A 72,089-nucleotide genomic window follows, 5' to 3' on the forward strand; every position below is an offset into this window, starting at 1 on the left:
ATATGGTAAAGTGAAAACTTCAAGAAATTTTGCTGAAAATAAAATGTCGGCAAGGCTGAAACAACCACGTAAATAATACATAATTCTTTTCTCCAAACCTAATACTAAATATGCATTAATCCCTCAATATGAGATATTAAGTGTTTTTCAAAATAAATGATTTTATGCCTAAATTCAGTACTAAACTTGGATACTTGAAATCTGATTCTAAAGTGCCTTTTATACCTAAATTTGTACACAATAATTGACACATAGTGAGTGAAGTGATGAAGAAAAGTAAGGAAGTGGGAAAGACTAAATCTGAGAAAATGGGCGAAAAATCGAATTTCACCATCATGAAGGGTGTCATGCCTTCAAATTACATATTTCCCCTGGCTGACGGGCGTCATGCTGTCAAATTTCGTATTTTCTCTAGCTGACAGGCGTCAGCTAGGGGTGACAGACGTCAGCTAGGACTGACGGGCGTCATGCTGTCAAATTTCATATTTTGTCCCGTTTTTCACTATTTTTGCTTGCACCATGTACCTGAAAGACACATATAAAACCAACATAACACTACAAAAACATATAAAATTGACACTAAAATGCATATGAATCGAGTCAAAATACATTATGTATCTTCGTGTTACCAGTCACTCACTTAAATGATTACTCAAGATATGGTAACTGTTATACCAAGTCTTGTGATACTCGACAAACTTTGCGACGGTTGTCTAGTAGGGAAAAAATATAGAAAGACTTTTATTTTGACTACGCCAATAAGATCCTCATGCATACTAGAAGTAGTATATTCAGATGTATGTGGCCCTGTTAGGTCTGGTATGTAATGATTGGATGCATTTTGGAAAAACAAGTATTCTAGTCAGATGTTGAACAAGATGTCTTGGCATGTTGGTTCAACATTGGGGTATGACTTGTTTTAGTGTCTTGTAAGATTTGTTTCCTTTTTTGAGATATTTGAGATGCGCTGAAGATTTAGTTCACGAGATACGTGATTCAAGTAGCGCATTTTCTAATAAGCAAATGACTGTTTTTCCTTGACTTGTTTCCGAAGTAAAGATGTCAAAACATTTTAGGAAACATCTTATCTATTTGAAATCAAATATGTAGAAGATTGTGTAGAGTCCTTGGATCTGCTGTGAATCAAGCCTGAAGCCCATGTCTTTTAAATGTTATATATATATATATATATATATATATATATATATATATATATATATATATATATATATATATATATATATATATATATATATATATATATATATATATATATATATATATATATATATATATATATATATATATATATATATATCCTTTCTAAACCTAAGAAGGCATCGAAGCAACGCTGAATATTATTTGTGTTAGGTATTAGTTGTCTTTGCTTGTGATTCATTCGAGTATCTCCTCAATACTTGAATTGGACTTGTTTTATTGAGTTGTAATTGTTAATCAGTCATAAGCTTTTAAGCAAGAGTGAATTATATATCTTGGAAGAGTGTCTTATAGTATTTGATTAAAGTCATTATCATTGTGTGTGATTGGAGGGAAGTGAGAGGAGTCTCATATCTAGGAGTTTCTTAGATAGAAACATCCGCGGATACAAATCAGGTGAGAAGTTTGTAAAACCTAAGGTTGTTTAGAACTTTGAACTAATTTTGTGATAGAGGATTTCCTTCCTGGCTTGATATCCCCCAGATGTAGGTGATGTTGCACTGAATTGGGTTAACAACTTCTTATTAGAACAAGATTTGGTTTTGCATCTATACCTTGAGTTTTAATGACAACAATGTTGTATTTGTGAAAGAATAATTTTGGTACCCTAATGGTTTGTTGTTTTGTAAATTTAACAATTAGTTCTGATTCTGATCATATGATGTGCAACATCATTAGATTTTGAACTTTGCATTCCAAATCCACTTCTACACTGCAATTAGAAGTTTTGAAAGACATCAATATTGATGTTGCAATGTTCTTTCTGCTTTTGTGTTATTTCACCCATCAGAAGCTTCTGAGGGGACTCTATATTGATACTGTAATATTCTCTCAATTTTTGCTTTTGGATGTGACTCTGATCACCAAACTTCTGAAGAATGTCAAGCTTCTGAAGTTGTGTTATTTAGCTGAAGATTCTGAAGATCTCAATACAGACGATTGAGGTTATCAATGTTCTGACTGAGGTTTCTGAAGACTCTGAAGATTCTGAAGATACTGAAGAACTCAAGATAGACTACTAACACTGTTAAGGTTCTGACCCAGGGTTCTGAAGTTTCTGAATGTAGCTCTCTACTTCTTCACTTCATGCTTAAATCATCTTTTATCAGAAGCCAATGAATCTGAAGATAAGATCAAATAGAAACGTAATCAAATAGTACATAGTACAAATCAAACACCTTTCCATTACCTGATTTCATGGACAAGGACAGTATTATTCATCACACATGTCACTGAATATATGGGCAAAAGGACAGTACGTGGTATCATTCCTTTCTCATCCAATAGTGGACAACCTCTCAAGGAGCTTTCCCCATTTTTCCCTCCAACGGTCACATGCTTACTCTATATAAGTATGCATTGGATACTTGAAGAAAACGCTGAACTACACAATTATTTTGACAAGTTATTTTTCTTTGTGAAAAGCTATCATCTTTTGTATACAGTGTTCTTTAAGTATTTATTATTAATTTGTGTAAATATGCTTTTGTAGAAGCATCTTGTAACACACTAAATATTCTTCAAACTATTTGTTTGAATCCTTAAGGAGGTTATCCTTGATAAGACAAAGAAAGATGTTCTTTGTGAGTCCTTAAGGAGACTAAGGTTTAGTTGGATCCTTGAGAAGACAACGAAGGTTATTCTTTGTGTTTATTATGATATGTTGATTATAATGGATTAAGTCCTTGTGTATAAGGCAAATCACCTTGGCGGGTGGACTGGATTAGCTTTAAGTTTCAAGGGAACCAGGATAAAAATCACTGTGTTTTTATCTCTTTATTATTAACTTGTTAGTGGTATTTTTGTTTTGGAAAAAACTTTTGCTTATAAAACCCAATTCAAGCCCCCATTCTTGTGTTTTTCACACCTTCAATTGGTATCAGAGCTCCGGTTCTGATTGTGATAAAAAAAATTATCAATACCAATCCAGTTGTGTGAGAACCAATGGTTGCCGTTAACGCTTCTAACGTTGTTAATAATGATAGAGATCATTACAGTGCTAAACCACCTATTTTTTATGGTGAAAAATTTGACTACTACAAAGACATAATAGAAAGTGTTTTTCTTGGCTACGATGTTGATCTCTGGGATCTTGTAGTCGAAGGCTACGTTCATCAAATAAATGTTGAAGGAAATACTTTAGTAAGAAGTGTTATGTCTGATCAGCAGAAGAAAGACTTCAAAAATCATCATAAGGCCAGAACCATATTGCTTAACGTTATCTCTTATACGGAGTATGAGAAGATAACAAACAGAGATTCTGCCAAATCCATTTTTGACTCATGAGGGAAACGCTCAAGTAAAGGATACAAAGGCTTTGGCCTTAATCCAGAAATATGAGGCTTTCAAAATGGAAGATGATAAAAATGTTGAAACCATGTTCTCAAGGTTTCAGATGCTTGTCGCAGGGCTTAAGGTTCTAGACAAAGGGTATTCTACAACTGATCATGTTAAGAAAATTATCATAAGGCTTCCTAAAAAATGGAAACCTATGGTAACTGCATTGAAGCTGGTTAAGGATCTCAACAACATCAGTCTTGAAGAACTTGTTATTTATTTAAGAAGTTACGAGATTGAGCTAGAAGAAGATGAACCTCAGAAGAGAGGTAAATTTGTAGCTCTAAATCCAAGCCTGAGAAGACTAGAGCATATCAAACTGAGGAAGAATCATAAGAATCTGGTGAAGACTCAGAAGATGATGATGAGTTGTCTCTAATCTCAGAGAGTCAACAAACTCTAGAAATACAGGCAAAGTGGTCAAGGGAAATTCAAAGGAGTCAGAAGGATTGTTGGTTGCTTCGAATCCTCATTTGGTCAAAAGAAGCAAACTTATGGAAAAGAAGTCATCTATTTCGAATGCAAGGAGCCATGCCACTACAAGAATGATTGTCCCAACCCGAAGAAGGACAGAAGGCCCAATAAGAACTTATCCAAAGTCAAGAAAAGGCCGATGGCTACCTGGGATGACTCAGAATCTGAAGAAGAAGATTTTGACGAAGAAAAAGATGATGTTGAATTGATCGCAACTACTAAGGATCCTGTAAGGCCCCAATTTTGACCCTAAGATCCCTCATTTTATCTCATCATTAGCATTCGCTTCGGGTGCACACCTTGGCATCCTCCTTACCCCTCATTCATTGGGTTTGTATTGGGAGAGATCACCAAGCACATTTGATTGTATCATACTTTATTTTTCATTATTTACTAACCAAAATGCCAAAAATATTTCTATGCATATCTTTGTTTCTTTTGTAGGTAGTGTGTACATTCACCAATGCTCATCAAGCTCATATCTAGGGTTTAAGACCCTCATTCCCACATTCTATTTCACCAAACATCATTTATACCAAAAACACGTGCACACATAAAAAAGGGCTCCCTAGGACACTTTGGGTGTTAACACCTTCCCTCTATGTAATCAACCCCCTTACCTGTAATCTCTGGCATTTTATTAGTTTTGATTTGAAAACCTCTTATCTTTGGGTTTTGTTCGTACTTTTCCCTTTTCCTTTGGAAATAATAAAAGCGCGGTGACGACTCTGGTTTTATTGACGTCAAGTTTATCCATAGCTTGATGGTCATGAATTTACCGCTACAGATCCCACAAGCTCTAAGAAACCAGAAGACAAGTTTTTATCAGAATCAGAATCCGACTCTGATTCTGAAGAGGTATTCTCTAATTTATCTCGTTCTAATATTGAAATTTGTCTTTCTGAAATGTAGGAAAAGTACCAGAGTCTTCAAAGAAAATACAAGGACCTTAAACAAGTTCAAGTAACTACTTCTGAAACTCAGAAAGAGCTTGAGAATAATATTTCCTATCTAAACGAAAAAGTATTTTCTTTAGAAAGTAATAACTCTGCTTTGAAAAGAAAAATTTCAAAACTAGAGGAGGAAATAACTTTAGAAGCTTCTAGTACTGATTGCGTCATCATATATGACAGAGCATTCCAGTACTTTCTAACTAAAAGCATAGATATAAGCAAAATGGCTTCCTTGATCTATGGAGTTAGCAGAAATAGCAAGAAAGGTCTGGGTTGTACAGAAACTACAAAACCTGACGAAAGTCAGAAGGTCAAACCAAAACCTCTTTATGTGTATTTCGTGCCTACTGGCATTGAGTCTGATATTTCTGCACATACACAGAAGCATACTAAGGATGGGAACTTTGTTCTGGAACCTAAGTATCATGCACAAATCTCTCATGATTATCCTTCTGCCAAAAAACCCAAAGGTGTGAGAAACTCTGGGAAAACTAACAAAAGAGGACCTAAAAAGTGGATACCTAAGGATAAAATCATTTATGTTGCATACACCCTTAACAACTCAGCTGAGACACCAATCATGGTACCTGGACAGTGGATGCTCGCAACACATGACGAGAATAAGGTCTATGTTCTAAGATTTGGAACTTAAGCCTGGAGGCTTCGTTGGTTTCAGAGGAAACCAAAATGGGAAGATCATTGACTCTGGAACCATTGGTAACGGTAAACTTCCTTCTATTACTAATGTTCTTTTAGTTATTGGTCTAATGCATAATTTATTGTCCATTAGCCAACTTAGTGACAATGGTTACGATATCATCTTTAATCAAAAGTCTTGTAAGGCTATTAGTCAGAAAGATGGCACAATCCTTTTTAATGGAAAGAGGAAAAACAACATTTATAAAATTAGACTTTCTGATCTTGAAGATCAAAATGTACAATGTCTAATGTCTGTTATTGATGAGCAATGGGTCTGTCATAGACGTTTGGGTCATGTTAGCATGAGAAGGATTTCTCATCTAAATAAGCTTGAATTAGTCAAAGGTCTAACCAAACTGAAGTTTGCTTCATATGCTCTTTGTGAAGCATGTCAGAAAGGAAAGTTTTCTAAAACATCTTTCAAAGATAAAACTGTTGTTTCTACCTCTAGACCGTTAGAACTTCTGCACATTGATTTGTTTGGACCAGTGAAAACTACTTCTATCAATGGAAAGAAATATGAATTAGTCATTATTGATGACTACAGTCGATGGACATGGGTAAAGTTATTGAAACACAAGGATGAGTCACACTCTGTGTTTTCTACCTTCTGCTCACTAGTGTAAACATAAATGAATTGCAAAATAGTCAAAGTCAGAAGTGATCATGGTGGCGAATTTGAAAATAAATATTTAGATTTAAACAGTATTTCTCATGATTTCTCTTGTCCTAGAACTCCACGGAAAAATGGAGTTGTAAAAGGAAGAATAGGACGTTGCAAGAAATGGGCCGCACCATGATCCAAGAAATTGATATGGCTAAGCATTTCTGGGCAGAAGCAGCTAACACAACGTGTTATATTCAGAACAGGATTTCTATCTGACCTATTCTGGGTAAGACTCCTTATGAATTGTGAAAGAACAAAAAGCCCAACATTTCTTACTTTCATCCTTTTGGATGTCAATGCTTTATGTCAAACACTAAAGAGAATCTTGGCAAGTTTGACTCTAAGGCACAAAAGTGTTTACTGTTAGGATATTTTGAATGCTCTAAAGGCTACAGAATATTTAATACAGAAACACGAATTGTTGAAGGATCAATTCATGTTAGATTCAATGATAAGCTTGACCCTTAAAAGTCAAAGCTAGTTGAGAAATTTGCAGATCTGAAGATCAACCTTTCAGGATCCAAAGATATCATCTATGGATAAAAAGACTCAAAAGGCAAAGCCAAAGAATCTGAAGAAACGACTCAACCAAAAGCAATCGTTGATCCAACTCATCAGAAGAAGAGTAGATTAAGAACTTCTCATTCTGAAGAACTGATTCTGGGAGACAATAATGCTTCAGTCATAACTAGATCTTCATTCAAACCTTTTGAAGAAACTCATATAGGTTTGGTGTCTCTGATATAACCTACATCCATTAATGAAGCTCTTCTGGATAATGAATGGATTCTGGCCATGCAAGATAAACTGAATCAATTCACCAAAAACGCCGTATGAGATCTTGTTCAGAAACCAAAAGGCTTCCATGTCATTGGAACCAGATGGGTTTTCAGAAACAAGCTGAATGAGAAAGGCGAAGTTTTCAGAAACAAAGCTCGACTATCTGGGAGTTAACACATAGGATTATGTGAGGGAGTTTGAAAAAAGCAGAGGGGCACGTGCTAGGTTTGAATTCCTAAAAAATTTATATACATATGAGATCCTTAGAACTTATGAGGCTATAGGAAATGACGAGTAGGTGGGCCTCCATAGAGTGTATGCTATGAGAACGTACCAACTATCTTTGGTTGGCACTCCAATTTTTATGGACAAGAGTGCCACTTATACAGACGTCGTCTACCTACGGTACTTCGAGGACTTCGAGCATATCCACGAGTACAACTGGGGGGCGCTTGTTTGGTTTACTTGTACTCAAAATTATCAGAGGGTTGTAGGTGGAAGACGAAACAGGTCTCTGGAAGCATCACACTACTGACGATAATATTTATTGGTCTTTTAATTTTTTGTGTCATTATCATTACATTTTTACAATGCCCTTACTAACGATTCGTGTGTTTCAACATTTTTCAAGCTTGGATCCTCCAGCACTTCCCGCGCATCTTCGACTGGTTGTGTGTATCAACTTACACTGATGATATGTCTTGTGTTTTTGCATTTGCCCCGCTCAGAAGGAACATGCGATAGACCCGTTCAGAGTGTATCTTGGCTACTTGGTTGTCGAGGATATGCATTTCAAAAGATATGTCGATCACCGTGAGATGCAGCCATTTGGCGATATAATGTTATACTTGGGATGGTGTGCTTACGCCTCACGTCTCATATTTCCTCATTTGCTTGAGTGCGTCATGCGATAGTTTGACTACACTGAGACTGTTCCCAGACACCCTATTGTCTCTGCTCCTCCTACTATGACACGTAGATAAATGAATGTCATTGATGATTATCTTAGTCATATGGTACTAGAGGAGACACAGAGTACCATAGCTTATAGCGATTGGAGCTATGTCGACGGGTACATCAGGTGGTTCTTCAGGGTGTCACATCTGTATATGGTGTATGATGCTCTAGGAGATTCTCTGAGGCCAGTACATCAAGAGATACTAGACGAAGATCAAACACAATTAGATCATGCTCATGATGTCTTGTCTAGATGTCGTCGCATAGTGGAGATTGCGCAGACAGGCGTTGACAGATGTATCTTCCTCGGTGGGTCTGAGGTGAGGCAGGTCCTAGATGCCATTATGACGGAGGCACGAGAGGCACTAATGTATCGAAGACAATGTCGGAGGACGGGAGTAGTAGACGCCGAGGAGTACGAGGAGGCAGAAGAGTTGTAGTCTGACATACACAGTAGTATATAGTAGTTGTACTTTTGATTCATTATGAATTGTATTTTATTTTCACTTCATTTCACTTTATCGTGTATTTCAACTTTATTTATATATGTCATATTTGGACCATCTGGATTTATGTATGTCATTTTTTGCATATCGACTCTATGGTTTAAATCTCATCACATAATATGGTTCTTAACATTTATAAATCATCACTTTCATATGCATAACCATAAAACAAACATAACTTGTACTATTCTGATAGGGTACGAAGATGAATCTTCGTAAATCCTAAACAAAGATGCATCTTCGAAACAATAAATATATAAAATATCTTATAGAATGGAATTCGTAGGGTATAGTTTAAAATATTTTGAAGATATATCTCCAAATTAATTAACGTTTTGATTTTAACAAAATACGGCTGAAGATACATATTCAAAAATGGATTGATATTTTAGATTTTTCATAAAATATTGATCAACCTAAATAAGAAAATTTTCAAAATTTATACTTTAAACAAATGAACATCTTACATACGACAAGGACCACCACTATATATTCGTTTAAGAAAAGAAGAAGAAAAAAGATAATACGACAACAATAATTTTGCATTACGAATAACGAAGTTAAAAGCTTTGATTTCCATCACAAAAATAAAAAATAAAAAACAACACAAAAAATGAAAACGACATATAATATAACCTATACTCGTTGCTAACCGCGTTTCATCAACACCGTTGAACGTGTGAAAAAGCAATCGATTATAACTAAATTGAGAAATTGAGAAAAACGCAGTGGAAGAAGTTTAATAAATACTTTATATCATGAAAAATGTTACCATAAATAAAAGAATGAAATGATACTGTGGATCTTGCCATGGCTGATCTTCTTTCTCTTTCATCTTTTCTCTTCTCAATCACCATCTACTTCCTCTCTTCCTCCCAAGATCTCTTCTCCGTTAATGGCCAATTTATCAACAATTTCACTAGATATTCCGTTACACAAATCAACTACGATCTCTATCACTCCAGGTTTCACTCTCTTCTGTTCAATCTCTCATCTATCTTCCTAACTTATTGGAATCACCGTTTTTTCAATTTCACAATTCAATTATGCATATCGATGTTCCTTTCGCAGTTTAGATCACGTTTTTAGTTATAGTTAAATTCAGTTACGATTTTGTTGAATGAATCTCAATCTGCAGCATATTAGTTTCTGTAGTTAAAATTCAGTTACGATTCTGTTGAATGAATCTCAATCTGTAGTATATTAGTTTCTATAGTTAAAATTCAGTTACGATTTTGTTGAATGAATCTCAATCTGTAGTATAGTTTCTATAGTTAAAATTCAGTTACGGTTTTGTTGTATGAATCTCAATCTGTATTATATTAGTTTCTATAGTTAAAATTCAGTTAAGATTTTGTTGTATGAATCTCAATCTGTAGTATATTAGTTTATATAGTTAAAATTCAGTTACGATTTTGTTGAATGAATCTCAATCTGTAGTATATTAGTTTTCCTTGCCTTGTGTAGGAACTGATTTACAATTCGTTATAATAATTTGAAAATAAAAACTAAATGTAATAACAAGTGTCTGTGTTGATTCTGGTTAGTGTCACACCTTTTTTCAGAGGTCTCGGTGGTGTTACAGTGACAATTCGTTTATATTGTGTCTTTTTTACCTTGCTTGATTTCTTAATTGTTGCGCTTTCTGGAATGTTTTGATATTCTTCTTGTGCTTATTACGAGCTTTAATTTTATGGTTGTATTTATAATTACTTGATTTGTTCTGTAATTTTGTGAAATTGCTTATTTGTTTGTTGTTGTGGAATTCTGCAGTCGAAAATTGATGGATGAGATCAAGGACTTGGTACATCGTCATCCGGATAAGCTCTCTGTGAGTAGTCAATGATGTATTTAGATTTGGCTACTGTGTGTTTTGGTATTTGAGTATACATAGTTCTTATCCTCGATGTTTCAACGTAGATGGAGACAGTTAAAGCTAGAAACAAAGGCTATGGTGCTGAGATTGCGGTGGTTACTTATTGTAAGGGAAAGAAAGATACTGCCGAGAGGCCAAAGATTCGGATCCTTCTTGTAAGATTTCTATGTTCATTGGTATTAAACTATTAATTATAGGCTTTCATGCTAGGAGTTGTTTAATGTTGGAAACAGTTGTATGTTAATATCCACAAGTGATGAAGTTGTGATACTATAATTAGAATATGGTGTTGTTTTACACAAAGCTGTAATTTGGCATGTAGTGGATAGTTTTCTCAAATTGGTTATTCTGGTTTTTTTGACAGATGATTCATTGTCTTCCAGAGTTTTGGACAGCATGGAAGGGAGCTGATTACCTCAGAACTTGCTTTAAAGATTTTGTCCATTCTTACTGAAGAACAATTTCTACCTGGCTTGAATAAAGCTTCCTTAAACAGTACACTCGACCAGCTTGTAATAAAGGTAAGTGAAATTTCTGCCATAAGTATGCAAGAATCATGAAATTCATTGTGGAATTGGGCTCTAACTATCAACGTGCTAATGAAGTTCCATAATCATATATGTGGAGTATTACAACTATGTCCCAATTGTTTCACATTTGATTTTGGGTGTATATTTAAGTTTTAAAATTAGGAACTACTTTTTTATAAATGTAAGAAAAAAATATGAGTTATGTGCATTTGTGGAATAATAGAATTAACAGGAGAGATTGGTATCTTCATAATGTTGGTGTTAATTATTTATAGGTGATTCCTATGGAAAACTTCAATGGCCGCAAGCGTGTTGAGGCTGGAGATCTCTGTGAGAGAAGAAATGGTATTGTATTTATCCTGTATGATACTTAGGACAGTAGTTACTAGTTTTGAAATTCCTGAAGTGTATATTATGTGGCAGGCAGAGGAGTTGATCTCAACCGTAATTGGAGTGTAGATTGGGGCAAAAAGGAAAAGGTCTGTTACATGTTTTCAATCTCTGTGGTGGTACTGTAAAATTTTATTTATTAATGGTGTTTTTACTGCGTTCATTTCCGACTTGTACCTTTTAGTTAGAGATAGCAATAAAATGTGATCCTAGAAGAGGCTTTAGCTAGATTACACTTCTCATTCTTCTTGCTATCTGTTTGTCAATCTATGCACTGGCCTTTCTTTTCCAGCAAAATGGCAAATTGTTTAATTTTTTTTTTTTTAAGCTTTTTATTCATTTGCATTATTGTTCAAAACAATAGGATTATGATCCCTATGAGGAGAATCCCGGAATTGCCCCATTTAGTGAGCCTGAAAGTCAAATTATGAGGAAACTTGCCATATCTTTTGAACCACATATATGGGTGAATGTGCACTCTGGAATGAAGGTAAGCTATTTCACTTTGAAAAATAAAATGATTGCTCCCTTGTGTTTCTTATCTATTTTGTGCTATAAATCCAGATGCACATTATATAAACCCAAGCAGGAGTTAGAATTTTCAATTTAATTGCTGATAGATAATCTAGTAGATTATATTTACCCTTTTCAACTTTATCAATGATATTTCTTTATGGGATGCTAATCCTAATTTTTATTTGTTTTTGTTAAACTTATAAAAAAGCAAGTTTACCAATATACAACAATTATGCCTTATGCCACTAAGTGGGGTTGGCTACATAGATCAACTTTCATCATGATGTTCTATCGAGAATCATATTTCTATCCAAATCATTAATCTCGAGATTTTTTTAATAACTTCTCTAATAGTCTTTATAGGTCTTCCCCTTCCTCTAATTGTTTGTCTTCACTTTATCGGGTCTATTCTCCTTACTACAGAATTTACCGGTCTTCTCTCTATATTCCCAAATCCCCTAAGTCTATTTTCCACAATTTTCTACACTATAGGCGCTACCCCGACAGTGCGTGGCACCAGTTCGGATACGTACCCAATATCCGGTACGGGTATAAAATACGACATTTTAAAAAAATTAAGGTACGGGTGCATCATTGTAATTTCTTTAAAATATAATTGTAAATATAACATAAAATAGTTATATTGTGAAAAAAATTATAAGAAAGAATTATAATGTTAAATGATAACAAAACATCAAAATTAAAAAGTATTTTGTTCAAAAAAGTCAAGATCAATAACATAAAAAAAATCACATTTGAAACATGCCAATAATTCATGAAGTCAAAGGCTGAAATCTGAAAATTGCATGGCTGCGACTTAGGCAGAAAAAAAGTGTAAGATTATATAGAATTGGTTTTTTACTTCTACTTTTATAAATAAATTGAAAACTTAAATTTGAATCACTAAAATAGCCTGAAACTGTATAGACCGAAGAAAAAAAAAACTACGTTTTTTTATGGGTACCAACGTTCGTACCAAACATGATTTTTTTTTTTTAAAAAGGGTACGGAATTGGTACGTACCATGCGCATACCGTACGCGTACTGGTATCCGGTACTGGTATTTTGCTTTAAACGGTGTACCCGTGCTTTATAGGGCCGACACTCTCTAATATTTTCATTTCTAATTCTATCATGTCTAGTCTTATCACACATCCACCGCAGCATCCTCATTTCTGATACACTTACTTTATTCTCGTGTTGATTTTTAACCGTTCAATATTTTGTCCCGTACAAAATTACAGGTCTTACTGCTGTCCGATAAAACTTTCCCTTCAACATTTAGCGGTACCTTTGCATCACATAAAACACCTGATGGCCTTCTCCATTTCAACCACTCAGCTTGAATTTGATGGTTTACATCCCCTTCTATTTCTCCATCATTTTATATTATGGGCCTAAGATATTTAAACCGTGTTACTTGCAGGAGAATATGGTCTCCAAATTTCACCTCTAGGTTAGAAACGTTTCTTCTTTTGTTGAACTTACATTCCATATACTCCGTCTTACTTCTACTTAGGCGAAAATCATGTGTTTCTAAAGCTCGTCTCCAAGTTTCCAGCCTCTCATTTAAATCCTTCTTCGACTCTCCAAGAAGAACTATATTATCGGCAAAAAGCATGCATCTCGGTGCTAGCTCTTGGATGTGTTCCGTGAGCACATCCAAAGTTAAGGTAAAAAGGTAGGGGCGTAGGGTTGAATCTTGATGCAAACCAATTGTAATGAGAAGATCGCATGTCTCTCCAATTTGTGTCCGCGCACTAGTCGATACCCCTTCATACATATTTTGGATAGCTCAATTATATGTAATCCTAACCCTTTTCTTTTATAGGACTTTTCACAAAATCTCTCTAGGCACTCTATCATATGCTTTCTCCAAGTCAATAAAAATTAAGTGCGGGTCTTGTTGTCCATCCGATACTGCTCCATCACACGCCGTAATAGATAAATCGCTTCCATGGTCGACCTTTCAGGCATAAAAGCAAATTAATTCTCGGAGACTTGAGTCTCTTTTCTTAATATATGTTCAATCACTCTTTTTCATAACTTCATGGTATGACTCATAAGCTTAATCCCCCTACAATTTGCACAATTTTGTATATCCCCCTTGTTCTTATAGATTGGAACTAAGGTGTTTCTTTTCCATTCCTCCGACATGCGTTTTGACCTCATAATTTCATTAAAGAGTTTGGTGAGTCACTCAATATCCCTAGCTCCAATAATTTTTCACACTTCAATAGGTATGTTGTTTAGTCCAACCGCCTTATTGTTACTCATTCTTTTCAACGTTTCCTTTACCTCATGTTTTTGGATCGGACGGTAGTAATTATAGTTTCGATCTGCTTCTCTAATGTCGAGTCTGCTAGAATCCGGTGCGAATCATATCCTTCGTTAAATTGGTTGTAGAAATACATCTTCCACCTATCCTTTATATCTTTTTTCTGAACCAATCCCTTGTCTTCTTCATCTTTAACACACTTCACTTGATCAAAATCTCTAGTCTTTCTTTCTCTTCCCTTAGCAAGCCAATATATAGATTTTTCTCCCTCCTTGATTTTTAGAGATTGGTATAATTCGTCTAAAGTTTGAGTTCTTGCTTCACTCACCGCATTTTTGGTCTCATTCTTAGCTTTCATGTATTTTCCCCACGTTTCGGCATTTTTACACCTAGATCAAATTTTAAAACAGTCATTTTTTACTCTAATTTTACTCTGGACACTTTCATTCCACCACCATATGATTCTTTACCCCTAGCTTCAAAACCTCTTGATTCACCCAACGTCTCTTTAGTCACTTTTCTAATCTTTTGGGTCATCTTATTCCACATATCATTTGCACTTCTTTGTGGTTGTCCAAACCCTCCCTGCAAGATCTTGTGTTGAAAAATTTCTTATTTTTCACCCTTCAAATGTCACCACTTGATCCTTGGCGCTACCCTATGACTTCTTCTCTTTGTTCTCCCCATAATTTTTACATCCATAACCAAAACTCTATGTTGGATAGTCAAACTCTCTCCTGGGATAACATTACGATCCAAGTTTACCAATATCATGTTGAAAAATACACAACTGACATCAGTTGGAATTCTGCCAACCCAATGCATATTACAGCTGCATCTTTCTAAAACATGAATTTTTTGAAATTTAATCCTCTCCAGTCAAAATTTTCCCACATTCACTTTGTCAAGATAATATTGACCGTTTGATCTCGATCGCACGGTTCAGTAAAAACAGATTGATTTTTCCAAAATCACCTGTTTTAAATCAGAGTTGTCCAATCTTGATCGGACGGTTAGCTACCCTTCAATGTGTGAATGCGGGGTTTTTTGACTGCAGGGAACCTGGGTTTAAATTTATCTCAAGAATCAACCTGTTCAAGATAACATAGTAGAGTAAGCTTGTAGGCATGCAAAACTAGACTCTCATTTAGAAAATGGCTACTGGAATCCATTTGTCTTAATTATGTTTTTATTTTTTTAATTTTGATGTCTCACCAGCAACACAAGCTTCACATTTAATCCTTTAGCTAACAAACCGTGCTACTACTACTCTTGTACTATCCTTCTTCTTAAATTTAAAAAAAAAATCTTGAAATTAAAGTTATGTTTTAGACTCCCTCAAGATTTGTCATATTGTTATGCAGCTGAAAAAAAGATGTGATAGGAACTGTTATAATCTCTTTGGGAAACAAAAGTATCAGATGTAAATGTTAAGATACGCATACAATATTAACATTATAATACTCGACTCTGACTAGGGATGGAGTCCACATTTGGCAATACCGGAGGCACATAACCCCACTCAATTTTTAAAAAGACTAATACTACAATTGTTAGGTTGTCATTTAAGCCTTGTTTTGTGGTTAAAACTTTGCCCCTTATCATACTAAATTTTCTTATGTCAAGTAGGTGATATTTAAAACTTTGCCCCTTATCATACTAAATTTTCTTATGTCAAGTAGGTGATATTTTCTCACCCCACGGCTCCTACCAAGTATTATTTACTTCTGTTGTTTTAGCTGTTATACTTGCTGCTTTACAATACTTGACTTTATGTTTACTTTTATGAGAATGTTATTCAGTTAAGACATGTGTGTTGATTATATATTTTTTTTATATTGTTCTTCTTTTCATTCTTCTGCGTCAAATTCGATAATTTATGTAATTTGGTAAAAGATGCTTTGGAACCATCATTATATAAACTTATATGACAAATATTACTGTCCCTTTTCCAACCCTCTTTGCAGGCTCTTTTTATGCCATATGATCACAAAAATACAACACCTGATGGATTGCCATTGCAACGGATGAAGTCGTTGCTTGAAGAAGTTAATCAGCTTCATTGCGAAAAGCGTTGTGTGATTGGGTCTGGAGGCGGTTCTGTAGGGTTAGTTAATTCTTATTTGAATCTGATGATGATAGTACTGATACAAAATTTCACCAGGCCAAATGTGTGGGATTTATATATCTGTTTTCTTCTGTTATCTATCTTCAGTGCTAAAACAATGAACAGTTGGTCTCCGTTAGTTTAATTTAATGACTGTCAAAGTTCTTGTCTGTATTTTATTCTGTCTTATTTTCCTACCTCAAGAATGATGTCACTCATGACAAGAGGATAAATTTGACTATTGCAGTTTTTATGTCTATTTTATTTATTTTGGATGCATCCAAAATATGAAACTTAACCCAAGTGCATGTAAGATGGAGAGATACTCTTGCTCAAAACACAGTAAACCCGTGATGAACTTGTTGGTTGTCAAGCTGTACGTGAATCTAAGTTTGGCTAATTGACATCTTAGGGACTCGGGCTTTTTTTTCGTTTTTATAATTGGAAGTTGCAAGTGGTTGCTCTGAACTAAAATTTAGGGTGCCAAAAGTGTTACATTGAAAATTGTAATGTTTAGAAGTATAACATACATGATCTGTTTTAGTGCTTCGGATTTACTAGTCTTAAGGCAGAGAAATGCCTTTATATTGCTGTCCATAGTTTATGTGTCATTCCTTCCTCAAATAAGAACTTGCTTCTCCAGGTATTTTGCACATGGGACAGCAACCGATTTCATGTATGACGTTGTGAGGGTTCCCTTGGCCTTCACCTTTGAGGTATGCATGTTTACTAGACCTCTTCCCATTTTGTACTAGCAGATTTGATTGTGGTGTCCTAACATTTTGTATTGACCGACAGATATATGGGGATGCAACTGCTGCATCAAATGACTGTTTTAAAATGTTTAATCCCACTGATCGTGATAGCTACAATGTATGTTACTTGAAAACTTCGCTGCAATTATCACTTCATTCCTTCCAAGTTTATTCGAGAGTTGTTTCCTATTCCTTTCAAGTAATTTATTAACAATAAAAAAAACTGATTTGTTTAACTTTCAATTAAGAGGGGTATGCCATTTAGAAAAAGTTGAACATCGATGATCCTAACACATCTGAAATTATCTTTTACAGACTGTTCTCGAGGACTGGTCTGCAGCTTTCTTTACAGTTTTTAAGTTGGGGCCACACCAGCTTGGTGAGATCCAATCAAAAGCATCTGTGGTTAAGTTGGATAAGTTAGTGTCAATAGATGAATATCTAGATGGGTATTTGATGGAGAGAAGGAATAGATATGGAAAAAAGATGGAGGTACTTGAGCTTGGAATGCAAGAAATAAGAACATATTATAGGCTCTTTTTACTATCGTCAGTTTTACTATTGTGCATGTTCTGTTCTAGAATTTCAAAAACTAAAACTAAGGGGAGTAGACCCATTGTTTCTGCTATTCCCCTTTAAAACTAGTTCGTAGCAGAAACTGTATATCCAATTTTGAGAAAAAGTTGTTAATTTATTATTATTCGCTGTACTACTCTGTATTGTCCCTTTCTTTCCATGCTATATACTTATAATCCTTTATTGTGCCCACCTCGGGGGATGATCTTTTATTGTATTATAAAAGAATGAAAAGTTGTTCTGCATATCCGCTCAGGTGGTTCTCCCAGCGGCACAACTTAGTTTACATAAAATTTATCGTATGAACAATATAGTTTGTTAGTTTATATGTTACCAAATATAGTTTGTTAGTTTATATGTTATCAAATATTGTTCCTAAACAGGCTGTAAATAACTGTTTCAAACGGCCTGAAACATTTTTTCTTTGACAAAATGATAGAAGATAAACCTATATAAACTGTAAATAAAAGGTTTCAAATGTACTTGAGTGCAGCATTGAGGATGAGATTGAAATGAATTCCCACTCACTATTCCTTTTTCTAATTTACAGGGACTCCCACTTATGAACATGAAATACATGTACTTTAATGTATAAACTTTACTTACATAAGTTACATTAAACATACAATACATTGCATATAATACATTTATCCCCAAGACTGATACCAGATAGTACAACATTAGGAGAAGTCAATAGTGTCTCTGCATGTTTTTTCATTTTTTTGATTTTGGAGACTTCCATGTGATTTTGGAGACTTCGTTTGTCCTTCTGTCAGATATTTCTGCGACACCAGCTATACTAAACCGCAGCTGTAATCATACTATCATTATTAGATTAACTGATAATTATAAGTTTCATCACAATTTGAATTATTACAGACAAGTAATGCAGTAAATTTTAAAACAAACATGAAACACTATTAAATTGTGTGTTTTCCAAGGGCAAATGCTTGCAAGTTAAGAAAGGTAGCAAGTTAGCACTAACCTTCAGAATTAGAACCACATATACCAGGTGACCAAAATCAACTTTATTTTACCGATTACTGCTCTGTATAGGCTTTATTAATGTGCTTAATAATTTATGATCTTAGGGTCTGTTTCATGTATCTAAGAGCAGACCGCAGCATTGCTCTAGCTTTTCTATCTGGAGTGCATCCAGACCTAACCATTTCTTCATACACTGCTGGAACCTGAAACCCAAATGATGCAGCATAATTTGTGCAATAAAGTTGACTGATTGTAAGTGACAAATAAGTTGGAAAAACAGGATCTACAACTTTTACCCAATTGTTTTTCTTCTATGAAAACTCAAACCAATTTATGAAGTTAGGTACATTTTTTTCCTTAACTATTAATTTACTGTTAATCACCATGGCTTACGGACTGCAAAACCAATATATAGACAAGAAGTACAGAAAAGAATCATAGTTGGAGTTCTAAGAACGTTGGAGCTAAAAAAACCTATATGATAAATTTCATTGACCAAATGCAAGAGTGAAGAATTATAAAAATATAGACAACACATATGATTGCAAATATGGTATATTATATACCTTGCGGAACTTGTCAACACGAATCAAAGCTTTCATGAGTGTGGTATAAGTAACTACATCAGGTTCAACATCCTGTAGTTCACAAACAAATAAATTACATTAACATATAACTTAAGGTTTTTGGCCCGAGAGGGGGGATATAGTCAAAAACATACATTGTCTTTCATGTACTGCAGTACAGCAAAGGCTTCAGCATCTCTTCTATCTTCACCAAAAGCATTGATTAAGGAATTGAGAGCTAAAAGACTGGGAGTAAGACCCTCAGCTGCCATCTTCCTAAATGCATTTACTGCTTGATCGGACAGACCCTGCCCAAATTCATGCAAAATTACTAACTAACCAATCCACTCAACAATTAAGTTAAGATGAGATATTCTAGATACAAATATGGTGCATTTCCCACCCAGTCCCAAAGCCAAGGCCTCAGCATGTATTTCAATTCAAGAATAACAATAACAATTCAGATAATAATATGCATATGTAACATACCCTCTGTGCATAGGCATTAATTAGGGCATTATACATGGTCGAAGTTGGCTTGAATCCCATAGATTTCAACACCTCGAGGCACTCGATGGCATCATCAAACCTTCCAGATTTTCCATAAATATCGACAAGAGTTGTATAGGTAACAGCATTGGGCATCAATCCTTGACTCTGCATTCTGCTCAACAAATCACTCACTCGTTCCCATCTTTCCTGTGCACCCATAGAATTAATCATAATGTTATAAGTCGTAACACAAGGCGAATACCCACTCTGCTGCATTTCCTCAAACAATTCTTCCGCCCTATTATGTCGACTAGACTTACAATGACAATCAATCAAGGTATTCCATGTAACTGTGTCCGGTCGAATCCCCTCAGACATCATTCGTTCAAATGTCGCCGTCGCATGATCGAGACAATTATACTTTCCAAAAGTATCAATCATCACATTATAAAAATGTCTATCAGGCTGCACACCACAACTCTTCATCTCCTTCAAAACCTGAAACGATTTCTGCCACTCCCCTTTATCCCTATAACTCGCCAATATTCTACTATAAATAAACGAATTCGGCTGCAAATTACTCGCTTCCATTTCTTTCAACATAATCCTTGCACTCTCCGATCTTCCAGCCTGAGAATAAGCATCAACCAACAAACTATAAGTATGTTCATCAGGCAAAACACCACACTTCTCCATTTCAGAAACAACAAACTCTGCATCTTTAAGAGAACCAGTTTTCACATAACCTTTCAGCAATGCATTATAAGCCCTAGTTCTCGGTTCCAAACCATTTTCTTTAATCTCCTCAAACAACGCCTCTGCCTCAACCGTTCTACCCGAATTTCCCAAAGCTAATATAACCGCAACAAGAGTTCCTGATTTAGGGCTCAAACCTTTACCCTGAGCAACAGCAAGAAAATGCATTGCACGTGTTGCATCGCAGGCTTTCGAAAAACCGAGGATTATATCATTCAATAGGTGACCATCGGCTTCAATTTTATCCGATTCGATTTCAGCATAAAGCTTTTGAAGAACCGGAGAATCGATTCGATTGGAACGAGTTAGGGATTTGATAATTGAACTATAATTGACAAAATCAGGTTGAAAACCGTCACTGCGCATTCTAGACATTAGGTTAAGCGCTTTTTCTAGGTCACCGTTACGAGCACAAGCACCGATTAATGCATTATAGGTTAACGGAGTTAGAACCTGTCGTTGAGAGAGTAAGAAAGCTTCGTAGAGCTTTTCGTTTCGTCCAAGCGCGTGGATGATGATTGAGTAGAGAAGCTCGTAGGAGAAACAGAGGTTGTGTTTCTGGAGCCATGAAACGACGGCGTATGCTAGGTTAATGGAGGAGGTAGAGGAGCAGAGGGATTTGAGAAGCGCGTGCCAGAGTGGAGCTGGAACGGCTCGGTATGACTCGGCGAGTTGGAACTCGGTTGAGTCGAGGGAAGTGGGAGAGAGCGAGTCTGTGTTGTTGTTGTTGTTGGAGTTGGAATCGTTTGAGAGGAAGTTGAGGAGAGGAGCGAAGTCATAACGGCGGTTTTGGAGGGAAAGAATGTCGTCGGGGCCGTCGTCTTTGATTATTAGGTTGGCGGATGAGAAGGATGTGGTGGCGGATGGAGGTGGCTGAGAGATGGCACAGTGGTGGTAGTGGTGGTGGCGGCGATGGATTGGGAAAATTTTAACGCGGGTTGAATGGAACGGTAACGGAGTAGCAGTTAGTTGCGGTTGCAAAAGCAACATGTTAATTAATGTGTTAATGTTATCATGAAGAAATTTGGTGGATGAAGGAGAGAAAAGGAGCATCCTAGTGGATGAAGCCTTTATCGCCTCATCACCACACACGCATCAAGCTTGGTAAGAGTAGGATTTGATTTTTGATACTTCTTTTTTAAAATTGTTTCACAAAGATTTTAGTTGCTCAGATTTTTTTAGAAAGAAAAAAAAGTAGTTAGCTTCCTAACACAGGAACGGCATTATTTATATTATTCATATGATTTCATTTAGAAATAAATAAATAAAGGAATGCAGCTGAATAAAATAGTACTATAAAATTATGTTTTTTTTGTATCAATTAAAATTAGATGGAGAAAGATGTATAAATTTTATTTCATTTCATCATTAAGTAAAAAAAACTCGCGGACACGCAGATTGCGGCAAATTTACCAAGATAACCCACTTTTTCGAAGAAATTCCCAAAATACTCCACTTTTCAGAAAAATTCCCAATCTACTCCACTTTTAGGAGGATGCGCAAATTGGATTGGCGACCCCTCTTAAAAATTGCAAGGAGGCGCCAATTGGATTGGCTAGGGCACCTGCCCTAGCCAATCCAATTGGCACCTATGTGTAATTTTTAAGAGGGGGCGCCAATCCAATTGGAGACTCCCTTAAAAAAGTCTCAAATGAAAAAACCTACAACATGAAAGTTGTAGATCTTTTCAAGACAATGAATTTGGATATAAATTTTGCATCATTTGGATTTTTTATGAGAAAGTTATGGGCAGTTGAAGTTGGACTTCTGAGTTTTTCAACTATAATCTGACCTATAATGTCTTGCATTATTTCATGTGTTTCTTTTAGAGTTATGAAATTTTGTCCAACATAACAACTGAAGTAGACATCTTAAATTTTCCAATGCACTTGGTCCCACCTCAAAATAATTAAAAATGAGTGAGTTAGGTCTCTGCGAAGTTGACCCAAAATTAGGGTTTCTGTCAAAATGACCTATAATGTTTTGAAATGAATGATGAGCTTCCAAGTTTCAAATGGATTTTTGATGAACATGAAAGTTGTTCATATGGCGACTGTTGTTAAAACTTGAATGGAGGCGCCAATTGGATTGGCTAGGGCAGGTGCCTTAGCCAATCCAATTGGCGCCTATGTGTAGGTTTTAAAAGGAGGCGCCAACTCAATTGGCGAGTCCCTCATAAAATGCCTTTTTTGTCTTATAAATAGATACGTTGTGTGACCTATTGTTCCACAACTCATATAATCATTTGGCTATCATGTTTGGTGTTCGTCGCCGATACGGTAAGGTGATTTATGCGAGAGACAAACCTCAATTGCTGATGCTGTTTTGGAACATCACCACGTTAGATCAACTGAAGAGGGAGCTGGTTCGATGGTTAAACGGGAAAATACCAGAAGGGGAAAAAATCAGAAGTATTGAGAGACTTGACAGTATCTTTGGTTGGGTGCGAATGAAGACTGATAAGGATGCTAGGGAAATGATGTTCGGTCGAGACGACATTAATTTGATTATTGTAATCAGTTAGAATTATTTATGTTTTCAGATGTTTTGTACTGATGTTGGTTATGAAACTCGTTGTAACAAGAACTTAATGATATATAATGATTGATTGTTACAGAAATACAATGTTACAAAAAGCTTAAGATCTAGATAAAATGTTACGAAAAGCTTAAGATCTAGATAAAATGTTACAAAAATCTTAAGATCTAGATGATGCTCCTTGATTGGGACAGTTGTTTTTGTTGTGTCCTGGTTGACGACAGATACTACATAATCTTATCATTTTATCTGTGGAATCCATCTCTGTTCTGATACGTGTGCTGTTTGGCCTTCCTTTCTTCTTTCTACGCATCTGTTCATTGTGCCAAACAATATCTCCTTCATATGGAGGCCAGTAATCCTCCATTGGTAGTACTGAAAAGCTTTGACTATATACATTCATGATGGTGCTGGCCTTGTACACATCAGATAAATGGGTGTAAGCGTCTTGACGAGTATAAGCGCATGCTGCAATGACATGGGAGCAAGGTATGCGGAAGGCCTGAAATTTTCCACAATCGCACCAACTTCTGTGTAGTCTAACAGCGTAGGCTAAATTTGGTCTCCCCTCATTGTTGCCCATTGTTTCCTGGACGCTGAAATTTTGTCTATGACGGTCAAACACTGTTACAGCGTGTGTCGTAGCTTTGATGCTCTCCTCTTTCATGACCTTCATGCAACACTCACTGAATACTTGTCCGGACATTAACACTGCACTCCATCTTTCACCTCTGGTTGCGAACATAAAAGCCAACCTATAATAGGTTGATCTTACAAAGGCGGTTATCGGCAGATTTCGAATCCCTTTGAAAACCCCGTTCATGCATTCCACAATGTTTGTTGTCATGTGGCCCCATCGACAACCACCGTCAAATGCTCTTGTCCACTGCTCTACTGGGATGTTATTTATCCATCTCCCGGCTTCTTCATTAGACAGTCGAATCTCATCACGATAATATTGAAATGACGGTTGAGTTAAAGCATACCCAGCATTCACCACCTTCTTGCGAAGATTCTTATCTTTTATAGCACGCATGAAGTTTTGTGCAATGTGTCTGATACAGTAGACATGTGTAGAAGGGGGATCATGCCATCCGTTGTCATGGTTGTTGTAGGCACTTTCAATGGCAGCATGTCTATCTGAAATCAAACATAGATTGGCTTGTGGAGCGACATGCGTTCTGAGATGTCGAAGAAAGAAACCCCATCCACCAGCCGTTTCACTTTCAACAAGAGTAAAGGCAATGGGAAATACATTGTTGTTACCGTCTTGTGCAACTGCCATGAGCAAAGTACCCTTGTATTTTCCGTATAACCAGGTGCCATCAATTTGCAGGAGAGGTTTGCAGAAAGCGAAACCTTTGATGCACGGGTCAAATGCCCAAAAGAGACGGTGAAATATTCTATTACCTGTAGCACAGGTTCCGTCTGGCATCATTGCTGGCACTGTCTCCAGAATTGCCACAGTTCCTGGGACATAAGTTTTTAGTGCCCATAAAAACCGTGGTAATTCCTTGAATGAATCCTCCCAGTTGCCGAAAACCTGTTCAACAGCCTATGCTTTCTTGTAAGATGGAGTATAATTATATGTTGTTCGGATATGGGATATAATTATACTCACCTTCACTGATGGGTCTTTATTTACCAATGGCAGAATGTCTTGACATATCAAAGCTGTGCTCAGTTTACGGTGATCTTGTTCAACGTTAGTTGCAACGCAACTGTGTGGTGGGTCTATTGAAGCGATCTCCCAAGAGTCATTTTTCTTCTTGTAAGATGCAGCCAAACGAAACTTACAAAGCATGTTACGACATTCGATAACATACCTTCTAGAATCAGTGCGTTTCACTGTAAAGTCAGCAAAGTTGTTCATGTGGAATTTTTTGATTGCCAAGACACATTCTTCTTTGGTACGAAACATGTCTCCCACCTTTAATTCGCCCACTGGTCTCGGATACGGATTATAGAAGACACTGTCGGACGTTTCATCGTCGTGAAGATCCATATTTGTCATATGTTGAGGAGGATTGTAGGCATGACTAGGAGGTATTGGTGGTGGTTGAGCCTCATCTTCATCGTCGTTGTTCAGGATGTGATCAACCTGTATCTCAGTCTCCTCTTCTTCTTCATCAACAACGTCGACTTCTACTTCTGCTTCTGAGTTGAGTTCATTTGACCATTGTGCATCATCTGCAGCATCTTCGCCAGCTGCATCCTGATCGGTTAGTTGAGACTGTTGAGACGGTATACATGGTTGTAGAGTAATGTACAACTCGATACAATCCATGCCTGAATGTTCATGACTAAGAAACATGTTTTCACCATCTTCATCGTCTCGTATCTTAAGGGGGAAAAACTTGCATTGACCATTCTCAAAAAATATAGGATTTTGATATGTCATCTTTGACACAATACCTGATCCTATAAAGGATTGTATTCTTTTTTTCAAATGCAAAAAGGTTGCATTTCTCTTCATCGTGACTCTAATGGTATCAGTGTTTCTAAAACAAAAACCATGAAGCTCAGACTCAAAAGTTTCATCGTTGCAGTGAACGTTGACACTGTATAATGATGAAGATGACATTTTGGAGATGAAAACTATTTTGCAAGTGCAGATGAATGTGAGTGAAGTGTCTTGGATGTTGATAGTAAGACACTTAAATAGATGGTATCAGTGTTTCACATGCTAGCTAGTTCTGAGATGATGTGTCGGACATTGAAGCTACTCTGAGATAATGTGTCAAGCATGCAAGTCAGTTCTGAGATGAGGTGTCTGTCATGCAATACAGTGTGAGTTGATGTGTCAAGCATGCTAGCTAGTCATGAGTTGATGTGTCTGTCATGCAAGACAGTGTGAGTTGATGTGTCAACCAGGCAAGCTATCAAGAAATGAGTCTTTAGTATGCAGGAGACAAGATAGCCATGTGTCGGACATGTAAGACAGTTCTGAGATGATGTGTCAGTCAGGCAAGACAGTGTGAGATGATGTGTCAGACAGGAAACCTATCAAGAAGTGAGTCTTCAGCATGCAGGATACTAGAGAGCCACGTGTCTGAGATAATGTGTCAATCCTGGAAGACAGTGTGAGTTGATGTGTCAACCAGGCAAGCTATCAAAAAGTTAGTCATCAGCATGCAGGAGACAACACAACCACGTGTCGGACACCTAAGATGGTCAGACATGATGTGTCAACCATGCAAGCTATCAAGAAGCTAGTCATCAGCATGCAGGAGACAATACAGACACGTGTCAGACACCTAAGATGGTCAGAGATGATGTGTCAATCATGCAAGCCATCCATAAGTGAGTTATTCAGCATGCAAGAGACAACAATGCCACGTGTCAGACATGCAGATGGTGGCGCCAATTGGTTTGGCGCCTACACTTAAGGCTTGTACATGGTCGCCTGTCATACCCCAAAATTTGCCCATTAATCTTGCAAAACATCTCTCGAAGCACTCCAACTTATTCTGCAAGGCACTGACCTTAAAAGAACAAAAGCCCAGCTCACGAGTGGCCCAATCCAGGAAGTGGCCCAAACTAGCCTGCTCGCTAGGCGAGCAATTCCTTCGCCTAGCGAACCCTTCGTCAGGACACTCGCCCCAGCGAAGCACCAAATCCAGAAAAAGCCCAAACTAGCTTGCTCGCTAGGCGAGCAATTCCTTCGCCTAGCGAAGCTTGCGAATATCAGAATTTCTGGGCTTCATTCTGAGCCCATTAGGTCATCACAATCACTATAAATAGCCAAGCTTCAGTCACGAAAAGGAGAAGACAGAGGAAGACGGACGGAAACCCTGGCATAGAAACCCTGGAGATCAACTCAGAGTATTCCGAGTAAAGAAACCCTGAAGGCCGCTCATCCGCGCCGAAGCTACCGCCGCCCAACTCCATTCGATACCAAGCTCAGTTATAAACAGGTTTGCGTATCACTAATGTTTTATGCTTTTAATCGATAATCTTTACATATATAAGGCATCATGATCAAATTTTCGGATATGTAATATGATTTCATGTATGAATTTAAGTATGCCTGAATATCCTGAATGTTTGTCCATGCTATTCCTATAATTAAATGCCATGAAGGTCAGGGTTCCGGAGATCATGCTGCTGTCAAACTCAAAATCCGTCGCCGCTCGCTAGCACATCGCTAAGCGAGCCTGGAGCGAGCCCTCGCTAAGCCTTCGCTAGGCGAAGCAGGGGCGAACGGGACAGTGGCTGTTTTGTTTCTTTGCTGTTCTGCCTTATGTTTATCTGATCAATATTCATTATAATTCTGCATTATTTGGCCTGACTTAATGACTGTTGTGTTGTGGTGCAATTTCCAATTGTACTTTATCTCGATGCTCTAACCCGTGTGCTGAATGGTGTAAAGGCTTACATATTCCCGAGGAAACGGCCGGCCAAGTATTCCACCTCATGTGTGGGATACCCTTATGGAGATGGATTCTGAATTACTTAATGTTAATGTGGAGATACATCCTAAACTATCTAGCTGATTTTAATGTATTGATTTCATCGACTTTAATGTGGACCTAACTACCTAATCAATTACGACTATATAATTAATTGTAAAACTTTGCCGTTAAACATGCGATCTCGGACCTCTCTTTGTTACCCCACGATTACGGTATTATGGTCATGTCCCGCGAATATGGGGATACACTTAGCAAAGGCCCTTCGGTTAAATCATCATAGTCCCTCGAATGTTGCCTTTGTCCCTCGATGACCCTTCGGTATAGCCTACGATTAAATGATGATAGTCCCTTCGAATGCTAAGGTATCCTCACAACTGTTGCCTTCAATGACCAATCGATGACCCTACGATGACCCTTTTACATCCAAAGGATAAAACTACTTACTTCTCAATAGTAAGGACAGTTTTACCCTCATAAGGATAGGAAATGCCCGGAAAGACCTCGGATAGGTATAACCCTTAATTGCTCATTCATAACCTAAAATACTTTTCACACCTCACACATTTCCAAACATCTTTTTAGAAAATCACCACTTGGCATACATCCGCACTAGGACCATTGCCGAGTTATATTTTTCTAAACAACTTTCAAAACTAAACGAGATAACCACTTTGTATACATTCATACAAGAATCATTACAAAGTTAAATTCTCCTTTTCAAAACACTTTCTACACATTTTTCAAATACTTTTTCAAACGAGAAAAACATAAATGATTGAGCAATTAAGAGCCCATGGATAACCATGGATACAAAGGGTGCTAACACCTTCCCTTTGTATAATGTACCTCCCGAACCTAAGAATTTAAATTAAGGTCTTTCCTGTTCTTTTCCACCTTTCCTTATTGGATAAAAGAAAAGTCGGTGGCGACTCTTGCTAACCGCGACATTGCGATTAAAAACACATTAAAGTCAGTTCAACGTATGACAGAACTGGCGACTCTGCTGGGGATTTACAAAGAGAGAGGTCACCTTAAAAAATCATTTATGTTTTTAAATTGTTCCTTCTTTTAAGAGTATTTTTGAGTGAAAGATCCTACACCCGGATCTAGTGTACCTTAGGTAAGTAGCAATAGATCATCGCGACTATCCGGCGTATACTGGAATGGTTAAAATGATGGCTACGGTTAATGTGACACTTTGGATGTCCTGATGTTCCTCATGTTTACTTGAGGAAAAATTTGGCATTTCGCGTGGTGTCATCAAAGCATTAACCAGACCTTTAGAACCCTAATTGACTCATCCTAGCCATTAGAAAGTAGTGAGATGACTGGCTTCGGTTCCGACTGAGGTTGGTTGATACTCGATGCTACACTCTTTGAGATTGAACTTTAGGGAAGCTTCGGTCAACCACTTGGTGTTGCACTGAAGTGGACTTAAGGAAAGGTCGATGATTTGAGATCCTTCTAGAACCCGGTTACTATTCTAGGACAGGTTGAACCAACCAAACTTCAGTGGGGAGGGTACTTACCTATGGAACTCATGCAAGCCTTAAAACTTAGGAATGATTGTTGTGTGACTTGCTTGTGCTTGTTATTTACATCATAACATCATAACATCATAACATCATAACATCATGGCATTGTACTAACCATTTCAAGGACTTAGGGATTTAGCTTTGCTCTGTTAAACAGGTTATGGCTTCCAGGAAGACTATCCGGATCAATTTTGTAGCAATCTCTCCTCAACTCAAGGACTTAGTGTCAGAACTTCCCGATCATGCTCAGTTCATCAGGAAACATGGTCATCTCCTCAGTTTGGTTACCACTGGTTTCAAAGAAGATATGATGAGGGTTCTATTCCAGTTCTTCGACCCTAAACATCATTGCTTCACTTTCCCAGATTATCAGTTGGTACCCACATTAGAAGAATTTTCCAAGTTGCTTGGGATACCTATTCTTGATCAAATACCTTTCAGTGGTCTGGAAAAGATTCCAAAGTTTGAAGAAGTTGCCGTGGCGTTACACTTGACAAAATCCGACATTGAAACTAATTGGGTAACAAGAAGTGGAGTTAAGGGTTTACTTGCCAAATTTCTGATAAATAAGGCCCGAGAATTCCTAAAAGTTATGGATGTCCATGCTTTCAAGGATGTCCTAGCATTACTAATCTATGGTTTGGTGTTATTCCCTAATCCAGACCAATTCATAGACGTGAATGCTATTAAGGTATTCCTCACTCATAACCCTGTGCCTACCTTGCTCGGAGATATTTTGCATTCCCTTCACACTCGTACTATGAAAAAGCAAGGGACTCTCATGTGCTGCGTACCTTTGTTGTCTAGGTGGTTTATTTCGCACCTTCCTCAATCAGTCTTGAAGAATGATCAAAATCTGAAATGGTCTCAAAGGATAATGGCACTCTCCCATTCAGACATTCGTTGGTGTTCTAATCTCAGAGAAAATGTTATCCTCATCGACCGTTGTGGAGAATTCCCTAATGTACCACTCATGGGGATAAGAGGAGGCATTACTTATAATCCTGCCTTAGCCCTACGTCAGTTCGGGTATGCTCGAAGAGATGGTCCACATGAAATGATTATTCAAGGTACAGTGTTTGACTATGACAATGACTCTCAAGGTCTCCGTCAAAGGTTTGTACGAGCTTGGGGCATGGTGAAAAGAAGCACTTTAGGACAGAAAAATTCTATTCCCATGGAGCCTTACCTCAGATGGGTACGCGCAAGAGCTCGTGAACTTGTCATGTCATACCTTGCGGTTGGACCATTGATTGTTGAATCAGGGGTCGAAGGAGGTGCTTCTCAGATCATTCCTTATCCAGATATGCCTACCGATGTGGAGGAATTGAAGAGATCCTGGACCCAGTTGAGAGAGGAAAGGGATACTTTCGAAGCTCAGTTCAATGCAGAAAAAAAGAAAGTACTAGAGCTCACCAGCCAACTTAATGAGGAACGAAGACTCAATGCATATCTTCGCCCAAAAAGAAGCCGTCCCTGGGAGACTTGAGTTTTCATTATATTATTATTTTTTGTAATGAACATTGATTAAGAAATTAGTAATAAAAGCTCCCCTCTTTTTGGTAGTTTACGCAAAGTTAAATTCCAAAAGTCCTTGAAAACATTTCATCCATTGCATAGCATAACATAACATCGCATGACAGGTATTCTAAAGGACCATATTCTCACGGTCTGCCTCTTAAACAGAAAAAATGGCTCTCGAACAAACTGTCAAAGATCTCCAGGCTCAGAATGCTCAATTCCAGGAAATGATGCTGAGCTTACCCAAGGGGCAGGAAGAACTGAAGGATCTCTTGCTCGAGAAGAAGAAAGACCAGAAACCTGTGGGTTACATTAACCCGGGAAGAAGGCTTAAAAGACAGGCCACGGGAATCAAGTTTGGAATTCCGAATGGGCCAGAAGAGGGGACGGATCCAGAAGATGAGAATGTTGATCCTTTCAGCCAGGAGGATGACGATGAAGATTATGAAAATGAACAATACTCTCCAAGAGAGGGCAGGTACAAGTTGCTGGAAGAACGTATGCTAGCTATGGAGGGTCAGAACGCGCCCGGTCTGGATTTCGAAAGCTTGGGATTGGTCTCTGATGTGGTCATTCCTCGCAAATTCAAGATCCCCACTTTCACTAAGTATGATGGGGCATCTTGTCCTCAGATGCATCTGAGAGCTTACGTGAGAAAGATTCAGCCGCACACCACGGATAGGAAGCTATGGATCCATTTCTTCCAAGAAAGTCTGTCTGGCACTCAGTTGGAATGGTATTATCAGCTCGAAAGTTCTAACATCCGCACCTGGACTGATTTAGCAACAGCTTTCTACAAGCACTACCAGTATAACTCTGAATTAGCGCCTACTCGGCTACAGCTGCAGAATATGACTATGGGCTCTAAAGAAAGCTTCAAAGAATATACCCAAAAATGGAGAGATTTGGCGGGCAGAGTCAAACCCCCTATGATGGATCGAGAATTAGTAGACATGTTCATGGGTACACTGACTGGCCCATTCTACAGCCATCTACTGGGAAGTTCTTCATCAGGTTTCACTGAACTTATATTGACAGGTGAACGGGTGGAGAGCGGCATTCGAAGTGGAAAGATACAGGCGGCTACCTCTGCAAGCAGCAAAAAGTCCTATCAGGGGAAGAATGAATCAAATGCGGTGTACGGTCAAAGGAGTCATAATAAGAAAAATAGTGACCATGCCGTTGGAGCAGTGACAATTGCAGCCCCGCTAGCTCAAAACTTCCAGCACAGACAGGACAGGCCGAGAAGGCAGTTTACCAAGATCAATATGACTTTAGCACAAGCACTGTAAAGTATGCTAAAGGCAAATTTAATCACTCTCAGAGGTCCTCCTGCAAATGTCAACACTACCTCTCCTCGTTATAATCCTAATGCCAGGTGTGCATATCACTCCGATAGCCCCGGGCATGATACAAACGATTGTTGGTTGTTGAAGAATAAAATTCAGGATATGATCGACGCTGGGGAGATTGAGTTTGAACTTCCGGAAACTCCTAATGTCGTCACTGCACCTATGCCTAATCATGACAAGGCTGTTAATGTTGTCGATGACAATTCCCACATCACTACTGTAGCAGACTTAACATCGTCCCTCCTGATCGTCAAGAAGAATTTATTGCAAGCTGGTTTATTTCCAGGTTGTGCTGAAAATTGCGATCTCTGTATACTCCGACCCAATGGTTGCCTGAAATTGGGGAATGGTATTCAACGGCTGATAGATGATCGTACAATTCTCTTTGGAAGGATTCCTAAGGGGGAAAACACTGTTGAAGAAATATTTGTGATTGCTAGGTCCAAAGTTCCAGTGAAGATTACGGCTCCCAGAATACCAGTGAAGATTACTGCTGAGCCCAAGGCAGCTCCCCTAATCATTACTGCACCTGGCCCAGTACCGTATTCTTCAAGCAAATCCATTCCGTGGAATTATGGAGGTGATGTTTACATCCATGGCGTAAAGCAAGTTGGTAATTCTGCTAATCCTAATGACATTGTTGGGACTAGTAAAGTTACTCGAAGCGGAAGGATCTTCTCTCCAGAAATCTCACCTCCCGCCCCTGAAACTCGAGGAAAAGAACCAGCAGTCAACCCTCCTCAGTCAGAGACACCGGTCGAAGTTACTGCTGAGGATGTTGCCAAACAAGAAATGCAGGAAGTGCTGAAAATCATCCGCAATAGTGATTTTGATGTGGTGGAACAGTTGGGGCATACCCCGTCTAAGATCTCGATGTTATCCTTGTTATTATCTTCTGAATCTCATGCCAATGCCTTGATAAAATTCCTGAAGACTGCTCATGTACCTCAGGAGACCTCCGTCGATCAGTTCGAAAACTATGTTGCTAGCCTGACTGTTGACAATGGCCTAGGTTTTTCCAACGCTGACCTGACACCAGCAGGGAAGAATCACAATAAAGCTCTGCATATCTCCATTGAGTGTAAGGGGATCACCTTGTCTCATGTGTTGATCGATAATGGCTCTTCTTTGAATGTGCTACCGAAAGCCGTGCTCGATAAACTTGACTGCAAGAGCATTGAACTGAAGCCTAGTGACATTGTGGTGCGTGCTTACGATGGTGCGAAGAGTGTTGTCCATGGTGAAGTGGTTTCCCTATCAAAATAGGACCTCAAGTCTTCAACACTACCTTCCACGTAATGAATATTCGTCCTGCCTATTCCTGCTTGCTGGGACGCCCTTGGATTCACGGGGCAAGTGTTGTAGCTGCGTCTCTCCATCAAAAGCTGAGATATCCAATAGAGGGTAAGATCGTCACTGTGTGTGGGGAAGAAGAGTATATCGTCAGTAGTGTGCATACCTTCAGATACGTTGAGATGGATGGTGAATTCTTCGAGACTCCGTCTCAGTCATTTGAAGTGGTTCCTCCGCCCAGTCCTGTCCTTAAGCCAACTCCCCTTGTGCCTGAGGTTATTCGAGCTCCTCCTGCCATGATTTCTCTGAAAGATGCTCAAGCTGTGGTCGAAAATGGTGGTCGTACTGGTTGGGGTCAACTGATCAACGTACCCTACAAGTCTGATAAATTTGGCCTAGGATTTAACTCTGAAAGGACGGTCAAAGAGCAAATCAATGCTGTAGAAGATGCTGATAGCGATTGCGACCTGGATAGCTGGATTTTCCCAACAATTGGTGACGGACCCAATAATTGGAAGGCTGAAGACACTATCCCGATTTCCTTTAGTCAGGAGTAATTGTTATTGTCTATTTTAATGTTTGCAATTTTTTAATGTTTACAAGTGAACTTCTTAAAGCATTGTGTATATGCCCGGGACACAATAGCTAATTTGTTAAGGGTTTGTCATTTCATAAGCATATTCACATTCAATAAATCAATGGACCTTTTTGCATTCAAATATTGCGCTCTTTATCTTTCCTGTCGTCTTTCAAACAAGCTATGCTTTCTTACACACACTCACGTAATAAATTGCAGATCCATACCCACTCTGGATCCTGTTGATAATAGTGCTACTACTGTTCATTATGACTTTGAAAATCCGATCTACCAAGCCGAGGATGGAAGTGAGGAAGATTGTGAAGTACCTGGAGAGCTTGCCATATTGTTACTGCAAGAAGAAAGGACTATACAGCCGCATGAAGAGTCACTAGAAATTGTAAATCTAGGTACTGAAGTAGACAGAAAAGAAGTCAAAATAGGAGCAGGCTTGGAAAACAGTGTCAAAGAAAGATTGATTCGGATGTTACATGACTATGTAGAGATCTTTGCTTGGTCTTATGAAGACATGCCCAGATTGGATACTGATATAGTGGTGCATCGGCTGCCGATGAAGGAAGATTGTCGTCCTGTTAAGCAGAAGGCTCGTCGCATGCGCCCTGAAATGTCTGAGAAAATCAAAGCCGAGGTTATGAAACAATTCAATGCCGGTTTTCTAGCCGTTACTTCTTATCCTCAATGGGTTGCTAATGTGGTACCAGTGCCGAAGAAGGATGGTAAGGTGCGAATGTGCGTAGATTACAGAGATTTGAATAAAGCGAGTCCCAAAGATGACTTTCCACTCCCGCACATCGATGTTCTGGTAGATAACACCGCTCAACACAAAGTATTCTCATTCATGGACGGCTTCTCAGGTTATAATCAAATTAAGATGGCGCCTGAGGACATGGAGAAAACTACGTTTGTGACGCAATGGGGCACTTTCTGTTATAAAGTAATGCCATTCGGTTTAAAGAATGCAGGAGCGACGTACCAGCGTGCTATGGTAGTTCTGTTCCATGATATGATCCATCATGAGATAGAAGTATATGTGGATGACATGATAGCCAGATCTCATACTGAAGAAGAACACATCAATCATTTATACAAACTGTTTGAGAGGTTGAAGAAATACAAGTTGAGATTGAACCCGAACAAATGCACCTTTGGAGTAAGATCCGGTAAACTCTTGGGCTTTATTGTCAGTGATAGAGGAATTGAGGTTGACCCGGCTAAAGTGAGAGCTATTCAAGAAATGCCAGTTCCCCGTACAGATAAAGAAGTCAGAGGTTTCTTGGGGCGGTTGAACTACATTGCCCGATTTATCTCCCATTTGACCGCTACCTGCAAACCCATCTTCAAATTACTGAGGAAAAATCAAGAGATGATATGGAATGATGAATGTCAAGAAGCTTTTGATAAAATCAAGAAATATCTCCAGGAACCTCCTATTCTGGTACCACCCGTTGAAGGAAGACCTCTAATCATGTATTTGACCGTGTTAGAAAGTTCAATGGGGTGTGTGTTGGGGCAACATGACGAGTCTGGTCGAAAAGAGCATGCCATATACTACCTTAGCAAAAAGTTTACCGACTGTGAAACAAGATACTCACTGCTCGAGAAAACTTGCTGTGCTTTGGCCTGGGCCGCTCGCCGACTAAGGCAGTATATGTTGAATCATACCACTTTATTGATTTCTAAGATGGATCCTATCAAATACATGTTTGAGAAGCCCGCTCTCTCCGGGAGAATAGCAAGATGGCAGATGATTTTAACAGAATATGATATCCAGTATACTACCCAAAAAGCAATCAAAGGAAGCGTGCTAGCTGATCATTTGGCTCATCAAGCGGTGGACGACTACCACTCTATGAATTTTGAGTTCCCAGATGAGGATGTCATGCTTGTTACTGATTATGAAAAACCTGGACCGGATGAAGGACCCGAACTGGGATCCCGATGGACTATGGTTTTTGATGGATCTTCTAATGCATTGGGCAATGGCGTCGGTGTTGTAATTATTTCTCCCGGGGGTTACCATACACCTTTCACTGCTAGACTATGTTTTCATTGTACCAATAATATGGCTGAGTATGAAGCATGTATTTTGGGACTCAAGGCTGCTATAGACCGGCGAATCAAGTTTTTGAGTGTGTACGGAGACTCAGCATTAGTAATCAGTCAGATCAAAGGGGAATGGGACACTAAACATCTGAATCTCATCCCTTATCGAGAGCGGGTGATGACATTAATCCCATACTTCGAAGAGATTACATTTGAGCATATTCCACGAGAAGAGAATCAGTTGGCAGACGCATTAGCCACCATGTCATCTATGTTCAGAGTCAGAGGGGACGGTGAAGCTCCCAGGATCACTATTGAACGATTAGATGAACCAGCATATTGTTATGAACTTAATACTGAGGGAGTAGAGGAGAAACCTTGGTTCCACGAAGTAAAAAGATATTTAGAAGCTCAGGAATACCCTGAAGGGGCATCCATCAATGACAGAAAATTCCTGAGGAAGTTCTCCGCTAAGTTCTTTTTGAGTAATGGAGTATTATACAAACGTAATCATGATTCGACTCTGCTTTGCTGTGTGGATAAAAAGGAAGCAGAAAATATTATGGAAGACATGCATGACGGTGTTTTCGGGACTCATTCTAGTGGACATACAATGGCCAAGAAGATTCTGAGATCAGGGTATTACTGGTCTACCATGGAAGCTGATTGCCACCATCACTCCAGAACTTGTCATAAGTGACAGATCTATGCGGATAAAGTACATGTGCCTCCTGCTCCTTTAAACGTTTTGACAGCCCCTTGGCCCTTTGCAATGTGGGGCATCGATATGATTGGAGAGATTAAACCTACTGCTTCTAACGGACATCGTTTCATCCTTGTCGCTATTGATTACTTTACAAAGTGGGTAGAGGCAGCCTCATTTGCTTCTGTGACCAAGACTGTGGTGGCACGGTTCATCAAGAATAGTCTTATTTGTCGATATGGCATCCCTGAAAGAATTATCACTGACAATGGTACGAATTTGAACAACAAGATGATCACCGAACTCTGCACATAGTTCAAAATAAAACACCATAACTCTTCTCCGTACCGGCCAAAAATGAACGGCGCCGTAGAAGCTGCTAATAAGAATATTAAGAAGATCATACAAAAGATGACAGTAACGTACAAAGACTGGCATGAGATGTTACCGTTTGCTCTCCATGGTTATCGCACCTCAGTACGAACCTCGACAGGGGCAACTCCCTTCTCTTTAGTCTATGGAATGGAAGCCGTTTTGCCAGTGGAAGTTCAGATTCCCTCTCTAAGAATCATGAAAGAGGCGGGCTTAGATGAAGATGAATGGATTCGGACTCGACTCGATCAGATAAATTTGATTGATGAGAAGAGACTTGCGGCTGTTTGTCATGGGCAGATATATCAGAAGCGCATGACCCTGGCATTTAACAAAAGAGTCAAGAGACAGGTGTATCGAATTAGCGACTTGGTGATCAAGCGTATCATTCTACCGCAAGGTGATCCCAGAGGCAAATGGACTCCCACATACGAAGGGCCATTTGTGGTTAAGAAGGTATTCTCTGGTGGAGCCATGATACTTGCTACGATGGATGGCGAAGATTTCCCGCATCCTGTGAACGCGGACATAGTTAAAAAATACTACGCATAAAAGAGACCCGCTAGGTCGACGTACCTGGGCAAAAAAGGGTATCCCGGCGAACCAAAAGGGTTCGGGCAAAAATTAGGGATAAACATATAAAAATGTACACCCGGCAAGTCGAAAACCTGAAAAGGAGGCTTGGGCAAAAAAGGGTATCCTGGTGGACTGAAAACCTGAAAAGGCGGTCCAGGCAAAAATTAGGGATTAAAGCGTATGACTATGTCCCATTCTCGGTCAGCTTCACCCAAGTTCAAGGGACTGAACAAGCCAATCACTTCTATCCGATAGCAGGAGATGAGAGACTTGAAGACATAATGACAGTAGTGGAATTAGAATCGATAGGACTTTTTCTGCATAGCTTTCTCTTTGTTTTCCTGACAATCTCCTCTTACTAGGATTTCTGTCTCCTTGTACTCAAATTGCCTGTTTATAGGCCCTCTTTCGAAATCAATACAATTTTATTTCCAAAAAGACGCTTCTGTTTTTTACTTTTCTGTTTTGTTTGCGTAAACGTCCATTGATTTAATTTGAATTGATTTATGCATTTGAATATGATCAATGTTTACCAAAAGTGCATGCCTAGAATAGTAATAGCAATTACTACACGACTTCAGGATCGAGGAGAAGGTCTAATCACGCTTCCCCAATGAATCCGTTGCTAATTCGATTCCCCGGCAACGCCAGTTATTCCCCAGAAGAAATTGGCATCACTAGACAAATTGGTCATCTCTTCTACCCCCAGCCAGGCTCTGTTACATATCGCTGCCATCAGATAAAAGTCAAATACCCCCAGCTAAGAAAGGGTCATCAATACAAATATCTCCAACCAGAAGACTGAGATTTATTTCCCCAGTAGAGTTCCCTGGAAGAATGTTTCAGACGCATAGTGCACTCATTACATCATTTCACATCACATACCTGCATACAATGTTCACGTTTATTTCATTCCGCATCATATACTTTATATCCTTTCATAGCATGCACATGCATACCATGCTCGCAGGCATAAAACATCTCATGCACCATGACATTGCATGAAACTAACTTGATCTTTCAGGTTAATCGTCCTCCTGATCACATTCAAGATTCGAATACAGCTCTCGGATATAATCCATGTGACAAACTCTCTGACATTCTCCTAATGATGGCATCTTTAAGCCCATCTCAGACATTTACTGCAAATACGACAAATATTATCAGATACAGCCTAACCAACTCCAATACGGTCTAACGTACGACCCATTTGGACTTTCAAATCCTCAGGTACTGCCTAGCGTACGGTACATTCTGGGGTGTAGTCTAGCGTACGACTACTTTCTTCTTCAGATACAGCCTAACGTACGGCTCATTCTGCAACTCCAATACGGTCTAACGTACGACCCATTTGGACCTTCAAATCCTCAGATGCTGCCTAGCGTACGGTACATTCCGGGGTGTAGTCTAGCGTACGACTACTTTCTCCTTCAGATACAGCCTAACGTACGGCTCATTCTGCAACTCCAATACGGTCTAACGTACGACCCATTTGGACCTTCAAATCCTCAGATGCTGCCTAGCGTACGGTACATTCCGGGGTGTAGTCTAGCGTACGACTACTTTCTCCTTCAGATACAGCCTAACGTACGGCTCATTCTGCAACTCAGATACGATCTAGCGTACGATTCATTCTGACCTTCCATCCCCAGCGAAGTCATCCGCCTAATGAACAACTCACTCTGGTATTCAGATACGGTCTAGCGTATAATCCATTCTGATCCCTTATCCCCAGCAGCGTATAGCACACCATGACTCCCCAGCGAAGTCGACAGCATAATGGATGACTCACTATACGGTCTAGCGTATGACCCGGTATGACACCCATGTCTCCAAATATCGTCTAATGTATGACACAATCTGAAGCTCTCCTCATCAACTTCCTGGATGGCATCTTTAAGCCCATCTCCATCAAGACTAATTGACAAGTGCAAATTTTTGGGGCATTCTAGTGTTCAATAATCTTCCACCTCCAGACCACGAATGGCATACTTGCCATCCTAACTCTCTCGGTTCAAGAATATTGAACAGGGGCAGCTGTCATACCCCAAAATTTGCCCATTAATCTTGCAAAACATCTCTCGAAGCACTCCAACTTATTCTGCAAGGCACTGACCTTAAAAGAACAAAAGCCCAGCTCACGAGTGGCCCAATCCAGGAAGTGGCCCAAACTAGCCTGCTCGCTAGGCGAGCAATTCCTTCGCCTAGCGAACCCTTCGTCAGGACACTCGCCCCAGCGAAGCACCAAATCCAGAAAAAGCCCAAACTAGCTTGCTCGCTAGGCGAGCAATTCCTTCGCCTAGCGAAGCTTGCGAATATCAGAATTTCTGGGCTTCATTCTGAGCCCATTAGGTCATCACAATCACTATAAATAGCCAAGCTTCAGTCACGAAAAGGAGAAGACAGAGGAAGATGGACGGAAACCCTGACATAGAAACCCTGGAGATCAACTCAGAGTATTCCGAGTAAAGAAACCCTGAAGGCCGCTCATCCGCGCCGAAGCTACCGCCGCCCAACTCCATTCGATACCAAGCTCAGTTATAAACAGGTTTGCGTATCACTAATGTTTTATGCTTTTAATCGATAATCTTTACATATATAAGGCATCATGATCAAATTTTCGGATATGTAATATGATTTCATGTATGAATTTAAGTATGCCTGAATATCCTGAATGTTTGTCCATGCTATTCCTATAATTAAATGCCATGAAGGTCAGGGTTCCGGAGATCATGCTGCTGTCAAACTCAAAATCCGTCGCCGCTCGCTAGCACATCGCTAAGCGAGCCTGGAGCGAGCCCTCGCTAAGCCTTCGCTAGGCGAAGCAGGGGCGAACGGGACAGTGGCTGTTTTGTTTCTTTGCTGTTCTGCCTTATGTTTATCTGATCAATATTCATTATAATTCTGCATTATTTGGCCTGACTTAATGACTGTTGTGTTGTGGTGCAATTTCCAATTGTACTTTATCTCGATGCTCTAACCCGTGTGCTGAATGGTGTAAAGGCTTACATATTCCCGAGGAAACGGCCGGCCAAGTATTCCACCTCATGTGTGGGATACCCTTATGGAGATGGATTCTGAATTACTTAATGTTAATGTGGAGATACATCCTAAACTATCTAGCTGATTTTAATGTATTGATTTCATCGACTTTAATGTGGACCTAACTACCTAATCAATTACGACTATATAATTAATTGTAAAACTTTACCGTTAAACATGCGATCTCGGACCTCTCTTTGTTACCCCACGATTACGGTATTATGGTCATGTCCCGCGAATATGGGGATACACTTAGCAAAGGCCCTTCGGTTAAATCATCATAGTCCCTCGAATGTTGCCTTTGTCCCTCGATGACCCTTCGGTATAGCCTACGATTAAATGATGATAGTCCCTTCGAATGCTAAGGTATCCTCACAACTGTTGCCTTCAATGACCAATCGATGACCCTACGATGACCCTTTTACATCCAAAGGATAAAACTACTTACTTCTCAATAGTAAGGACAGTTTTACCCTCATAAGGATAGGAAATGCCCGGAAAGACCTCAGATAGGTATAACCCTTAATTGCTCATTCATAACCTAAAATACTTTTCACACCTCACACATTTCCAAACATCTTTTTAGAAAATCACCACTTGGCATACATCCGCACTAGGACCATTGCCGAGTTATATTTTTCTAAACAACTTTCAAAACTAAACGAGATAACCACTTTGTATACATTCATACAAGAATCATTACAAAGTTAAATTCTCCTTTTCAAAACACTTTCTACACATTTTTCAAACACTTTTTCAAACGAGAAAAACATAAATGATTGAGCAATTAAGAGCCCATGGATAACCATGGATACAAAGGGTGCTAACACCTTCCCTTTATATAATGTACCTCCCGAACCTAAGAATTTAAATTAAGGTCTTTCCTGTTCTTTTCCACCTTTCCTTATTGGATAAAAGAAAAGTCGGTGGCGACTCTTGTTAACCGCGACATTGCGATTAAAAACACATTAAAGTCAGTTCACCGTATGACATCGCCAATTTGAATGGCGCCCCCATGGAGTCAGTCCTCGAAACCAAGCATTCAGAACTAGCCTTGCATGCATGTACCCTATGGTGTCGCCAATTTGAATGGCGCCCCCTCTTTATTATTGTACATGGTCGCCAAATGAGGTGGAGACACTATGCAAACACAATTTTTTATGCTCTCCTCCATTTGCCTATAAATTCATCCACTCCTTCAACAATTCTTCCACACCAACATTCTCACTACTTCATCTACATTACTTCCTTTACAATTTCATCTTCAACAAAATCTTCCAATTTCATCTACACCAACTCCCCAACAATATGTCTTTACTCACAATGGGCGAAGCACACAGAGGAACAGTTGCAAACATCGCAACATACGTAAGTTTTTTCTTATACTAATTTTTTATGTTTCATCTCCACCAACCCCATTTTATTTTGAAATACCAACTTAGTCAAGTGTTATATTATTTCTATTATAGGATGTATCAAGGTTTCGAACTCGAGTCCACGAATTTGTCCCAATGGACCCGATGATTCAACCTTATGTTGAACTCGCCGGTTTTGGTCACATTAGCAAGATTATGTCTTGGTCTATAGATAACAAGTTCATTCTAGCCTTATGCGAAAGATGGAGGCCAGAGACACACACATTTTGGTTTCCAACCGGTGAGTGTACCGTGACGTTAGAAGACGTCTACATGCTTTTAGGACTACGAATTGAAGGCAAAGTTGTTAATGGTAAGACCAACTACGCAAATTCAATTTGCATGGAGCTTTTAGACACTGATTTGTTAGATGATAATGCTAGAGGTCAAGGTATACTACTCTCACGCCTAAAGTCATATTATAATAGTTTATATTTAGATGAGCATTCTACCGAAGATGCTCGAATAATCAAAACTAGATGTTACATTATGTTGTTACTAGGATCCTTTTTATTTTCCGAAGGTAGTGGTTTTAGCATGCATATTATGTACTTACCTTTACTTAGACATATAGATAGAATAGGTAGTTACAGTTGGGGATCCGCATGTCTAGCCTATCTCTATAGTTCGTTGTGCAAAAACTCCCACAAAGACACATCTACATTTTCTGGATGTGCTGTTTTGCTACAAGCATGGGGATGGTCAAGACTACCGTCTCTAGCACCGGTCAATAACAACCCATTCACTTTTCCATATGCAAAAAAGTAAGTTGTTTAAATTGCTATATCTTTACTTACTTCCTTACAGTTTAGTACCCATAACTAATTTATTTTAACTTTTTGGTGTAGATGGTCGGCACGTGGTATGAATTACAGCAGATATCCGAGACACTGTATTACTCAATATCGCAACCTGTTGGATCACCTTCGACCGACAGACGTAAGCAAAATAACTTCATTAATTCGTCATATTATGTTGACTTTTTCTACATTCATTTAAATCCTATCGTCTTTAACATTTCAGTTCATTTGGCGACCATACCTTAATATGGATCATGAGCATCAGGTCAACCCTGAAGACGCAGCCGTATGGACAGCATGCACACCGATAATACGGTTCACAACAGTGGAGATGCACAACACCGATCGTGTGAAGCTGCAGTTCGGTATGGTCCAGAATATCCCAGACCCCCCAGCTAGCATAGGAGAATGGCATATGCGTAAAGTGAACGACCAATGGAACTACAACCCTTGGCAAACCTTTGCAAGATCAGAGTGTCGCAAGTGGAAGCACCGTCATGACCATGTCTTAACTGACGCAGTCATGCCAAATGAGGTAAAACCAAGTCGTACTTATATGGCTTGGTACAGATCGATTGGATTTCAATTCATTACCGATGATATGTACCTCTATGACCCACGCCAGACAAGTTACACACAAGAAGGATCAACATCTAACCCCCAACAACATTCTCAACCCGGTTACTCACAACCACCTATCCGTCAAACTTTCCGTTCCACAAACACACAAACATACAACCAAAACATGCCATTCACCCAACCCCAATACCAAGAACATCCCCCATACCACCACCAACAAATGGACCATCAACCTCAGACCGAACATCGCTTCGCACCCACACCATCACCCTACCAAAGTCGCCTTAGCCAAAACACTAACCGCCCCATCACCTACCGTAGCCAAGAACCCCAAACATCACAATACCAAAACATCCCACAACCATATCTCTTCCAAACACCCCAACAACCTTTCCAACCTTTCCTAGACCCATCATTGTCACCCATGTCTCCCTTCAACCGTCCCGGTCGCCCATCCATGAGTCAACTACACCCCAACTTCTCTGGCATGGGTCATGAGCTCAACTACGTCGGTACACCATCATTGAATACTGAAGACTATGCTGAGTTGGCTGAATACCTCAACGGATCTTCTCCTGTAGGAGGTAATGACGCTCCTGGACCATCAGATGAACAAACACCGGTGCAGAATCGTCAACGTGGGTTAGGGCCAAGGGTTAGGGTAGCTAGGGGATGTGGGACCGGAGGTCGGTTAGGTGATCCCGGTCATCACCATTAGGATTCTTTGTGTAAAATCCAAATTTTATTAATATCAATTCGTATTATATCAAATTTATCTTTGTGTAAACTCCAAACATTAGGTTTCTTTGTCTAAACTCCATTTTGGCAAAATTCACATACACATGTTTTGACTGAAACTCCATTGAGATGTCTACTTAAATTGTTATGTTGGACAAAATTTCATAATTCTAAAATAAACACATATGATAATACAAAACATTATAGGTCAGATAACAATTGAAATGTCAAAGAGTCCAAGTTCAGGTGCCTATACCTTTCTCATAAAAAATGCAAATGATGCAAAAATTTTGTCCAAATTCATTATCTTGAAAAGATCTAAAACTTTTATGTTGAAGGTTTTGTCATTTGAGGCTTTTATCATTCAAACAGAAGGGCTTGAATTTGGTCCCTTTTGGCAAAATTCACATACACATGTTTTGACAGAAACCCTAATTTTGGGTCAAGTTCGCAAGGACCTAACTCACTCATTTTTAATTATTTTGAGGTGGGACCAAGTGCATTGGAAAATTTAAGATCTCTAATTCACTTGTTATGTTGGACAAAAATTCATAACTCTAACACAAACACATGCAATAATACAAAACATTATAGGTCAGATAATAGTTAAAATGTCAAAGAGTCCAAGTTCAGGTGCCCATACCTTTCTCATAAAAATTGCAAATGATGCAAAACTTTAGTCCAAATTCATTATCTTGAAAAGATCTACAACTTTTATGTTGAAGGTTTTGTCATTTGAGGCTTTTATCATTCAAACAGAAGGGCTTGAATTTGGTCCCTTTTGGCAAAATTCACATACACATGTTTTGACAGAAACCCTAATTTTGGGTCAAGTTCGCAAGGACCTAACTCACTCATTTTTAATTATTTTGAGGTGGGACCAAGTGCATTGGAAAATTTAAGATCTCTACTTCACTTGTTATGTTGGACAAAAATTCATAACTCTAACACAAACACATGCAATAATACAAAACATTATAGGTCAGATAACAGTTAAAATGTCAAAGAGTCCAAGTTCAGGTGCCCATACCTTTCTCATAAAAATTGCAAATGATGCAAAACTTTAGTCCAAATTCATTATCTTGAAAATATCTACAACTTTTATGTTGAAGGTTTTGTCATTTGAGGATTTTATCATTGAAACAGAAGGGCTTGAAGTTGGTCCCTTTTGGCAAAATTCACATATATGTTTTGACAGAAACCCTAATTTTGGGTCAAGTTCGCAAGGACCTAACTCACTCATTTTTAATTATTTTGAGGTGGGACCAAGTGCATTGGAAAATTTAAGATGTCTACTTCAAATGTTATGTTGGACAAAAATTCATATTCCTAAAAGAAACACATGAAATAATGCAAGACATTATAGGTCAGATAACAGTTGAAAAACTCAGAAGTCCAACTTTAACTGCCCATAACTTTCTCATAAAAAATCCAAATGATGCAAAATTTATATCCAAATTCATTGTCTTGAAAATATCTACAACTTTCATGTTGGAGGTTTTTTCATTTGAGGTTTTTTTAAGGGAGTCGCCAATTGGATTGACGCCTCCTCTTAAAAATTACACATAGGCGCCAATTGGATTGGCTAGGGCAGGTGCCCTAGCCAATCCAATTGGCGCCTCGTTGCAATTTTTAAGAGGGGTCGCCAATCCAATTGGCGCCTCCTCCTAAAAGTGGGGTGTTTTGGGAATTTTCCTGAAAAGTGGGGTATTTTGGGAATTTTTTCGAAAAAGTGGGTTATCTCGGTAAATTTGCCCACATGAACGGTATTATTTATATTATTCATATGATTTCATTTATAAATAAATAAATAAAGGAATGCAGCTGAATAAAATAGTACTATAAAATTATGTTTTTTTTTATCAATTAAAATTAGATACAGAAAGATGTATAAATTTTATTTCATTTCATCATTAAGTAAAAAAAACTCGCGGACACGCAGATTGCACATTTGTTTACTATTATAAATTGATTTTAGAGCATAAAAATATATAGATGTAGTTGAAAATATTGATATTAGAATTTAAGAAAATACATATTGAAGGAAGAAAAAAAATACAATTTTAGCAGTCACTACATTGCCATAATTTTGTACCCATAAAAATATTTATAAAGATCTTAAATAAATGTTAAAGTATTCAAAAAATAATTAATGGATAAAAAATATTAATTTGACATAATTATATTTTTAAAATGGAATAGTCATAATATTTTTAAAATAATGAGTGTTGTGTAGTTGTGAGTACTAAACATGCGGTTAGATAATTAGTAATTGAAAAGATGCATCATCAAATAATTAAAAAAAATGAAAAAAATAGGAAAAATAAAATAAAATAAATAAAAAATGACCTTCTTTAAAACCTCTTATATATCTCTATTTTATTACACGAATTTTTAAAAATATTTTTCAAGATTGGAGATGTATTTTTAAACGTATTTAATATATATATATATATATATATATATATATATATATATATATATATATATATATATATATATATATATATATATATATATATATATATATATATATATATATATATATATATATATATATATATATATATATATATATATATATATATATATATATATATATATATATATATATATATATATATATATATATATATATATATATATATATATATATATATATATATATATATATATATATATAACTCATTCATTTTTAAATCACATATCAAATTTATGTATAAGTTTATTTCAAAAATGAAATTCCAAAAAATTTTAGAAATGTATTTCTAAAAGTAGCAATATTAACTTTCTGCCTCCACTTGGATGAGTCTTACTAGTATTTTTAAATAGTAAGATTTTGATGGGTTAATTTTATTATTAGTTAAAAATATATTAAACAAAATTGAGTACAATAACTTAATAAATAATTTTGCCTTTGCATTTTTGGTCCTTCTATTTTTTTTTATCTTTTAGCCTTCTATTTAATTTTTCAGCCTTTTTTTGTCCCCCAATTAAACTTTGATAGGATTTTTTTTATTCCTACAAACTTTGATCTATTTGTCAAGTGAAAAGACTCACTTGACACACAATAGTTGGCACCACGTCATTAATAAAAATAAAGTACTAAAAAAAACCTTTGATAATTTTTCTTGAAATAGTATTTTATCAATATAGTCCAATATAATTTATAAAATCAAATTAAAACATTAAAACATTAAAACAAATTCAAAATCTTTAAATCTCGTTCATCCCCTTTCATTACTCACCATCGCCCACCCACGTCATCTTCTAGACGTTCATCTTGTTTCGTTCTTCAGCACAAGCAAATGTGTTCATTATGTTTCGTTGTTCAAGGTATTCAGAAGATGAATAAAAAAGAAGTGAAATATTGTTTGAGGTATGTGAAATGCTTTTTGTTTTTTGGGTTTAGGGTTTGTTGTTATATATCTGTCATTTTTGGGTACAAGTTATGACTTTGCATTTTAATTTTTTTCCAGGCCATCTCCGAATCGTTCAATTAGGTTAAGAATTCATCATAGGGGAAAACTAGTAGAAACATCTATCAAATGGTACATTAATGTAGTAGTCTCTGAAATGAATTAAAAGTGGGATGTGGACTATATGTCCTATATGCAGCTGGAATGAATGATAAGAAATAAGGGATATATGAATATCAAGTGTTTGTGCTACTGGAACCCTAAGTTTTACTTTAGTCGTCGCCTTAGACCCCTTAATTGTGATGTTGATGTTCTTAAGTTTATTGAGGATGCTAATGGGTTTGAATTGGTAGATGTGTATGTAGAGCATGTCATTGGTAATCCTGAAGTGATAGATGATGCACAATTAGTTCATGATTTTCCTGAGGAAGTACACTTTAATGATGAATTTTCTCCAAATTTTGATGATGAGGAAGTAGAAGTTGATAGGGTTGATGATGATGTGCAAGTTGGAAGTGAAAATGTTGAAGATGAATTGCAAGTAGGGAGTAAAAATGTTGAGGATGAAGTACAAGTAGGGAACGAAAGTGTTGACCTATACTATATTGGAAGTGAAGATGATTTGAACAGTGCCAGTGACACCGCATATGAGCATAGTGATGAGATTGATGATATCGATTAAAGCACAATATTACCTTATGATAAGTTAGTTGATAAAGTGAACAATTCTTATGTGGATGATGACTCTAATGTGTTGCATACACCTCCTACTAGTGATGGTGATGAGGAACATGAGAGGTTTCCAGCTTATAAAAGTGGAGAGGTATTCAAGTTTCAACTAGGTATGATATTCAACAACAAAGTGATGGTTAGGGATGCTTTGAAGGAGTATGCAATGGAGATAAAGAAAAATGTTGCTTTGAAGAAAAATGATGGAAAGAGGATGGTAGTAAAATACATGGATGGTTGCAAGTTCTATGTGAAAATGTGAAAAACACAAGAAATTGGGGGTTTGAGTTGGGTTTTAAAAAAAAGTTTTTTACCAACTCAAAACACCACTCAAATGTTAATAAAAAAGAGATAAAAACACAAGTATTTTTATCCTAGTTCGCTTGAAACTCAAAGCTACTCTAGTCCAGCCGCCAAGGTGATTTCGCCTTATACACAAGGACTTAATCCATTATGATCAACTGATTACAGTAATCACAAAGAATAACCTTCTTTATCTTCCCAAGGATCCGACTATACACTAGTCTCCTTTAGAAATCACAAAGAACAACTTTATTTGTCTTCTCAAGGATCCTACTATACCCTATTCTCCTTAAGGAATTACAAACAAATAGTTTGAATCAAAGTTTTGTGTTTTCAATATGCTTATACACAAGCAGATTTTACGCAAATGATAAACAAATACTTAAAGAAAGATTGTGTACAAAATTGATAGCTTTTCACAAAGAAATAAACTTGTCAAATTGTTATAGCGCCTCTTTTTTTCTTCAAGTCTGCAAGTCTCACTTATATAACATAAGAAAAGAGATCGTTGGAGAGTAAAATGGGGATACCAAATAGAGTGATTCTCCATTGTTGGAATGGTAAAAGGAGTGACATATAGTATTGTCATTAGCACACAATTTTAGTGACAGGTGTGATGTATATTACATTATTTTCCCACGATATCAGATAGTGAAAGGAATATTTAATTTGTACCATGTACTATTTGATCACGTCTCCATTTTGATCTTATCTTCAAATTCATTGGCTTATGATGAAATTTGATGAGGCATGAAATGAAGAAACATACAGCTGAATTCAGAAACTTCATAATCTTTAGTTAGAACCTTGACAATGTCAGCAGTTTGGCTTGAGATCTTCAGTATCTTCAGAATATTCATACTCTTCAGTCAGAACCTTGATAACCTCAACGTCTGACTTGAGATCTTCATAGTCTTCAACTAAGTAATAAAACTTCAGAAGCTTTTCATTCTTCAAAATCTTGATTATCAAAGTCACGTCCAGAAGCACAAACCGAGAGAACTCTGCAGCAGTAACACATCGTTTCCTCATAAGCTTCTCAGGAGTGAATCAACACAGAAGCAGAAAGATCATTGCAGCAACAACTTGAACATCTTTCAGAACTTCTCATGATTAGCATAGAAGCGGAATTAGAACACAATATTCAGAAACTGATGACGTTGCACGTTATAAACTCATAATCGAAACTGATTGTTAAAGCTACACAATAACAAACCATTAGAGTACAAAAATTGTTCTCACACAAATATAACATTGTTATCATCAAAACGCAAGGTATAAATGCATAACTAAATCTTATTCTAACACTATGGTGTGTGTAAGACCCCAATTTTGACCCCTAAGATCCCTCATGCCATCTCATAGATTTGCATTGCCATTGGGATCACACCTTGGTATTATCCTCACCTATCATTCATTGGGTTTACATTGGGAGAGATCACTAAGCATATTTGATTGTATCATACTTTATTTTTTTTTGTTTACTAACCAAAATACAAAAATATGTCTAATATAACTTTGTTTCTTTTGTAGGTAGTATGTGTGTCCATTTGTGCCCCACCAAGCCCACTGTAGCGGTAAATTCATGACAACTGGGTTATGGATTAGCTCAACGTCAATAAAACAAGAATCGTCACTGCGCTTTTATTGTTTCCAAAGGAACATGGAAAAAAGTACGAACAAAACCTAAAGATAAGAAGTTTTCAAATCAAAACTAATAAAATGTCAGAGATTACAGGTAAGGGGGTTGGTTACACAAAGGGAAGGTATTAGCACCCAAAGTGTCCTAGGTACTCATAGGGAGCCCTTTTTGTGTGCAATTGTTTTAGTTGAAAAAGATGTTTGCTAAAAAAATAGAATGAGGGGATGAGAAAAGAATTTATTATTTACAATTTTATGTTTGACAAGACCTTTAGTCTTATGCCTACCTACCAACATAAAAACGAGGGATCAAAACCTTGTAGTTCATGGTAAAAATTTCAAAGATGGGTGGATTGATCTTAACAAAAGCTTAAAGATCTTTTGTTGTCAATGGGAGAATACTCAACCAAACATCCACCAATAATGAGGGCTTTACAAAATTTAAGAGGGAGGGCTCCAACTTGGATTCAATCAACAAGTATGCCACTAACCCCTAATAAATGGAGAGACTTACAATCAAAATATCATGGAATGGGAGAATTATATCTCAACCAAAGATAACTCAAATTTAAATGCTTTCTTTTGAAAAGTTTAAAAGAAAAGGCACAAAAATGGCCAAAATGATTAAATGAGGTTGTTAGTTCTTTTTTGTCTTTTTGAAAATAAGATCAATATAATTAAGTTCATTTACAAGTTTGATTAAGAAAATATTTTGAAAGTCAATGGCATAAGGTCAAGGTTTATACTCATGAAAACAAGTCTAAGTTGAAAACTCAAGCAAATAAGTTTTTAAAATGAGGGAGAGATTTTGAAATTAAAGAAGTAGGAGGAGATAAAGGGACCATCATAAACAAGATTTAAAAGTTTAGAGTTGAAAAGATCTAACCAATGGGAAGTATCCACAAGACAAAAGTGTCAGATAGAAACTCATTTCCTTTGGATTGTTAAGCAAGCAACAAGCATAATCACCCAAGCAATTAATAAGAAGACCAATGTTATCAAATAAAGATAACCAAACATCATAGCAAGCACTCCAAAGCAAGCAGTCTTTAATGCCCTTTAGATGTATCAGATGAAATATCCCTTGAAACATACTCAAAGAGAAATCATCAGATAATATCAATAAGGTCAAAATAACCAAAGGGAGTATCTTAAGGCTTGTATCATATGAATGACATTGGCCAAGAAATCTCAGTCTCAAATTAATGGCATTGGCCAAGTCTCCATAGCTCTAGGATGTTGCCTACTATAAGTCCATAGGTTCAGATCAAGTCACAAACAGAGGTCCAGCAGTCCATCAATATATTTTTTAGGGTTTTCATTTTTATTAAGTGTTTTAAGGTCCTAAGACCACAAACAAAATAAAATCACAAGCACAATATAATATAAGCACAAAATATGGCTTAAGTGAGCAAAGTGAAAATGACTGAAACATAAATAAATTGCATGAAATTTAAATGATAATGAATGATAAAGTGAAAGAATTTAAATTGCATTAAAGTAAATGGCATTAAGATAAAGTTGATACAAAAGATGTTAGTCAAAGTTAGTGGAAGAAGGAAAAAAAATTTAAGTCATTTTTTGGAGAACACTCAACCATTCACTCACAAGCATGAAGATATGAACCTAGACATCATTCATGATAAAGACTCCAACTTGGATAAATCAACAAGTATGCCACTACCTCTCATAAATGGAAAAGAGTTAAAATCTTCATACAATACCATGATGAATGGGAGACTTACAATCTCACTTACAAAAATGATATGCCTTTGTGACAAACTTAGCTTTATGTTAAGCAATCATAATTGGACTTATGTAGAAGTCACAACTATCCGAGGCCGGCCAATAATAATATTGGTATTAATGCATGCTAGAGATAAGGTATAAAGACCAAGCTCCTAAAGCATACCACACACGAAAATAAGAGGGGATGAACCTATCTCAATCAAGTTCATTTTGATTCATCTGACACAAGGTCATTGGTGAATCAACTAGCATTTTGATTTATGAGAAATCATTGGTCAATGAAGGATTGGGGAAAGAAGTGAGATGAAGACGAAGAGATAAAGTGACAAGGATCCCAAATTGATCAAGGGATGAACCTCACTTGATCAATATCATCCATTCATTTTGAGGGATGAAGTTGAAACTTCACCGACCCCTAAATCCAATGGTATTAATCAAATTAATATCCAATTCAACCAAGATCAAGGCGAAATAGAAGTTGAGTCAACACAAAGTCAGAACAAGAGCTCAACAAAATATTAAAACAATTAAAAAAAAAAAAAAATTTTTAAATGAAGAAAAATAATTTTTAAAAGGGGAAAAACCTAAAATCCCTTAAAGAAATAGCCAAGAGATTTATCATAGGTCAAACAAGGTCAAATGATCATTGACTAATTTTTTGGCATTTTTTGAAAGTCAGGAGTATTTAAAATCAATTAAAAACAAGTCAAAATCACAAAATTCACTAAAAATATCAAACTAAATCCAAAATATGATTTTAGTTTAGAAAATGGAAGAGGAAATTATTTATGAAATTTTGGTAAAAGTCCCATATTTTTTGGATTAAAATTGAAATTATAATGAATTAAATGAGAAAATATTATTTAAAATATTAAATGGAAAATAAAATTAATCAGAAAAAACAAGGGTCATCGTATCTCCCTTATTAATTAAGGTGACAAATCTTTTGGGCAATGCGCACTATCCATCAAACACCTTAGTCAACGCGTATGTAGCATTGGTAATCAGAAACGATGGATTAAATTAGAACATGGCCAATGGATCAGATGGTCTGGACTGCGTCAGCGCACCACCGAAGCCCTAACTTCGATTATCTTCTCCAACCACACTCACTAGAGGAAATTATTTACTAATTTAAAATAATTATATTTAAATACATCAATTAACTAATAAGAATATATGTTATTTAATAATCAAATATGATATGAGCATTTTATAAAATAAGATAGCAAAAGATAAACATGGACTCAAATGATGAGCCCAAAACAAAAGATAATGAGGTGTCTGGATAAGCAGTGCGCTGCCCATGGAAGGGAAATGGATTGGGCCTTAAATGGCCCATAACCCTTGGACCCTAAGCAAGAAACAAAGGGGTAGTAAACCATAATATTCAAACAACCGCCTAGCATTGAAGGAACATTACTGCAAATAATCAGTCAAAGGTTGAAGGCAATAAAAACATCAAACCTCAGGCAGACTGATCGCGACTTTATGAGTCGAATTTAGGGTACAAACTGCAAGTGCACAGTTCTATCGCGTAGTTTTAAAAGATATCGATCCCACAGGGACTTATGAATCGATATACCGTTATCTAAGGTTACTTCGTAAAGCTAAGGTGAATAATGTTTGATTGTTTGGGGGAAAGCTAAAAACTAAACTAAGATCTAGATTAAATATTAATAAAGCGGATATCGGTATGTAGTTCATCGTAATTAGGGAATCAATCCTTTGTCGGTCTCTTGGTTTTAAAATAAATCTTTTCAGTTGACTTTATTGATTAAAAGTTTTATCTCAAACTCTCGCTCTGTTGAATAAACCATGATTTTATGTTAATGTAGCTGTCACTTATAATTAAGTCAAAAAACCATTTTTTGAAAGCAATACAGTCCATAGAAACTCTTTTCAAGAAAACACTGACCGTTTAAACACCCTTATCTCAAACTCTCGCTCTGTTGACTTAGGTTATATAATTAAATTCGAATGCTTAACTCTCGTCCTCACATTCAATCTTTAAAAATACTTTTTGGAAAAGATCGGAATTTAATTAACTCTAAAACTTGCTCTCGCCCTGATCTAGAATTAATGTCTAATTTACACTGTCCAGTTAAAACCTCAAACTCTCGCTCTATTGATTTTAACTTCTTTATGTCTTTTACTTTCGTAAAAACCTTTGTTATTAAACCTGTAAATTGAGACCGTAAAAAGAGTGATTTTAATTTTAAACTTAATTTAACCGACTTAGTCTTGAGTCCTTATTCCGCTTACTTTACATACCGATATCTAAGCGAATTAGCCAGACATGCTAAACGAACTAAAATACTTATCATGCATAAACAGACTCATCCCAGGCAGATAATATAAATAAATAATAAAACAAAGCATTAAATAATAATTAAAGAACCTGAATGAGTTAAACAATAGTCTTGAACACTCCACCACAAGCCGGTAGGACTTGTTCTTGGATTCTTCAATTAAACAACAAATTAAAACGAAGGAAATAAAGCTAGATTCTAACGTAAGGTTAGATCCGGTAAAAAGGTGCACAATAGTTTCCGGTGTGTAACACCTCAAATTTGCACCTATCATTGTACATACATTCTCATATTAGGTCATAGCATATCATGGTTCACTGCATAGCATTGCATTGCCCCCATTTGCCTCAAGTGCAAGCAAGTCAAGAAATTAGGTCAAACTGATCAGGAGATCAGTCAACCAAGCAAGCAAGTACAATTCCATTGAGCCAAGGCCCTAGGGTTGGTCCAACATGTTCACATGACTTGGGGATCCATTTGAAGTGTTTTGGTCAAGGATTGGATGTTCAGAAGTCATCAGTCAATGCACAATCAGCCAGAAACCCTAAAAGTCAACTGTTGGTCAACTGTCCATTTAATCAGTGATTTGATGATGGAATTTGGTTTGAGAGAGCTTATTCATGTCCATATAGTCCTCATATATCATGTCAAACACCATCATGGAAGAATTTGAAGCCAGATCAGAAATTTCCAAAAATGGAAACTGGACCTGTAATTGAAACCTGCCCAAAATGGAAAGTCTTGATCCTCAAACTTACATCATGATACAAGCTTCAAATGAATTTTTGCCCAACATGAAAGTTGAAGATCTTGTTCTCCCATTTCCAAAAAGTCCAAGAACACTCAATTCCCATGTATGGTTGGCAAGTTATGATCAAATCATTTTCAAAAATTCTTGAACTTCAAAAGGCCATATCTCTCAAACCATTTGGCCAATTTGGGTGGGGTTTTTTCCTACAAGTCACATTTGATCCCCTCTTTCCAAAAATGTAACTTTCATGTACCAAAACTTCACCAATCAAAATGCCATTTTTGAACTTGCCTTAATTGATTTCAAGTGAGTTGAATTTTGACTTTTCAAAATAATCATCTTTTAACCATTTGGCCAATTGAAATAGTTCAGAAATGTGGTTTTGGTCATGTTACAAGGTCAAATTCGTGCAGTACACATAGCCCATGCTAACTTGCTTGAAAATTGGAAGAAAAGTACAACTTTCAACAACTCTACTCCACATTCTCATGAACCATGTTGAGCACTCCACAAGCAACCACAAAACAGCAGACTTTATCATCATTTTCTGTCAAATGAAACCACTACTAGCAGCAGCCATAACAAAAAACCTCACTCCCTAAAAAATTTCATTCTTGGCCATTTCTCAAAATCTGTCAAAAACTCCAAAGAGACTAAGCCTTGCATTGCCTAAAACAACATCCAAGTAACATTGTGGACCTGTTGCAACCACATTTTCCCAACTGGAAGCCCCTTTTCCACTGCTGTTTTAAAGAGGCATCAGCCATGGCAGGTCTGAATGGAGGCCATTCCAAGCACTCTTGAACCAAAATTCTTCAACTATTCTTCATTTATAAGCTTAAGGCGCAACTGTTTTGAGTCAAAGCCACCAAACAACAGCAGAATCACAACTGTTCATCAAGTTTGGTAAGTTTTCGACCATGGCCATTTGCAAAATTATGAGATACTTATTATAGATCTTTTTGTGCTGAGAATGATGAAGTTTAAATCACTAAAAATGGTTAAACTATGCATGAGAAATCTGGATTCAAAGGTTCACATTCAAACTTACTTTTGCTCGATGCTGTTTGTTTAGCATGATTTAATGGATATGGCTGTTGGACTATGCATGTACGTTGTTCACTGATCATGGTGATATGCTCATTTCCCATTTCTGGGAATTTTGTTCTTCATGATGAAGAACACGCACTGTTCCTTCAAACCCTAGGAAGATTTGCCCAGAAAATTTTGAACCTGCATGCCTCGTTACTGTACCCGCGCCTCAGCCAATAGGAACATTTCGTTCCAGCGTCCAAAACGGCGCGTTTTGATAAGTGGCCACGTTAATTACAAAAATGCCATGGCCGTGCCCCCATGTCCCATTCAATCATGTTGTTTTTTCCATTTTATTTCATTTGTGATCTTCATCTTGTAAAAATCATAACTCCACCATGCTTGATCCAATTTTAATGGGATTTTTTGCATTAGCTTCATCATGATCTCTACTTTTTTATCATAATTTTTCCAGAATTTTGTGATCAATGGATTTTAATTGGTATTAGGGTTTGTGACATGTATGCACATTTTGTACACTTTGCCAAAACATTTGTGAAATGGTGATACTTTATCCAATGGCTCCCAAATTTTTTGTGCTTAAACTAGACACACTCATGGTGATTTTGGTGTAGAGTTTGTGAATTTATCATTGCTGGTTTGTGAGATATGATTTTTTGAATTAGGGTATGACAATTTGTGTCACACCATTGATGTGCAACTTGTTGATTTTTGATACCATGCTTCTTGACCTCCAATTGATCTGATTTTTTGCATGAACCTACTCTTGTATGTCTAGTTTACATGTGAATTTTCCTGGAATTATTTGTGGCATTTCCTAATTGTTTGAGATTTTCTCCCCTGATTAGTCAAATGTTGACTTTTTGTGACACATGTTCCCATTTCATTTGTGAAATTCTTATACTTTATTAGATGGACATGAAATTTTACATGAGATAACTAGACATCCTCATCTTTTCCATGGTTTTAGTCCCATTCATTTATCATACACCATCTCTGATTTATGATTTTTCTAAGTTGATGCATGTTTGGTTGACTTCTTTGAGCATGTTCAAAATTGCTTTGACTTTCTGATTTTCATTGACTGCCTTCCACTTGTCCAAATGAGATGAAATTTGACATGCTTACCATGCTGTGGGTTGTGATTGAGCATGATTTATTTGGTGATTTTTGGAAATGTTTGAGATTGCTTTTGAGTTAAGTCTTGCTGTTGACTTCTATGAGCTTCTGTTTGCTATACCTTGACCTAATTTGTTCATGAAATGATGATAGTGATTGATATGAATGTGAACCCAATTGGTTGTGTTTCTTAATTGTTTGAACATGATTTTGGATGCTTGCCCTTTGCTGTTTTGACTTTTTCATTCTCTTTTGACCCTAGGCTTGCCCTAGTGGTCCTGTTACTCACTTTTGAGCTTGTGTTTTCAGGTTGACCAACAAATGACCAATGAGACCATTTCTTTTTGATTGAGCTTGCTTGAATATCATTGATTAACTTGTTTGTTTTGTAGGTGGCTTGGCTCAAGCCTTAAGCCCTGTGCCTTGCACATTCATTTGCTTCTGACTAACTGTTAATGTCTGTTTCCTTTTGCTTTGTTTTGAAGTTGCATACTAATGTCTGCTTGACTATTTCAGGTGCTTTTAGTTGCTCAGTTCCTTGTGAACTTTTGCTTTGCTTTGCTTGTATAAGCAATTTGCATTGAGGTATACTTCTAATCTTCATGTAGTCTGGAAGACCTGGCCTGTTACTTGGCCAGGCAACTGTCTGAAGTCCTCCTTAAGAGGCAATGTTTGTGACTGTTTACATTTGTCCTTGTATAGAGTCAAAGACCTCCTAAGTGAAGAGGCAATTGGCAGAACCCAAGGGATATGCAACCTATCCCCTGCTATTCTGTGTGTCATCTGCTTTGCTCACGCCACTGTGTTGATGCATTGCAGATACAAACCCAAGATCTTGTACAATTGTACAGTTGAGTCAGTTTCAAATGTGTAGAAGGGTTCCCACTTTCTGAACCCACACATTCTTGTCTTAAGCTCTCCCAGGTCAGGGATAAGAGTTGTGAAGTCTTATCTTCACTCACCTTTCATCTGCTTCACCTTAGCCCCTCAATGGCAAGGTTAAGAGCACATTCACCCAGTTCCAGAGGTTTGTTTGTTGAGGTTGATATGACCCCTCGACTAAAACCTCACCCTTGTTTGAGCCTTTGCTTGTGTATAGTGTGTGCTATCTGTGCTTGTATGTTTGTTTGACTTGCTTCCTGTGCAAGTTAGGGCTAGTTTAGACTTGCTTCCTGTGCAAGTTAGGTTTTGCTTGGCTTGCTTCCTGTGCAAGTTAAGTGTGTGTGTGGCTTGCTTCCTGTGCAAGTCATGATTAGGATGTGCTGGCTCCCTGTGCCAGTTAGCTAGAAACCTTAACTTAGCGATGATTTTGCATGATAACATCTAGGCTCGAGTCGTAGTCTCCCTAGTGTTGTGTCTCCCTCCGTTATCTGGTTAGGCTAGTCCTGTATCCCTGCGTAGGGGAACTACGTCGCCCTGATCCTCATACCAGATGAGGTACGTAGGCAGGAGATGAGCAGATCTCTCCGGGCGCCTGTGTCTTTGTTTTGTCTTGTTGTGTGCTTGGAAGTTGATGTAAGTCCATCGAGTGGCATTTGGGTTCCAGTGTGCGTGTGTTTTGGTTCGGATGCTGATGTAAGTCCAGTGATTGGCGTTCAGGCTCCATGTTTGCCTTCTTGTGTGTGTTCTGGTTCGGATGCTGATGTAAGTCCAGTGATTGGCATTCAGGCTCCACGTTTGCCTTTGCCTGTGTTCGTTTGTGTGCGTGTCAGCTGAGCTACGAATGCTCTGATTCTTCTCTCGTCCGAGAAGATACGTATGCATGGGATGCGATATCCTAGCGAGCATGTGTCGTTTCCCCAGTCCGAACTACTTCGACTCTGATGTCTATGCCTGATAGACTAAGTAGGCCCAGGATACGACATCCTGCCGAGTCAGTTTCAGTTTGTTTTCTTGCGTCTCTTTCAGCCAGTGTGTGTGTTGTTTTGAGCAGTGTTTTAGCAACCATTTTCCTTTCTATCGTGCGTGGATCCCGTCGAGTACGACGGATGCGTAGGGGTGCTAATACCTTCCCTTCGCATAACCGACTCCCGAACCCATTCGCTTTGGTCGCGAGACCATGTTCTTTCCCAGGTTTACTCTGAGCGTTTCCTTTCCCTCTTTTGGGATAAATAACGCACGGTGGCGGCTCTGTTGTTCTTGTTTTCCCGCCGGTTTTTCGCGTGATGCGACACGGTGTAGAAACTATTGTGCGAAAAGAATTAACTAAATGCTAAAAAGGAAAAAGGAAAATAGAAATTGCAAGGGAGATAGTGTAGAACTCGTAAAAATAATAAAGAAACAATACTACTTAAGTTGCTGGAAAAGAAAATGTGCAAAAGCGAAAACGGCAAAGGAAAAAATGTGGAAAAGCTTCGGAACCCCTTTTTGGTTTTGCAAGTGGCTATTTATATATGCTTGAGTAACCGCTTCCGCTGCCAAAAAGGTCTTCAACGTGCATAAAAGCATGGCGTGGATATAGGGCTCAACACTCCCTCAACGCTCAACGTCTCTGAGGCGTTCCTTGCGCCAAAAATGTAGGGGAATGGTGTGACGTTCGTCACACCATGTGTGACGTCCGTCACAGGAGGGTGCAAGGCGTGACGCTCGTCACGCCCTCTGTGACGTCCGTCACATGCACGGCACCTGCGTTTTATGCTTTGGGCTGGGCTTTGACATTTGGTTCATTTTCTCTCCTTTTTGCACCTCCTTTTCTTCCATTTTTACTTGTGCTTCAAAATAAGCCACCTGAGACAAATAGGGAGAAAATACCGCGTAATATCTAATAAAATGAAGTGAACTGAAATAAATAATAATAAAATTTAATTGAATTAAGTCCCAAAATATGATATAATTTCGTGTTATCAAACTCCCCCATACTTAGATCTTTGCTTGTCCTCAAGCAAAATTCAGTATAGAACTCGTTAAAGGTTTTAGCCAGGTAAAATTTCAAAACACACATCAATTCGTAATAGGTTGCAAGTGGATTTAGTTTAGAAGCAACTTGAGTTTAATCTTGGCATCAACAACCACCGTCACAACCTAGATAACCCTGCCTTATGCAAATCAGTTCAAGTACACTATGATAGCTATCCTGGTTCCTTTACTCTTATTTCACCCGTTTTCATTCTAGCGAAATCACATTAAGCCCTTTATCTTTTCGCGCACATAGTGGAGCAACCGGTTAGTGATTATGATCCCCTTTTAGCTAGAAGTTCTGGTACATAAGTCGGATAACTTCGTTATTCATCTCATTGCAAATTGCGGGGGATCGAACCGTAGTTCGCTCTACCAAGTTCAGTACCAGAAACCTGCTGAACCAACTTGTAATGGATCTTTGATATTATGTTTTTTTGTATGATCTGCAACCTTTAGATTAAATGATCTGGTAAGGATCACCTAACTTAATTAGTGCATTTCCTGATATATATATTTTTTTATGTTACTTTGGGAATCATTCACTTATATTCATCGGCTCTCCACGTAGTTTGCTATTAAGATGGTGCTGACTTCTCGTATAAACTACTCGGGGTTACTATAAAACTAAAAGTTCAAGGGATTGGTATAATAGGTACTTACCCTGATCCAACATGTTGAGGTTCGTTTAGAGTGTTTGGCGGTAGTAGTCTTTGTCTTGATTCGTCTCAAGATCGATAAGATGAGCAACCTTTATACTTATTGGGTGTTGAATTTTTATTGTGGCTCATGAAAATTTGAGGGAATAGATAATAGAAATTTGTTCACACTCGGGACTTAACTTAGAATAATATTTTTTTTTTAAATAATAATAAAACAAATAGCAATGAAAAGAAAGGTACATACTTGAAGAAATGGAAATAGAAAGAACATGGTTTCCCCCCCCCCCCCCCATACTTAAATTAAACATTGTCCCCAATGTTTTAAGGAAATGAAATACAATATGGAAAGGAAAAAAAAAACTACAACTAAGGCTGCCTTCCGCCTCTGGTTCTTGGGCCAGGTGATCTCTGACGTAAGTCTAAGTTGTCGAACCTGCTGAACAACTCAGTAAACCGCTGGTCGGTTATGGCATTCCTAGCATCCTGTTGTTGTTGCATTTGACGCATCATTTGCATCATCTCGACATTCTGTGCCTGCATACCATCAATAGCATCCATGATGTCGTCGTTGGTTGCAGGCCTTCTTCGTCGACGACGTTGGGAGGATGGGCCAGTTGCATTACCGGAAGGATTGAGCGGGACTGAATGTTGTGTAGGAGGAGGATCACCTTGCTCCATATCGTCAAACTCGTCTGTGGGCGGGTTTGTTTGTGAAGGCTCGGTGGCTTCGGGAGCGTTTAAATCATAGAGGTGGCGGTCGGGGTTTGTGACATCAGTTAGGGCGATATTTGGTAGAACAACGCTTGGGACGGCCTGGTTGTTCACCATAAGATAATATCCTCCGCCTACTCTGTTCTTAATCAGGTGGCTGGATCGACAGTAGCTGATATCCATAGATAGGGGAGGTAGAGATTCTAAAGTTTGGAGTTTATCCCCTAGGTTTAGGCCAAGTGCTATGGTGGTGATTAATCCACCAATTATAAAAGGTTGCCGGCCTCTAGCACATAAGGTGCGGATATGATGAAATAGAAAGGAGGCGGCGTTTACCTTAGTATCCGGTTCGAAGACGCATTGGAGGAAGAATAGCTCCTTTGAGTTGACCTTGCTGTTGTTTGGTCTTCCAAAAACTGTGTTTTGCAGGATGCGGATAAAGTACCGGATAGTTGGGTTATGTATATGGGAAAGAAGGAGCTCTTCCCAGTTGTGGGCATCTATACCGGAAATTTTCTTGAAAAGGTCGAAAACGTCAACTGTGTTCCAGTTTGAGTTTGGAGGGATTCTGGGGTGTACCTGACCTTCTATGGGAAATTGTAGCATGGTACTCAATTGGTTTTGGGTTAAGGAGTACTCGGTGTTAAACATACGGAACGTTGCGGTACCGGTTAAAAATTCGTCTTCACCGGCGGGAGTGGTGTAGTCGTATGAACTTAAGAATTCTAAGGTTAGGGATGGGTAGGTGGGTTGATTATGAGTGCAAAGGAAGGTTAAGTCGGCTAGGCGGAGCATCCATTCGATACCTTGGAGTAATCCTAATTGTTGTAAACAAGTTAAATCGGGATACCTGGTGGAAACGACTCCTCGCTGTTGGAAACGCTCGAATTGCTCCCTTTGATAATTTTCATCTTCGGATCGGAAGATGATATTTCCGAAATTCTGATTTCCTGCCATTGTGATGAATGAATTTTGAAGGAGTGATTTGGAAAGAAAAGAAATGTATTTGATAGGAGAGAATGGTTTGTGGTGAATGAAGGAAGGTTTGGTGGGTATTTATAGGAAAAGAATTTGGAAGTTGGAAAGGAGGTGGTTGAAAAGTGAATGAATGTGGGTAAATGTGAATAAATGGGGAAGGTAAAAAGTTGAAGGGGTGTAACGTTCGTCTCCAACGGCTCCTTAACGTTCACCTAGTCTGAAGGGCGTTACGCTCGTTACAGGGGTGTGACGGTCGTAACAGGATCTTAGCGTGACGCCCGTGACAGAATGTGTGACGCTCGTCACACTGTCTGTTTGGCTAATGTTCAGCTAGCGTCCTTCAGGTAAGTTATTATATATTTATTATTTTTTTTGGTTGTTTTCTACTGATTGATTTATTCTGCAATTTAATTTCTCCTGCATGCTTATTCTACTTTGTATAATAATAAATCATAGGTAGCAACAGTAGAGAACATAATAGCTATTGCATAATAAAATTAAATAAATAGCTTCAATAAAATGATCATAATGTAATATTGGAAAGAAGAACAAAAGAAATGTGAAAAGGAAACAAATGCGAACATGAATTCAAATAACATTAATGAATAATCTAGCTTAAAACTAAATAACTAAGAAAAACAAATAAATACTATCCATCTGCACGATCTCTGGCCGGAGGAGCAAAAGAGTTAACACGATGTAGCAACTCGTGAAACTGATCTGTCATACTGCTCATGTACCCTAGAACTTCGTGTCTCATGTCAGTAAATTCTTCTCTGAGGGCGTCTTGTTCTGACATCAAAGCTTCAATGGCGGTGTTATAATCAGTTCCGGGCATATGATGCCGGAGGTCGGATACTGCTGATTCTTCGGTCTGAACAGGCTGAGGAGGAGGGTCAATATCATAATAGCCAGATGGTGGCTGAGGGTCAGATTCAGCATAAGGGATCTGGTCATCATAAGTCTCATAGTCATCACAAATCTCATAGTCCTGGATGGATTCAGTGGATCTAGCAGGAGAGGGGGTTTCGTTCAGGTTGTAGAGCCAGTTATTGCGGTTATGAACACTAGTCCTAGGATCGGGCATGGTGAATAGGCAAAGAACTTGGTTATCAATAATAAGCTCAAACTCGTCAGACCCTAGGTTTGCTATAAACATAGTGTTGAAGAGGAAGGGTATACTCATAGTAGTAATGCCACAAAAAGGGCTTAGGTCAAGCATAGGCTGACGTAATCCAATAGCATTACCTATCATAGTTATCAAACCGCCTATTCGGATTGGTGCTCGCTCATCTTGGATAAGGTGGTCCAAATTAGCTAACATAAAAGTGGCACCGTTTACTGGACGGTTCTGGGAAGCACAAAATATGATGAAGAGTTCATCACGTGAAACTGAAGTACTGTTTGGCTTCTTCCCAAATAAAGTGTGGGTCAGGATCTTATGGAAATAGCGAAAGGCCGGGTTGTGTATGTTTCCAGAGAGAAACTCATGTATGGAAGCTTCTTAGGACACGCCGGTTTTTACCGACGATTCATCAAAGACTTCTCTAAGATAACTAAACCTTTAACCGGACTATTGATGAAAGATGCTGATTTCATATTCGACGATAACTGTTTAAAAGCATTTCAAGCGCTTAAGCAAGCATTGATCTCCGCACCCATAATACAGACACCCGACTGGAATGAACCATTCGAAATAATGTGTGATGCCAGCGATTATGCTGTAGGTGCTGTTTTAGGACAACAAAAGGATAAAAAGCTTCACGTTATATATTACCCAAGTAGAACCCTAGATGAAGCGCAAATGAATTACGCCACTACCGAGAAAGAACTCCTAGCAGTTGTATTTGCGCTAGATAAATTTCGTTCTTACTTGGTCGGAGCCAAAATAATAGTTTACACTGATCACGCTGCTATCAAGTACCTTTTAACAAAAAAGGATGCTAAACCTAGACTCCTAAGATGGATCTTGTTGCTACAAGAGTTCGATTTAGAAATCAAAGACAAGAAAGGAACTGAAAACGTAGTAGCAGACCACCTCTCTAGACTTGAGAACCTTGAACCGGAAAGAACCTCAATTAACGATGATTTCTCGTACGATAAACTTATAGCTACTTTGGAAGAGAACAACTCCGACAAACAAGTAGAAACCACCTTAGCTATATCTGTCACACCATGGTACGCTGATCTCGTCAATTATTTAGCTGCCGGAATAGTTCCACCTACCTTATCCTACCAGCAGAAGAAACGATTCTTCCACGATATAAAACACTATTACTGGGATGATCCCTTACTTTTCAAAAGGGGCCCCGATGGTATTTTCCGTCGATGTATACCCGAAGAAGAGGTGGAAAATATAATCCAACACTGCCACTCCGCTCCTTATGGTGGACACACAAGTACATCCAAGACTTGCTCTAAAATCCTACAAGCCGACTTTTATTGGCCAACTATATGGAAGGACGTACATGCGGCTATTAAGGAATGTGACAGATGTCAACGCACAGGAAACATATCTAGACGTGACGAGATGCCACAAAAAGGTATTTTGGAAGTAGAGATCTTCGACGTGTGGGGAATAGACTTCATGGGACCTTTTCCACCCTCTTTCGATAAAAAATACATACTCGTGGCAGTTGACTACGTATCAAAATGGATCGAAGCTATAGCTTCTCCAACAAATGACACCCGAGTAGTAACTAGACTCTTTAAGAATATAATATATCCGAGATTTGGCATCCCAAGAATAGTAGTCAGTGATGGTGGATCGCACTTTATATCCAAGGTACTCGAAAAATTATTGTTTAAATATGGCGTGAGACATAGGATAGCGACACCTTACCACCCTCAGACCAGTGGACAAGTGGAAGTATCTAACAGAGAAATCAAGCAAATACTAGAAAAAACAGTCGCCACTTCAAGGAAAGATTGGTCATTGAAATTACCAGAAGCTTTGTGGGCATACCGAACTGCTTATAAAACCCCCATAGGGACGACCCCATTTAAGCTCATATATGGAAAATCCTGCCACCTCCCGGTAGAATTAGAACATAAAGCCTATTGGGCTATTAGAAATCTGAATCTAAACTATAAAGCCGCCGGTGAAAAGAGAATCCTTGACATAAACGAATTAGAGGAACTCAGAAGAGACGCCTATGAAAATGCCAGAATCTATAAAGAAAGAACAAAACAATGGCATGACAAGCGTATATCAAGGAAAATCTTCAAGCAAGGCGACACAGTCCTTTTATTTAACTCTAGACTAAAGTTATTCCCGGGAAAACTACGATCCAGATGGTCAGGTCCTTTTCATATCACTAACATCTTTCCCAGTGGAGCGATAGAAATTAAAGGCAAATCCACAGAACCGTTCACCGTAAACGGGCAACGTCTAAAACACTATCACTATGCGGAAACCAATGGAGATTCGCAAATCCTACACTTAGACGAAATGCCTCCAGGATTAATTGATTATATTTAACAGTTTCTTTGTCGAGCTTGCGACATCTAAACAAAGCGCTTAGTGGGAGACAACCCACAATTATTTTATTATTTCCTTATATTATTATTATTATCTTCCTACTTCTTCCTTAATTATTCTTTTAATTTCTGTTTAGTATTCATTCCTAATTCATTTTAATTTAATAATAACCTTTTTCTTCTTTCGGCATTTGGCCAAATCCTGACTAAAACTCATGTTTTCTTTTCTCTAGCTAACACTAACCAGATGGGACATATTGATCGTATGGGTATCAAATTCAGAGGGATGGCTCAGAAACAAAAGTTTGAAGAACTAGCCACTAGAGAGATGCTACCTAGTTTATATGCTGATGATTGGGCTATGACTGCCCTTGGACTGAGACAAAGTGTCCTGTATTTGCTGAATCAGATAGGATGGGAGACATCCCCTATCCTAAGACATTTCACCACCTACCGGAGACTCACACTAGAATTCCTTAGCTCATTAATCTATCTACCCAGCCATGGAAAAGGAATTAGCAGAGGTTTTATCCAGTTCAGAATGTTCAACATGGAGTACCAATTTAATATTAGAAACTTTACCAACCTTTTGGGTTTTCCTACCTCCTTTGACACATTCACAGTAAGCCAGGAAGAACTTTTTGAATATAGAGAACTTGAACACTTTTGGGGTAAGTTGACTGGAAATGACGAGCCCGAGGAACATGAGTTTCTCTCTGGAAACATACACAACCCGGCCTTTCGCTATTTCCATAAGATCCTGACCCACACTTTATTTGGGAAGAAGCCAAACAGTACTTCAGTTTCACGTGATGAACTCTTCATCATATTTTGTGCTTCCCAGAACCGTCCAGTAAACGGTGCCACTTTTATGTTAGCTAATTTGGACCACCTTATCCAAGATGAGCGAGCACCAATCCGAATAGGCGGTTTGATAACTATGATAGGTAATGCTATTGGATTACGTCAGCCTATGCTTGACCTAAGCCCTTTTTGTGGCATTACTACTATGAGTATACCCTTCCTCTTCAACACTATGTTTATAGCAAACCTAGGGTCTGACGAGTTTGAGCTTATTATTGATAACCAAGTTCTTTGCCTATTCACCATGCCCGATCCTAGGACTAGTGTTCATAACCGCAATAACTGGCTCTACAACCTGAACGAAACCCCCTCTCCTGCTAGATCCACTGAATCCATCCAGGACTATGAGATTTGTGATGACTATGAGACTTATGATGACCAGATCCCTTATGCTGAATCTGACCCTCAGCCACCATCTGGCTATTATGATATTGACCCTCCTCCTCAGCCTGTTCAGACCGAAGAATCAGCAGTATCCGACCTCCGGCATCATATGCCCGGAACTGATTATAACACCGCCATTGAAGCTTTGATGTCAGAACAAGACGCCCTCAGAGAAGAATTTACTGACATGAGACACGAAGTTCTAGGGTACATGAGCAGTATGACAGATCAGTTTCACGAGTTGCTACATCGTGTTAACTCTTTTGCTCCTCCGGCCAGAGATCGTGCAGATGGATAGTATTTATTTGTTTTTCTTAGTTATTTAGTTTTAAGCTAGATTATTCATTAATGTTATTTGAATTCATGTTCGCATTTGTTTCCTTTTCACATTTCTTTTGTTCTTCTTTCCAATATTACATTATGATCATTTTATTGAAGCTATTTATTTAATTTTATTATGCAATAGCTATTATGTTCTCTACTGTTGCTACCTATGATTTATTATTATACAAAGTAGAATAAGCATGCAGGAGAAATTAAATTGCAGAATAAATCAATCAGTAGAAAACAACCAAAAAAAAATAATAAATATATAATAACTTACCTGAAGGACGCTAGCTGAACATTAGCCAAACAGACAGTGTGACGAGCGTCACACATTCTGTCACGGGCGTCACGCTAAGATCCTGTTACGACCGTCACACCCCTGTAACGAGCGTAACGCCCTTCAGACTAGGTGAACGTTAAGGAGCCGTTGGAGACGAACGTTACACCCCTTCAACTTTTTACCTTCCCCATTTATTCACATTTACCCACATTCATTCACTTTTCAACCACCTCCTTTCCAACTTCCAAATTCTTTTCCTATAAATACCCACCAAACCTTCCTTCATTCACCACAAACCATTCTCTCCTATCAAATACATTTCTTTTCTTTCCAAATCACTCCTTCAAAATTCATTCATCACAATGGCAGGAAATCAGAATTTCGGAAATATCATCTTCCGATCCGAAGATGAAAATTATCAAAGGGAGCAATTCGAGCGTTTCCAACAGCGAGGAGTCGTTTCCACCAGGTATCCCGATTTAACTTGTTTACAACAATTAGGATTACTCCAAGGTATCGAATGGATGCTCCGCCTAGCCGACTTAACCTTCCTTTGCACTCATAATCAACCCACCTACCCATCCCTAACCTTAGAATTCTTAAGTTCATACGACTACACCACTCCCGCCGGTGAAGACGAATTTTTAACCGGTACCGCAACGTTCCGTATGTTTAACACCGAGTACTCCTTAACCCAAAACCAATTGAGTACCATGCTACAATTTCCCATAAAAACCGGTGGCGGCTCTCTTGTTCTTGTTTTCCCGCCGGTTTTTCGCGTGATGCGACAGCTGGCGACTCCACTGGGGAATATAGAGAAGTTGACCTGTGCTGGTCCATCTTCCTTAAGCGAGTCTCTCCTAGCGCTCTCTAGGTTAGGGTTTTGGTTGCTGTTTGCTGTTATTTATTGCATTCATTTATTTATTATTTGCATTTATGTTTGCATTAATGTTTGCATTCATTCATTATTCACCTGGCTGGTTGTCTGTTTCTCTCTGTTGGGGTGGGAGTTACATGAGGTAAAAGGCCCAATACCCAGGCCATGAGTGAAATCTAGGATACTTAGGAATAGAGTGATTCATGGGAAGCGGGTGGTATTGCGCCACTTAGCGGAACATTGATATCACGAGCAGTTCAGACCCTGGTGGGATATTATCGTTACATACTTCGGGTGTGTATATGATGATATTCTGCGAAAGGTTATTTATGCTGCGTTTCTCTCGACCTTACCCTGGCCTAGATGACACCCGCGAGTGGGGAGGGAATGATCATTATTACAGGTACAGTTGGTGACTTGTTGGTGACTTGTTGGTGACTTGTGATCCTGTTGGTGACTATTGGTTCAGAAGTTTGGGGTCTCAGATGACTTTGGGTTTCAGATGAATATGTGGTTCCGAGTTCAAGCCGAAGCTTTGATCCTGTGTTCTGAGAGACACAGCCAACCAGTCGAGTCTGCATCATTTGCATCATAGCATATTTATTTTTCAAAAGAAACGCAATAAAAAAAAGATACAAAAAAAAAAAAAAAAAAAAAAAGAAAAGGAAAGAAAAAAAACTAATCCCCGCATGCATATCATTTCTCAGGTACATTCCAGAGCTTGTTCACTGATAGAGATGGCAACAGTCCCAGAGTTGAAGCGGAAGACTTGTTCCTACAGCTTTCACCGTGAACCTTTGACGTCTCTGATTGAGTTGAGCAACCTTATGACCAGTGGTAACCAGAAGGGGTTTGTTGACCAGTATGGAGATATTCTGACACTGTTGAAGATGGTAGTCGATCCGGTGCCGTTGCAGACTCTTCTACAGTTCTACGATCCAGAGCTTCATTGTTTCACCTTTCAAGATTATCAGTTGGCACCTACTCTTGAGGAGTACTCCATTCTGCTGAGTGTCCCGGTCCGGTATCAGGTTCCTTTCTTGGATGTGCCCAAGGAGGTTGATTTCAGAGTTGTTGCCAGAGCTCTCCATTTGGGTAAAGGAAGTCAGTGATAGTTGGAAGTCCAGTGGGGATGTTGTAGGATTGCCTTTGAAGTTTCTGTTGAGGGTAGCTAGAGAAGAAGCAGAGAAGGGAAGTTGGGAAGCCTTTCATGCTCAGTTGGCCGTCATGATCTATGGGATCGTCCTGTTTCCGAGTATGCCAAATTTTGTTGACTATGCTGCAGTCAGTATTTTCATGAGAGGAAATCCAGTTCCTACTCTATTAGCTGACACTTACTATGCTATTCACAGTAGGCATGGTAAGGGTGGGGCTATCAGGTGTTGTCTCCCGCTTTTGCTCAGATGGTTCTTGTCTCTCCTGCCAGTCAGTGGACCTTTTGTGGATGCTCAGAGCACGCATAAGTGGACTCAGAGGGTTATGTCTCTTACCTCCTATGATATCAGGTGGCAATCTTACCGGATGGATGTGCGTAACGTCATTATGAGCTGTGGAGGATTCCGTAATGTGCCACTCGTAGGGACTAGGGGTTGCATCAATTACAACCCGGTTCTTTCTCTTCGCCAGTTGGGGTTTGTGATGAAGGGAAGACCACTTGAGGCTGAGGTAGCTGAAAGTGTGTATTTTGAGAAGCAGAGTGACCCGGCTAGATTGGAGCAGATAGGGAAAGCTTGGAAGTCTATTGGTATGAAGGATGGATCTGTCTTAGGGAAGAAGTTTGCCGTTGCTATGCCCGATTACACTGATTGGGTCAAGAAGAGAGTAGAAACTTTGTTGTTACCCTACGATAGGATGAAGTCGTTGCAGGAGCAACCACCTTTGATCCTTGCTGAGAGTGTGCCTGCGGAGCACTACAAGCAAGCCCTGATGGAGAATCGCTGTTTGAGAGAGAAGGAGCAAGATACCCAGATGGAGCTGTACAAAGCCAAAGCTGATAGGTTGAATTTGGCTCATCAACTCAGAGGAGTGCGAGAAGAGGATGCTAGCAGACTGAGAAACAAGAAGAGATCCTACGAGGAGGTGGAGAGCATGTTAGATGCAGAACACCGGGAGTGCTTGAGGTTGCAGAGGGTTGAGGCCAGCTATCAGAAGAAGATCAGAGACTTGGAGAAGCAACTCAAAGATAAAGACATCCAGTTGAAGAAGGAAGTAGGCTTGAGACAGGCATCAGAGAACCACCTTGGAGGAGAAGTGGTAGAGCTTAGACGACAACTGAAGGAGAAGATCACTCTTTTGCCAGAATGTTCAGAATGTGACCTGTTGATAGACCAGTGTCGGTACTTGAAGACTCTCATTCCGGGAGGCCGTTTGTCTTAGCTTGTATCTTTGATGTGTATGTTGAGAATCACCTCCAGGCTTGTTGGATGGGATTCATTGTTGTACTCCGATTGTTTGGATTTTCTTTGTCGACTTTGTTATATGATCCTGTTACTCATATAGATGAGATTGTTGGTTTCACCTTGTACTCATCACTCTTGTGTATGTTGTTTCTGTGCTTCTGTGTTGTTCTGGCTGCAGGTTGCCATCTTTTGAGGATGACTCAGGCTCTTTGAATGCCTGAGGAATGAACATATCATGTGCATCATACGCATCATTAGCACCATACTCATATCATTTTGCATAACAGGTGTTCTTGGTCGTGACTTCTCACTCTTGGTTCCTGTTCAGGCAGGATAGCTGATCAACGTCCGCACCGCTACTCAACAAGACTGAATCAACAGAGAGGTATGGATCAAGTTCAAGCTGAGTTGGCTGAGATGAAGGCTAACATGGCCCAGTTTATGAATATGATGCAAGGGGTTGCACAAGGTCAAGAAGAACTTCGAGCCATGGTTCAGAGACAAGAGGCTGCAATTCCTCCGGTCAACCATGCTCCGCCAGAGGGAGGCCCGGTCAATGATAATAATGTTGCTGCTGCTGTACCCATCAACAACTATGCTGTAGGTGATGAGTTGGGGGGTATTCGAATCAACGGTCAACCTATTGCTCCAGATGCCGCTAATGCCAGAGCAGTCCGTGCCCCGGCCCGTAATCCTGTTCCGATTGTTGACAGACAAGAGGATATGTTCTGTCTGCTCAGTGAAGACGAAGGTGTTCTGGGAAGGGTTGATGAGAGGGATCGTAAAGTTGATGCCCTTGCTGAGAAAATTAGAGCTATGGAATGTCAGAATTCTCTCGGTTTTGATGTTACCAATATGGGGTTGGTGGAAGGTTTGAGAATCCCTTACAAGTTCAAAGCACCGTCCTTCGATAAATACAACGGTACTTCTTGCCCTCGCACCCATGTGCAGGCTTATTATCGAAAAATCTCTGCGTATACAGATGATGAAAAGATGTGGATGTATTTTTTCCAAGATAGTCTATCTGGGGCTTCTTTGGACTGGTACATGGAATTGAAGAGAGATTCTATCCGCTGCTGGAGGGATCTGGGTGAGGCCTTTTTGAGGCAATACAAACACAACATGGACATGGCACCGAGCCGGACTCAACTGCAGAGTCTTTGTCAGAAATCCAATGAGAGCTTCAAGGAGTACGCCCAGAGGTGGCGTGAACTGG

At 38.4% G+C, this 72,089-nt stretch overlaps 2 protein-coding genes across 3 annotated transcripts; one reads left to right on the plus strand and one right to left on the minus strand.

The window, feature by feature from the left end:
• The first annotated feature begins 9,256 nt into the window (after positions 1 to 9,256).
• On the plus strand, positions 9,257 to 17,752 carry LOC127086083 (uncharacterized). Of its 2 annotated transcripts, none has more exons than XM_051026770.1 (11): positions 9,257 to 9,556; positions 10,365 to 10,422; positions 10,512 to 10,622; positions 10,851 to 10,988; positions 11,273 to 11,342; positions 11,421 to 11,476; positions 11,752 to 11,877; positions 16,149 to 16,288; positions 16,932 to 17,004; positions 17,087 to 17,242; positions 17,359 to 17,752. In XM_051026770.1, the coding sequence occupies exons 1-11, from the start codon at positions 9,402 to 9,404 to the stop codon at positions 17,680 to 17,682; spliced, it is 1,407 nt and encodes a 468-aa protein (XP_050882727.1). In that variant the 5' UTR covers positions 9,257 to 9,401; the 3' UTR covers positions 17,683 to 17,752. The 2 variants fall into 2 exon arrangements, with proteins under 2 accessions (XP_050882727.1, XP_050882728.1); XM_051026771.1 differs by having other exon boundaries at positions 9,260 to 9,556; positions 17,087 to 17,161.
• Positions 17,753 to 18,121: 369 nt separating this feature from the next.
• On the minus strand, positions 18,122 to 21,628 carry LOC127086082 (pentatricopeptide repeat-containing protein At5g42310, chloroplastic). Its single transcript, XM_051026769.1, has 5 exons — positions 19,662 to 21,628; positions 19,328 to 19,480; positions 19,173 to 19,244; positions 18,605 to 18,809; positions 18,122 to 18,429 (listed from the first exon to the last, which is right to left on the minus strand). Exons 1-4 carry the CDS (start codon positions 21,471 to 21,473, stop codon positions 18,699 to 18,701), a joined length of 2,148 nt encoding a protein of 715 aa, XP_050882726.1. The 5' UTR covers positions 21,474 to 21,628; the 3' UTR covers positions 18,122 to 18,429; positions 18,605 to 18,698.
• Positions 21,629 to 72,089: the final 50,461 nt, after the last annotated feature.

The sequence above is a fragment of the Lathyrus oleraceus genome, chromosome 5 (genome assembly GCF_024323335.1).
Source record: "Lathyrus oleraceus cultivar Zhongwan6 chromosome 5, CAAS_Psat_ZW6_1.0, whole genome shotgun sequence".
NCBI lineage: Eukaryota > Viridiplantae > Streptophyta > Magnoliopsida > Fabales > Fabaceae > Lathyrus > Lathyrus oleraceus.

What these genes read in the sequence shown, in the direction of transcription:
- LOC127086083 (XM_051026770.1), top strand. Translation starts at nt 9,402, where the DNA reads ATGGCTGATCTTCTTTCTCTTTCATCTTTTCTCTTCTCAATCACCATC. An exon ending in ATTGGGGCAAAAAGGAAAAG is followed by an intron (nt 11,477 to 11,751) that starts GTCTGTTACATG and finishes TCAAAACAATAG; the next exon opens with GATTATGATCCCTATGAGGA. An exon ending in CCTTGGCCTTCACCTTTGAG is followed by an intron (nt 17,005 to 17,086) that starts GTATGCATGTTT and finishes ATTGACCGACAG; the next exon opens with ATATATGGGGATGCAACTGC.
- LOC127086082 (XM_051026769.1), bottom strand. Translation starts at nt 21,473, where the DNA reads ATGCTCCTTTTCTCTCCTTCATCCACCAAATTTCTTCATGATAACATT. An exon ending in TTAATGCCTATGCACAGAGG is followed by an intron (nt 19,481 to 19,661) that starts GTATGTTACATA and finishes GAATTTGGGCAG; the next exon opens with GGTCTGTCCGATCAAGCAGT. An exon ending in TGCAGTACATGAAAGACAAT is followed by an intron (nt 19,245 to 19,327) that starts GTATGTTTTTGA and finishes TGTGAACTACAG; the next exon opens with GATGTTGAACCTGATGTAGT.